Genomic DNA, 72,089 nt, shown 5'->3' on the forward strand with positions numbered 1-72,089 from the left:
CCTTCCCAAGGCTATTTTGCAGCGGCATCGTGGCTCCGTACGGCGCTTAGCGCCGCCCAAAACATTTGTGATTGGTTTAAGAAATGGCAATAAACCGGAGCATATTTTTCTCCCATCCTGGAATGCTGTGTGGACTAGCCAGACCCTCGTCCACAGCACTGTGGAGGAAGGCCTGGCAATGCGAGACTAGGGAACAAGGGATAGAAAACGTCCATGCAATACATCGAAAAACACATTCGTCCATCACTGCGTAGAAAGAAGAAGCTGCGTTTCCAACTCGTAGTCGCAGCACACACGACAGAGTCTGTCTATGACTCCCTATCATTAAAGGACTGCAGCCACCGATAAAAACACATGACATCACCTCCATTCCCATTGTGGCCACCTCTCTGCTGTAATTATTTCTGCAGGCTGCGTTTCACCTGCTACCGAGAAACAACAGCAGTGCGTGATCTGATTTGCCGCAGAGTATACAGGCACAGACACACCTTCCCCTTTTATTGTGTGAAAACAATTGGAGGGAGACGGCGGTGTGTGGGACTGTACCCCTCCCAGCAAAGTCAAAATGAAACGTACTATAGGCCTCTAGCTGAGGGATACAAATATGAACCAGCTCCAGCTGATATTTCATAAAACAGCCCCCATGCAGCGTCAGTGACGTGTGCACAAAGGCTGGAGGGCTTTTGTGACCTGCAACAAACAGATATGTAATTGTTGTTTTCCTCTATAAATCAGCTCTGTCCATTACATAAACTCCCCTCCTCGGGGCGGCTCTGAACCTGGGAGATCCAGAACAGGATAGTTGTGATTAGATTTGGACACAATCACAGCAGCAGCGGCAGCCCACAGGCTCCTTTGACAGTGCTTTATCAGTATGGCCCAGCAACAGGAGTGTGGCTGGACTAGCGGAGGTACCACAGAAGGGTATTTGCTGTTGAGAAGGTTCTGTCACCGACAGGACCTGTGCTGCTGGGCGAAGGCTCGGGCATCTCAATCGCTCTGAGGATGCCTGCAGAATAAGCCAAATAGACTGTGACACGGCTACTGAGCATGGCAACGCTGCCGGCTGAGCCAATCACGCAAAGCCCAGAGTCCAGAGATGAATGCTGCTGCTGCTGGCATCTGTAAACAGATCACTATCACTTTCACTTTGGCATAGCCTGGAGGATTTATATCAGAGCGAAATGGAAATTTATAGAGGACTAGAAAAAAAAAAACCTCAAGAGTTTCTCTACAAAGTGAGGAAAGGGAGGCATCCATCATTTGAAAAAGTGACATCTAGTTTAAAAAAAAAAAAAATGATTGAATGTGCAATAATTTCAAACCTTTTTGCTTTGGTGCTAATGTTCCCAAGAGGTCAAACATGAAGTGGTTACAGAAGAAAGCTTTCGTTACAATCTTAATCTATGTACCTTTCTCTCTTGTTGTCCATTTTTCTGTCTGTAACTTTCAAAAACATATCCAAATGAAGCATATGCTTCTTATTCAGTATGACACACAGTATATGACACATTGTGTTCACAGCATCACCAATGAGTGAAGCTGGTCATTGTAAACACCTTGTCATTACTGCTGACACACACTCAGACAGCCAACCCCCTTCTTCTCTCTTCTTTTTGTCCAATATTTTTCATCTATCTGTGCAAATACACCACAGGTGAGCGAACCTTCTGCTCTCCCTTTCACAGAAAGAAAATGTGATGCGCCTTTTTTCCCCATTGTCATTCATGTAAAGGTTTGGCTACCACTCTACACAATGTTTGGAGCAGAGGACACTTGTTTCTGAGCTGAAGGATTGTGTCTGACTGTGAGGTGTCGATTTTCCCCGGGCAGGAAAATGGTTGGGAAGTCCCTGATTGCTGGTCTGGTGGTCCTTCTGGTGGCTGCAGTGAGCCTGTTCCTGGGGGTGTTCATGGGCTTGGGGAAGAAAAACACACCTCCCCCCATGGACCACTTCTACTCAAAGGCTGCTGTGGCTGCCGATGCTGGAAAGTGTTCAGAAGTGGGAAGGTAAGAAGACTCTGATGCTCTCAGACTTGTGACATACAGTAGTATGCTCCATTTCTGCATGTGCCTCTGCGAGTGCCGGCTTCTACTAATTTGTCGTATTTTTGTGTTTTCAGGGACATTTTGAAGAAAAATGGTTCTGCCGTGGATGCTTCTATCGCTGCCTTGCTATGTGTCGGCCTTTTGAACGCTCACAGCATGGGCATCGGGGGAGGGCTCTTCTTTGTCATCTATGACGCTTCCACAGGTGAGTTAGAACTTCTCAACAAATGTTAACTAAGCAAAAACACAAGTAGCAATCTGCCCTTATTTTATGCTCAATAGGGAAGGTGGAAACCATCGATGCGAGGGAGACGGCGCCGATGAACGCCACTGAAGATATGTTTGGCAACAATACCAAGCTTTCTCGTACAGGTAGGCTATTAGCTATTAGCCTCGAGCTGTTGGAGTATTTCCCAGGTCAAGTCGAGTTTGGCAATTTGGCCGTAGCCCTCTTGGTATTTTTAAACCGGATGTGGATCACGGACCTCCGGGTATTGGCGCCATTCATGTGAATGCACGCGCAAGATAATACTATTTTACCGAGGATACGACCATTGACATATGGATACGACCTGCACGATCTGTTCCATGCTAGCTCATGGCTAGCCTCCACCGGGAAGCTAACGTTAGTTTAGCTAACAGCTAATTCGGCTAACCGCAAGCTGACAGCTAGATTCAGTCTAAAATAACGTTAAGTCAAACTTAATGTGTGAAGCAGGCTACAGCTAAATTAAGACTTTACAGTATTAACAATAAAGACAAATATTGAGTGATTGTATTTTAAATGAGCACGCAAGTAAAGAGGAACTGACGTAACAGCTGTTATATGTTAACGTTTATTTTCAAGTTTTATTTTGAGGGTCTTTTAAAGTTATTATATGCAGTCTCAGCTAGCGCTTAGCCAAATTAGCTGTTAGCTAAACTAACGTTAGCTTGGCTGTCGACCGGAAGCGTGGAACAGATCGTGCAGTGTCGTAAATCCTCGTACAACAGCGCATGCACAAACATTTTGCGCACGTGCAGAACGGATCGTGCAGGCAGAACGGGTGTACCGACAACACACAGGAAATTGGCAAACTTTTCCTTAAGTTAACAGCTAACACTAGCGGTAGCTGATCTAGCCTGGTTGGCAAAGCGCTGAACATGACATTTTTAGGTGACCAAAATGTTACAATCAACTTTGATTAAGTAAAAAAACACAGTGAGAGAGTCAAAGTTTGAGATAAAACAACTTCACATCTATTTTAATGTACACAGTGCCATGGTTAGCATTGATAAGCCTCTGTCCTGATTGACAGGTCGGCGTGCAGCTGCATTGTCAATTTTAATATAAATGGAACGATAACTTACTAAATGCGATTGAGACCATAAACTCATTATGAAAATGTTTGAGGTAATAAATCCAGTGAGAAGTAGGGTCATTTTTAATAGATTTCTATAGAAACAGACTTCTTTTTGCAACCAGTGGAGTCGGCCCCTGCTTGAAATTGGATAGAATGCAGGTTTAAGGCACTTCCACATTGGCTTCATTATCAGACCCCGGAGCTTCCGTCCATTATTTTTACAACCTATACTCAGTGCAGATCTGACTATTGCAGCTACTATAACTTGACTCTAATGTTGTATCTAGAGCTGGAGAGGAATTTAGAGATGATAAATATTCTCGTCTCAAATCTATCCATTCAGGATCTCTGGAATGTTCCATCATCCTTACCAACCTTGCTATGTCTTCCCCTGCCCCTGCTGCTGGTTAAATAAACATACACTAACTGTATGTACTGACCACTGTAGCATCTATAGAAGTCTCACAGTGTTTTCCTAGTGTGCTGGTCCTCCAGTCAGACAGTGGACAGAGAGAAAGAGCTTCATGATAGTGGTACTGCTGTTTCTACATGACAGGTGGATTGTCCATAGCCATTCCCGGGGAGATCCGCGGTTACGAGATGGCCCACAAGAGGCATGGCAGGCTGCCATGGAAAGACCTGTTTGAGCCCAGCATCGCCTTGGCTCGAGATGGATTTCCTATAGGAAAAGCTTTGGCTCATGCCATCTTCAAGAGCAAAGATTCCATTCAAAGAGACGCCAACATGTGGTGAGGATGAACAATTAAAGGCAGAAAATACCAGCTAAACTGAACAGCAGCTTCTGGCTTCACTGACTCTGCTGCCTTTCTTTAAAATAATTTTATGACTTGAATTTGGTAAGACAATTTGTCCAATAAGTTACAATGACAACTTAAAAGGAATAGTTTGATATTTTGGGAAATACTCTTTTTGTCGTTCTTGCCGAGAGTTAGATGAGAAGATTAGATATGATGCTACTGCCAGGACATGGTTAGCTTAGAGTAGCATAGCATAGCATAGCATAGCATAGCATGCAGACTGGAAACGGGAAAACAGCTGGCTCTGTCCCAAGGTGTAAAAAACACTACCAGCACCGCATCATTAAACTTTAGAAGTACTTGTAAATGCATTTAACTTTGGACAGAAGCAAGCTATCCTTTTCCCCAGTTTCCAGTCTTTATGCTAAGCTAGGCTAAGCCTCTCCTGGTTATAGATTCCATGGATGTATTACAAAAAGTGGATAGTGTACTCCCAGATGGCAGCCATTCATTTGCTTTTTGGGCCGCAAGGGGATGTTTTAGTTGCAGTACCACGAGTGTCCACTGAAACAAATTGGCAGAAAGGTTGACTGGAGATGCCGTATCCACACCTCCTAAAGGACAAATCCGGCGCAAAATGAACCTAGGGTTTAATAACACGTGTACTGAGTCGACCGTTCATGTTGTTTTCATGCGGGATGTTTTCATGCTAATCGAATGTGACCAGTTTTAGCGCAAACCGCTAATTAGCTTATAGCGCTAGTCGTCGGGGCATGGATAAAGTAAAAAGAAATTGCTATTTCTATACCACCAACAAGGGTTAGGGTTACCGTTCACGTATAAAGGCAGGCGCCATCTTGGGAAAACAGTCACGATCAGTCGAACACCGTGCTTGTGCTATGTTACTGGTTAATGGTTACACGGCGTTCGTCGTTCAACTGATCGTGAATGTTTTCCCAAGATGGCGCCTGCCTGTATACGCGAACGGTACTGTCTTTATAAACAATCTTTTTGATAAACTGTCTGTACACTTACAAAGTTCTCAATGCTTCGGTTTACATGTAGGGACCTTCATTATGCTACCGTGGAAGTGTGGTGCTTTTTTTTTTTCCAGATTTCCTGGAACTAAAACCGAGACACTTTGCGCGTGACCGTAGTGCTCGTGCACATGCACGCACGCGCTTTTTAACGTGAACATGTGTCAGGTCAGAAAAAGACATAGACAGATTAGACACAATTTTGCCAACAGCACACGTAGGGCTACTGCTCACGACATAATGGGGTATATCAGTTAATATTCATGAATGTTCTTGGTATGTAGCCTACATATCTAAAAAATATTAAAAGACATTAAGTGAGTTTCGTGGGGGACCAACTTTATTTTTCAGAATTAAAGCATTCTTTGGGAAAATGCACCCACTGAACTTGTGAAAAAAGTTGTGAAAAGGTATCTTTCATTGCGTGGCACTAAACAAATTATTTAGAACTGCTGCCACAGGCTTGAACTAAAGTTATGGTAACACTTTACGGTAAGGGTACATGAATTATGAATTCATTCATGATTTGTGCATTATGTTATATTCCTTTATATCTTATGAATCATCAGGAATTGACATGAGTTCATAGCCTCTCATTCATGACCTCATGCACATGCATGAACAACACATCAACTAAAGCATTAGGTACGAATGACAGACTATGAACACGTCAATTCCTGATAATTCATGGGATATTAAGGAATGCAGTAACACATAAATCATTAATTACATAATGCATAATAATACATAGGCCTACATCAATTAATTCATGCATGAATTCATGATAATTCATGTACACTTACCTTAAAATGTTACTAGTGTTATTCTAACCAACAACACACACACACACACACACACACACACACACACACACACACACACACACAAATGTAATCTCATTTGATAGAGCAGATAGCTTCTCTATTGGAAACATTCATTCCGTATATTTGTTAGAGGAGCTAAAGCAGGACATTTTCAAATCTACTGGTAATGGCTTTAATTTTTAACTAGTGTACTTCTTTTTCTTTTATCATCTTCCAGTGAGGTGTTTTGTGATTCTCAAAAAAAAATACTGAAGGAAAACGATATTGTTAAATTTCCAAAGCTGGCCGACACGTACCAAAGGATAGCAGAAGAGGGGCCGGATGTGTTTTATAACGGGTCGATGGCACGGAGCATCGTCAAGGACATCCAGGCTGCAGGTCTTATGTTGTTTTCTTCTTCATTGTTGTCTTTAGAGATAGTGAATAGAACCAAACTTCCCATTATAGAACCCCAAACTAGTTATTCATTCTTATACGATTTTATGGAAATAGCACAATGACAATGACAATCGTTCATTTGAGCATTATTCCTCATTTTAAATTCACACTTCTGTGCTGGTTCCAGGCGGCATTATCACCCTGGATGATTTGTTGGAGTACCAACCTGTGCTGAATGAGAACCCTTTGAAGCTGAACCTTGGTGAATACACCATGCATGTCCCAGACGCCCCCTCCAGTGGCCCTGTGCTGGCACTCATACTCAACATAGTGGATGGTGAGCATCCTGGCCAAGCGCATGTGCAGCCATGCAGAAGAAAGAGTGTCAGGTTTCCCCAGGTCGTCCCTGGAATATTTCTCCGCCTGTTTTGGAAGCAGAAAACAGAGCTGTGACTCAGATCTGCTTGCCAAATTTAATTCACCATCAACCCCCCCCATCTGTTCAGGCAGAGATCTTTAGTCAGGCATTAAATAAAACGTTGCATCATTAATTCCAAATGAGGGATAAGATTTATTGTGTTCATAAATGAAAGTGGAGGAACACAATCCCATGTTTGTATTGCTAAAAGGGTTTGTGTTATTTGAATTAAGATTTCACAGTTTAATGACCTACCACCGACTGAAATGGGTTTTTAGCAACAATCATGGAGAAGAATCATTACCCCATCAGGCTGAAAAATGTGATTCTTCATTTGCTGCAGACATCTGTTTCCTGTGATGTGTTTTCCTATTATTATTTTTGTATGCAGGCTACAACTTCACAGACACAAGTGTGTCTACGGCAGAGAAAAAGACTCTGACGTACCATCGGATCCTAGAGGCTTTTCGTTTTGCCTATGCCAAGAGGAGCAGACTCGGGGACCCACGTTATCTCAACATTACTGATGTAAGCCTTCATGTTATTATTATTATTATTACACGTCAGAGCTTCATTTCGGACAGCCGTCTCCTGCTATCTACTGTGCAGTTTTATAGGGGCAGTTTTTTTAAATGCACATATTTTGTGCATTTATTCGGCTGAGATTTGAGAAGATTGGAGCAGTATTTTCTGTATTGTTACAAAGGCCAGGACAAGTGCTCTGCCATTGTTTACCACGTATGATTTTCATGTTGGAACAGTTTACCAATCATCATATTAAAAACTGCACGAGCCTAAATTATCTCTTTTTTGTGTTGGTCCAGTTAAGCAATGCAACATCATAATTTTTCTCCGTCATAATTTAGCCAATTCAATTCATATTTTTAATACCTGATTAATTATGCATTTTCTTTAGCTGTGTAAAATATGTTGTACTACTTTGTATTTTAAATTAATGTCTTACACTAGGATAGCTGATACCTGCACATTTCAGTTACCGTTTTATTTTCTATTTTTCACTACATACTGTATGTATCTTGTTCCCCTTTTGACTGATCTGCTATGTATTTTCTTATGTGCAGTAAAAATCTAATCTAATGACAAACTGTCTGCTCTGACTAACTCGTTCTGCTCTCCTCAGCTCCTCCTAAACATGACCTCAGACTACTTTGCTGATGGCATCAGGAGTAAAATTACAGACGACACCACCCACCCAGACAGCTACTACGAGCCAGACTACTTTGTCCCAGACAACCACGGGACAGCTCACCTGTCGGTCATAGCTGAGGACGGAAGCGCTGTGGCGGCCACCAGCACCATCAATCTATAGTAACAAGTTGAAAAATAGCCTTTCCTTCAGAATAAAACATTTCCTGAACCTGCCTGTCAGAAAGAAAACTGTTTTTGCTGATTATCATCTGTGACTTTGTATCAATCTCTGATTAAAAAGCGAAATGTTTCACTTCCCCAGCTTTGGTTCGAAAGTCATGTCTCGATCGACTGGAATCATTTTCAACGATGAAATGGACGACTTCAGCTCTCCGTACATGACCAACGGCTTTGGAATCCCTCCTTCACCCAACAATTTCATTCAACCAGGTGTGGCTGGACTGAGTTATCACACTTGTGTTACTCCAACCCCCAATTCTGTCAGGTCCATTAAAGTCAGGAACAACGCAAGACAATAAAAATGCTTTTTAATTTTATTGAATAAATTACGAATTACATTTGGCGGTATGGCTCTGTTCAGAGGAGTCCCCTGACCTTTCATGAGCACCATGAAAGAGCAGAGAGCAGCAGCAGCATTAGGGGGACGCTCTCACACAGTTTAAGACTGGGAGAGCTAAACTATTCCCCCTATGAACAGAGCGGAAACAATGACATAGAAGCATATGTCACGTTATATACGACAAGGTGGAGCTGGGGAGAAGGTGTGTTGCATAGATGCGAGCAGCAAGCAGTTAGGAGCAAACTAAAGCAGCTTTAAATAGGGTGCCCTGTTTGAGTGTAGCCATTTAGCAGTGAGGGGAGTTGACCAGCTGATGCGCTGGTGCAGATCAGCTGCTGCAGCTCAGCTGATGCGACCGTGTTATTGGCCAATAGCGGTTAGCAGCGTCTTGACTACTCGGCCTGCCAGTACTGACGCTCAATTTTAGGTTATGCCTTTTGGACACATGTCTGTGTTGACGGATAGCAGTGTTTTTCTGAATGAAACCCCTTGCTTCCCCAATCACAAAGAGGAGGACCCTTGCTCTATAGTGAGGCTGACGCTGTGGTTATCTTCACTTGCTCTTGCATTTGTCTTCATCAGGAACTCTGAAAGCTTTAGCTCACAAACAGCATCATACTCCTCCGTTTTAAAAGCAATAAGCTAATTTCCAATCTCCCACTTTGGCTCGCTGCTGTTAAAATATGAGTCAAATTAACACCTTTTGGCTGTTAAAACGCTGCATATGGACCATTAAAGCACAAGGTAAAAAGTACACATTTATCCTTTAAGAAGTCGTAGCCACATTCTGTTTATGTGTTACAGGAAAGAGGCCGCTGTCTTCCATGTGTCCTACCATCATCTTTGACAAAGACAACAAAGTGAAAATGGTTGTAGGAGCGTCCGGGGGCACAAAAATCACCACAGCCACTGCCTTAGTAAGTCTGATTCATTCACATGCATCCTCTCCATCCTGCTGACACACACACACAGAGTCAGTTATTTAAAGTATTTTTGTTTTCTGGCTGAAACAGGTCATCCTAAACTCCTTGTTCTTCAACTATGACCTAAAGAAAGCTGTGACCGAGCCGCGGGTTCACAATCAGCTCAACCCAAATATGACAGTAGTGGAGCAGGGCTTTGAAAAGGTGGGTCACACATGGAGACATAGCTGTTGCAAAACAACATCTGAAATATATGAAATGACTGTTAATGAGTCTACATACTAATTTCACTACAAACTTAGAGTATTTTTCAAAGCATACCATGTGTTTTTGACTGATTTCCGAACAAACAGGCAACCATTGATGACGTCAGTATGAAAATCAACTTGCAAAGACTTGAAACATGGAAGATGAAGAAAAAGACATAGCTTAACCTTTGTAATATATTCAGTTGTTAGGGATAGAGCATTTGCCTTTTGTCTAAGATTGTATTTAAGCATCTAGATGCACCAACAAAGAACAAAAAATCCCAGCTCTCATCTGCATTATCATAGGATAACGTCATTTCAAATAAAAAAACTAGAATTACCGCCTTGCAGTTACATGCCTCCGCCAACAGTCAAGTTGCAGTTAACATCCATGTCTGTCCAGACTCATAAAATATATGTAAGTGAAGACTTTGAAGGAATTGAATAAAAGGTATTAAGTGTGTTTTTTGGCAAAATGTGGATGCTTAACACACATCTTCAACCCGGGCAGCACAGACAATCTATTAAAACACATTTTCAAGGTTGGCACCCAAGATTACTAAATGTGAAATATGGTCACAATGTCCCCTTTTGTTCTGGAGTCATGGCATTGAGTAATGGCCAGAAGAGTGTTTTTGCAGAACATTATGATGATTACGATTTTATCCTATCAGACATTTGCGTGACATGTCATAATTAGCATAGGAATTCTTGAGTTATGGTACAGTGATCCTGACCTTGGACCCCCAAAATCTAATCAATTCACTCTTGAGTCCAAGTAGACATATGTGCCAAATTTGAAGAAATTCCCTCCAGGTGGTCCTGAGATATGGGACAGATGAACAAACCCAAAAACATAATGCCTCCGGCCATGGCTGCCACCGACGGGGAGGCATAACAAAATTTAAACAAAACTGCGACTCCGTTTAGGCCTAGCTGTGGTTTAAGCTAAATGCTAAAGTCAGTATGCTAACATGCTCAACAACAATGTTAACCTGCTTATGCTAACCAGGTATAATGTTTTACCATGTTCACCTTCTTAGAGTGTTAGCATGCTAACAAGTAACAAGCTAACAAGGATAGGCATATACACACTATACACAGTCAGTATAAATCCAACTTGGTTTCTTGGCACTGACCTCCAGTGGTTAATGTCAGGATAGCCCATTGGTCAGGGGATAGGACCTGAACATTTTGGGTTGGTACCTGACGGGAGCATCGATGCCTGACCAATCCTAGCGCTTGAATGCTACGCAGGGCGGGTCTTGCTAAGAAAGAAAGGGGGATTCATAATCATGCAGCACTGAGCTTGGCCGGTTAGGGTCAGGATAGCCCATTGGTCAGGGGATAGGACCTGAATAGACTGGGATTCCGGTACGGACTAATCAAACATGAGCTCACAGATCTGAATGTCTGTACCAAATCTCATAGTCTATATCCTTGACGTTCCACTTCCGGGATTGCTCCGGTGCCGGATGGTAAATTGCTAACAGCTAGCTGGAATATCAGTCCAATCTGAGTTTTCTCTCGCACAACTATTTTTCAGCGGCTCCGTGACAATTGTGATTGGTTTAAAGAAATGCTAATAAACCAGAGCACGTTTGCTGTGTGGAGTAGCCAGAACCTCCTCTGCTCCGCAGCGTATGGATGGTCTGGCAAAGCGAGACTACAAATCTCAAGACATCCAGTAGTTGAGGAATTATTTCACTAAAAAACACAAATGTTGCCCTTAAGTGGGTGCTAGATGAAATGCAAGATCACCAAAGTCATTAGGATTCATCCTCTGGGCACCACGACTGTCTGTACAATGATAAAAAATAAAAGGTGACCAAGTTTTCTTCGATAGATTACCCATCTCGACCAAGTTTCAGATTCATGCAAGTTGATTTTTTATAGTGTGCTGCCTGCCAGGAAGGTAGGAAATAATTCGGCGTACATTAGAAAACGATCAGAAATGTTCACGTTACACAATACATAATTAATGACTGTAATTTATTGACCTCGATCATGGACCAGTAACTCCTTAACGTGCTGCAAAAGACTCTTATGTGTTTGTGTTTGTGTAATGGTGATACCACGGCAGAGTGTTGTGGATGGTCTGGTCCAGAAGAACCACGTAACACAGCTTCTGCCGACTCCAGACTCCGTGGTCCAAGCGGTGGTGCGTCAGGGAGAGCGTCTCTGTGCCGAGTCGGACCCCAGGAAAGGAGGCTATCCAGCCGGGTACTGACCGGGACTTCAGGGCCTTCTGTGCTCCTCTCAGTCTGGACAGTCTCCTCAAAGACACTCGGGAAGAGCCACAATACAAAGGTGCCTGCCACTGAAGACTCAAAGCAGTGTTTAAGCTATGGAGACACAGCCACCCGTTAACGTTCACTCAAACATGGAAAAGGACTCCATTCCAAAACCTCTTTTACTCAAATTCAATTATTCAGCATTTCATTTCATTCTTTTTTTTCTAACCCTAATCCTTATGTTTTTGAGTTCTGAAGTAAAATAAGAGGTTGCACCTAGTTTGATTCCTGTATCATCACTACTAGGCACGTTTTGGGGAGGCCCAAAACACCATCTGCTTTATATAATAAACCTTTTATGTATGACAGTATCCAACATATTAAAAACAACCAAGTAAGTACCAAGAATTAGGCAAAGGATAAGGTTTCATCACTATGTATCTTTTAGATAAGAATCTGAGTTGGCTGTAGGTTGTCCATGTACTATTTTCATTTATTTTATTGTCTAAGGAAAAAGCTATTGTGAATAATTGGACAATTTGTCTGAGAATGGGGGGAGGGTTGTTATCCTGTCAAACTGGTGAAAAACCATCAATTTAAAAACTAGACCTATACCAATTAAAAATAAGGACACCTCAGGTTGTTCGCCTGTTTTATACCGAAATCTTTCTCCTGGTGTAAGTTGATCCTGAAGCGAACATTATTAAGAGGAAACTGACCGTGTTGTTTTCTACCGTGACTCTATAGTGAAAACTATTACTTTAGAATTGTAAATGTTTAATATCGAGTAGCGGTTAGGTGAATGTATAGTGTATTTTGAAAAATACATTTGCAGATATATTTTTCTAAACATGCATTGTTCTTATGCCATGTTTGTTGCCATGCTTGTTATTAAACATTTTGAACAAAGATGTTATATTTTACCACACGGACCCTCTGGGTATTTCTGTGCTGTTTCTGTAACTAGAATATTAGGCATGAAATAAGAATACACTTTCTTTCTTTTATTAGTTTGTGGCTATATCAGATCATATAATATGTATTGTGGTAAATACATTGAATACAGGGCCCAACAACAGAAAAGCAGCTGGCACAGGGAATGTTTGGCAGTTTTGCTTGATTAATGACTTAAAAGATTTATTTATTTATTTTAGTTTGTCAATTAATTTTGTCTATTGACTAACCAATTAATAAACTCACTGTTTCAGCACTAAAACATACACAACTAAAAGGGCATTCGGAGAGCGTAGGCCTCTGCCAAGGCCATGCCCCACCTCGCAATGTTTATGAAAGTGAAAAATAATTCACGCCCCTACCCGCCTCCCCCCCCCGGCGATTTGGATCCTCTCCAAAATGTAATGGCTTCTTCCTTGGCCTATGCTACATCCTTCCACCAAGTTTCAGGAAAATCAGGCCGGGTCATTTTACCGTAATCCTGCTGACAAACAAACTGAAAACATAACATCATGGGCGGAGGGAATAATGAACAAAGATTTTTTTTTTTTTTTTTTTTTTTTTAGGACGGAGGTTCAACTACGGTCAAAGGGAGGTAAACAAAACGTGTGCAGGACTCAGGACCCCTGAAGAGACTGACCCTGTTTTATTTTCACTCTCCAGTGACTTTCAATCAGTACTCAGTAAATATGTCCACTCATGTGTGCTCTTTGAGAAAATGAAAAGTCAAGTACCAGCTGCAATCTCAAAAATGTCAGATTTTTGTCATTCATAACTTTTCTGAGCTTAAAAAAAATATATATATTTTTAGCCACTTTTTTTTCTTAATTTGTTCAGATTTGAAAGACATGTACGATCTCACAGGTCATAGAACTTTCTCAACTCATGTAAATTGCTCTGCTGCATTAAAAGCACTTTGTGTAACCAGTAGAGCGTCAAATTCAAATAGAAAGCTCTCTGCTGTAAATGATTCTGAGCAACTTGATGGATAACAATTAGTGGTTTGAATCCCACAGCAGCAAATTATACCGGCAACATAAAGACTCTCCGGGTAAAAGCATAAACTCCACCTGTACACAGGGTTCATACGCATTTTAACCAATAATTTTTGGCAAATTTCCATGACTATGTGTTCCTGTTCAGTCGACATTATACAATAAGAATACAAATCTGTGTTAAAGTTTACCCTCAGAGGTTTAACTATAAAATGAAGGACAATGTATGTGGTTCATAGTGGGATTCATAATATCGCTCCCCGAATAGAATGTTGAGGTTAAGACGACGTGAAAATACATTTATTAATGACATATTATTATGTCGTTTTAAAAGAAATTCCATGACTTTTCCAAAACTTTCTGGGTCTTTTTATGTTTCCAAAACCTTTCCAGGCCTGGAATTTGCATTGTTCAAATTCCATAACTTTCCCAGTTTATTTTCAAAATATGTCTCTCACACACACACACTCACACTCACACACACACACACACACACACACACACACACACACACACACACACACACACACACACACACACACACACACACACACACACACACACACACACACACACACACACACACACACACACACACACACACACACACACACACACTAAACTGACCATGTGAACTGGCATACATACTTTCGGTTGTAATAAAGACAAACATGTAACCACAGGTACCATATGGCCCCCTGCCTGAAGCCAGGGGTGTTCTATGACTCTGCGTGATATTTCCATAGAAAACAGGCCTGCTTTTACTATGTATCACTGAACTCCATCTGTTTATGCAGCAAATGACACAATGCCAAACGTGGCACTTAACTCTGTAAACAGGAACTTTCAACGAGACGGCACAGATGGTAAACGAGACTGAAAACAAATACCTGACAGGGCTCCTATCAGACCCTTCATATTTGAGATGCCTGCGCGGGAAGATACGGGAAACTTTAAATAGTAGTTATAGTATAACTAAAATATAGTACAGGTATTCCCACTGCAGATCCATCACCCAACAATTATTCCTGTTCTTGTATCAGATTAACTGAAAACTAAACAAGAAAAAGCAAGTCATTTATTTTCTTGAAAGAAGTGCAGCGGGTAATGGATCACAGGCCCGTCAGGACACCGAAATGTAATATTATCAGCCAAAAATCATGTCGGACATTAGCGGAATACAGCAACAGTATCTGGTGTTATGTGATCGTGGGTCTATTATGATAGTGATTTCCTCCTCCGGATTCCCGCTTCATCTGTATTCTTCTGGCAAAATATGAATCATCGGGGCCACTGAAACACATTCATCTTGTAGCTAACTGTGATATTACCCTCGTCCATCAAAAGGAGGTGGTTAAATCAGCACGGCGGAGACAGCTCCTGATAAACCTTCCATGTTTCTACCACGCTGTCGCAAGACATGTTATGTCTGTCTGACAGACCTGGACTGTTGGAAGTATTTATAAAAAAAAAAAAAAAAAAAAAAAAAAAAAACAAACAACACATTATGTTTATCATCAGGCCATCATTCAAATCTACCTGACCATGAGTGAAGAGACAACCGATCTATTCTTGGTCTACTGGTAACTCAGCCTTGTTTATGACTACTGACATTGTCCTGTCTAATGATTATTACCCAGGCATTGTGTGCAAAGAGTTCCACAATTGCTCTGAATGTGGAACGAAATGCTTTAGTGCTGACGGAGCAGGACAGATCTTCGTCACCATCTAGTGGTTAGAGGAGGTGTTGTGTCCTTTGTGTCGAGTTTGTTGTGGGACAGGGGAGTAGTTACAGTCGCATGGAGACCGGCGGGGCTGGTGACTGCAGCTCCTGGTCCAGCAGCCGGAAGAGCATGGCACTTTTGTTGCACTGCGAGGTTTGCCCCAGGGAGCGGTGGAGCTGGGCCTGCAGGTAGTGGACGTCCCGCAGCCGCTCCTTACAGTTCAGCTTGGAGAAATAGGCTGCTGCCTCATTTAGCGTGTCGACAGCCAAAACCACCAAATGCAAATCTGCAGCGAGACAACAAGCAGCAGTGTGTGAATAGAGGCTGTACGTACAACGCTTAGCGATAGGGGTCAGTGTTCGGCGGCAAGGTGTTACCTGCTCGCGCTTGTCCATTTGGCCTGAACCCAGCCACCGCCATCTGACAGCGGGCCGTCAGCAGCAGGGCTCGGCCCTTGTCCATGAGCGATCCGTGGGCCAGAACGGGCTCGATGGCTTCATGCAGAACACTCAGAGCGTGCTCAGGAACCCCCAACATCAGCTGCAGGGGAGGAGAGGAAACAAAGACAATAAAGAAACCAATGCGTGTTGTGTGGCTTATATTTTATTTTGCATATACACCCGCTATACTGCAGTTCAATAAAAAGCTGTGGTGATTGATTTGCATCAGTGGAGGAAGAAGTATTCAGAAGCTTTACTTAAGTAAAAGTACTAATACCACACTGTGAAAATCCTCGCGCTTTAGAAACGGGAAACAAACAATCTAAACTAGTGTTTAATCGGGCCAATCATTTCAGCTGGATTTGTAGGCCGTTATATTGTTGAGTAGTTTAATTTATAACATTGTATGAAAAAAATTGTATTTTAAAAACCAGGTGTGTTTTTTGTAACTAGTAACTAAAGCTGTCAGACTAACATAGTGGAGTAAAAAGTGCAATAGTTCCCTCTGAAATGTAGTGGAGGAGAAGTAGAAAGTGGCATGAAAAGACTCAAGTGCAAGTACCTCAAAATTTGTACTTGAGTACAGTACTGGAGTGGATGTACTTAGTTACAGTCCACCACTGATTTGCATATATGGAGAGCTGTGACAGTGTTTGAGTGAAGTGTGTCTTCCTGTTGTGGCTGACCTGAGTGAAGGCCAGGTGGAGGATGGTCTCTGAGGCCAGGGACTGAAGGTGGTGCTGTCTAGCCAGAGCCAAGGCCTGCAGGAGGAGAGGAAGAGCTGTGGAGAAGCCAGACGACTCCCAGTGGAGCTCAGCGGTGGAAAGCATAACTCTGTATCAGACGTAAACAGGCAGTGATGTAAAAGCAGGGCTGGCTACCAAATTCACTACCTTTTAGGCACTGACCGAACGGCCTCCTAAGTATCGAAAAAATGCCTCGGTCATTCAATATCAAATTTCAATACCTAAGGAGTAAATCTCATTAGCGTCTGTGAGCCAATAAGCATGCAGCATGCTTCTACCAAGATCTAATAATGCTGGTGATTGGCTGTCTAACATTATACGCCGTAGAGGAAGGCAGGAAAAACTCGTTAAGTTCCGCACAGAGACAGGGCTCACGTAGTAGGAGCTGAAAAATAAATAAAAAGATTTGTGCCGTAATGTTGTAATTTCTTTTATTTTTTTTGTTAAAATGGATTTCATAAAATTGGTACCGAAAAAAAGTATCATTCGGGAACCGGTATCGAAGTCACGTATTGGTACAGAATTGTTTTTGGCGAGTATAGTGTAGTCGGTACGATTCCACACATAAAAACAAAGAAGGTAGATGTTTAGAAGTTTAGGTGAGTTCCCTCTCCTCTACAATCCAAAAAAAGAGGTAATCATTAGGGCTGGGACGATATGCTTTTGTCCCAATCAATTCTTTCAGGACACATGGGTACCGATTCGAGATTGTATTGCGATTTTCACTTATTGCGATTCTAGAAGTATTGTGTTTTGATAGTATTGAGTATTGCGATTTTCTTTTCCTTCTTTAACAAAAACAAAAGTTGAAGTGCTCATATTATGCTAATTTTCAGGTTCATAATTGTATTTAAAGGTTGTACCAGAATAGGTTTACGTTACATTACGTGACGCTTTTTATCCAAAGCGACTTACAATTGCTACATATGTCAGAGGTCGCACGAGGTAAGGACTACTAGCCAGTCAGAAGCAGAGTATGAGGGTGTGATGCTAGCAGCTAGGCGAGCCTTATAACGTGTGTTACAAAGTTACAAAACGTTTGTCTCTGAAGTAAAGGCTGGACTACAATAGAGCTGTTTGGAGCAGTTAGTGAACAGTGTTTTCTGTTGGAGATGGTAAGTCCCTTTGGGGTGGACTTTGAGGTTTTTTCACTTTGTAAACCTATAACAAAGATATATAATACAATAAAAGGGAAAAAGCCAAAAAGGATAATATGAGCACTTTAAATAATACACTTCTAGAGACAATACATAATGTCAGTCAGTCTGACATTTAATTCCATTTGTAAAGAAGTTCATAACATGGATTTTCTGCATTTTCTGTTTCCGCACTGTTTTGCTGAAAACGGATATAATGTAGTCGCCGTCAGCGGTACCGTATCAACAGAAAATATTTAGGTGAATCGTTGGTTAAAAAAAAACCACCCCTAGTAATCATGGTATGAGAAATGATCAAGTGTCTACCTGATGACCACCTCGGTACGTTTAGTCTTCTCACAGTGCACCTGCAGCCGCTGTAAGATGCTGTACGCCTCAGTGCTCCGGTTCAGAGCCTTCAGAACTTGAGCTTTCCTGTCAGCAAACACACAAACACAGTGACAGCTCTGACACAAAGAACACGTGTGTGAGACAGCCATCGTTACGGTTAGAACTGAAGACTTGTGCCTTGGCGTTACCTGTAGAGACCTTCTGTTTTGTTTAAGGCAGAGATCGCCGTGACTAGTGGCTCTGCCAAATGGTATTTCCCTTCGTTCATATGTCTCTCAAACTGGATTTTCAGATCGCACAGCATCCAGAGCTGAATTGGGACATTTAGGGTAACGAATTAAAAATCAGTTCACATTAATTTTTGTTGACATTTCCCATCATGGATTCTGCTACATTATATCAAGCACCACAGAATAAAGCAAGCACGATTTCACCTCTGCGCTACAAAGCACAATAAAATGGACTAAAGAACGGAATCAGACTTTTTGACAAAAATATTATGCAATGAAATAAGCATGTGGAAATAGCAGTAACTACAAAACAAAAGCTAAGTGCTCTCTGAGTTGGTTATATAGAAGGTGCCGTCACAAAGCAAAATCATCACTTATCATAAAGGTTCTACGGCGAAGACATCAAATAGAGGCATTACAATGTTACACAATTTGCCAGCCAGCCTGATAACCTTTATCCACCTCTTTCTTTCTGCAGATACTGCTCTCTGCCTTTATAGGGCAGCACTGAATAATACAGTATGGCTGAGAGAACACACCTTGGCATGATGCGAGTGAGGAGGGAACTGTTCTTTCAGATGCTGGAGAATCTCGGAAACTGCACAGTACAGGCCCTGCGACAGAAGCAAACGTATACACGTTGAACTCTGCCCATGGAGACCTGATCGATGTTTATTACCTTCCCGCAAAGCTGGGTCAACTGACTAATGGATACTGCAGCAGCGGGCCGGAAGGCAAACAGATGAGATCAAATTAAATGTGTTACCTGCTCAGCGTGCAGCTCGGCCAGGTGGCACAGAGCCACGGAGAACGCCTCGGTGTTGTTCTGCTGGACCCCAAAGTTGACTGGCTCCAGACTGCTCATGTTGAGAAGCAGCTGGGCCTGCTGCAGAGCCATGGTGCTGCAAGAGACACAGGCACGTAATGGACTTTGAGAAAAAGTGCTGGTCATGCAGACACTTCGGAGTCATGTGTTTTTACACCTAAACTTGTTTGTTTTTTTATGCTCACGACAGATTAGATTAGATGTCCGAAATGTTAATCCATGCATATAAACATTTGACTTTTTTTTTTAAACCGTGTTTCACAGAGCTGATTTACTGTCAGTAACAGTGAACACAACTGACAACGGTGTGTCGGGGTGGCGGGTTGAAGAGGCTGACCTCTTGCCGAACATCCTCCATATGGACGTAGTCTGAGCCAGGCTGATCTCGATCAGCTCCGACAGACTGTGCTTCCAGTGCAGGATGTCCGTGTCCTTCAGTGCATCCATCAGTTTGTGGGCTGTCTTACCCTGTGTCGCCCCCTGCTGGACCAGAGACTGAATGCCCAGAGATGCCAGGTACTAGAGCAGGGAGAATCAGAACCAGAACCACGTTACTGATCCTCTCAGGGAAATGGCTCAGTTGCAGTTGCACGCAGTCCGATTAAAAGGTTAAGTAAGAAAAGAGCTAGTCAAAAAGTGTATAGTCTCGCTTTGCCAGACCTTCCTCCACAGCGCTGCGGAGGAGGGTCTGGCTAGTCCACACAGCATTCCGGGATGGGAGAATAAGGTGCTCCGGTTTATTGGCATTTCTTTAAACCAATCGCAATCCTCGTGGGCGGCGCTTTGCCCCGCACGGAGCCGCTGCAAAATAAGCCTCGGGAAGGAACTTGTTTTGGTGAAAAGTGTGTACGTTCCAAAGTTGTTTTAGTCGTGCGAGACAAAACTCAGATTGGACAGATAGTTAATAGATAGAAATCCCGGAAGTGGAACGTCGTGGATAGAGACTAATAAGTCTATAAAGTAACATAGCAAGAGTGCAAGAAATAAAAAGTTAAGTAGAAGTAAAGTAAGATTAGGTGTAAAGTTAAGGCCATTTTACAGTACGCAGAGCTCTAGCCGTAGCCTACGTAAGTGGCCTGATGTTTATACTTGTGCGCTGGTGTTTGTCGAGCCGGCATATATGTGTGTGTGTGTGTGTGTGTGTGTGTGTGAGTGGGTGATAGAGCGAGGGAGAAGTGAGAGAGGGACGGCGACTCTAGAGACATAGTGAGAGAAACAAAGTGTCTTCCCTGTGCTTTCTGACCACGGTGGGAAATCTGGAGCAGGAAACGTTAACCCTCTCCTTGATTTCACGTTGTTTATGGAGAACGAGAACCAGGAAATGAGCTGGGGGAAATGCAACGCTACCAAGCCACGGCTGAGCGACGTGCGTCGCTGCGACGTGCGTCGCTGCGACGTGTAGTTACATTTTTCGAGAGGTGCGCGTCAGGCTACGGCGTACGTTCTGGCATAGACGCAGAGGGGTCTGCGGGGGTACACCGTCAATTTTACACACGACTATGAAATGGACTTTAGACTGGGTTAAAAGATTAGCTAAAACAATGGATTGTACAAATGCTACTGTAGTGCAGGGTGAACATAAATAAGTACAGTATAAACATAAATAAAGTACAGTGTGAATATATAAGTAGCAGCAGTGAATAAATAACAGATATTGCACATGTAACTGATACATTATTGCATAGGATAATAATAATACTTTTTTTTTCTATTTTATCAATCAGTTTGACACATGTCAAAGATAACATATGCAGGGATCAATACATCGTAAAATGACTGCGGGATGATGCTTTCTATTTTGCTTTTATGATGTGTGGCAAGCTGTGTTTTCTTTTGCAATTTTTCTTCATATTTGAAGCTCTCTCTGTATTCCTGTATGTTATTTTTATGAAGGAATACTGACTTAAAGAAAAAACTGTTGAACAGCTAGAATTTCTAACAAGAGGTGCTGAATTGCAACTAAAATGCTTATCTAATGCCCACCATGGAACAGCTGTTACTGTATATAATTACATGAAGAACACCTCTATTCCCATATTTCATGATTGCTTTGGCTCAGTTTAGTTTTCACAGCAGTTTCAATTTACAAAACTCCTAATGCAAAGAGCCAAACTGACTGTTTAATTCTCACTGTAGAGGCTTGCTGTACCACGGGCTGAATAGTTGATGCACTTTTTACCTCGTTTGATCAAATAAAGTTCAAGTCGTATTTGCAGTTCAAACCGGACGACAAATGGTGACTCTGTGTGAGTGTATCGGTATGTGTATGGCTGTGTGGTCTGTGGTGGTGTGGTGGTCAAAAACTGTCTGTGCTTCCGGTGGAACTCCTGACTGACCAAAGATTGGTTCCTAATTCTCCCCTGAGTGCTAATTGAAACGGATACTATGTAGTCGCCGTCAGCGGTATCGTATAAACAGAAAACATTGTTAATGTGACTCATTGGTAGAAAAAAATGGAATGTACTGCTGTAGAAAGTCAGACTCTGGACACATGGTCTCTAATTGCAGTGATAAAGGAAATTCAATAAATAAAATCAAGGTTTTAAAAAGTCTTTCTTACTCTACTCTAGAAAGTATTTCAAATACCTCTGCCTCTAATTGCACGTTTGTTCTGATTAATGATCTTTTTCTTTTCTTTTACAAAAATGCAACCATGTTTAAAATTCAGTGATGAACATATATAATGTTGAGATGCTCTGATAAACTTATGGTGCAATGCATTACCTAATATCATACCGATCCCATCGCACGATGGGGTCTAGTTTCATTTGGTTTGCTGTATGAAGTTTACAGCATTTTGTGTTAGAAGTCTGGCAAACTAAAACCGCTGTGAAAAGTGAGCCAAGGCAATTATGAAATAATGAGCACAATAAACAGCCACAGCCATTTTAATACAGGCATTCTGTTTCAAGAGCTCACGTAAGACTCACTGGCAGGCAGAAATGGGCAGCCATTTTCACTGAGTCCTCAGTCAACACAGTGCTGTCTGATCCCTTCATCTGTTCCAGTGTGTACAGCCAACTCTGATGTGGGACACAAAGAAACAGGCAGAAATAAACTAAGGCACACTCATATTAAATTCAGGCAGAAATAAACTAAGGCACACTCATATTAAATTCAGGCAGAAATAAACTAAGGCACACTCATTAAATTTAGACAATGTATCATCGATCATGATGCAACAGTGACACGCAGTAAAATAATAACCGTAGAATTTTACCAGACAGTGCTGTAAGCACACATGATCATTGGACTCCTGGGCAATGCGGATAGCTTCCTGTAGAGCCAGATCAGCCTGCTGACTGAGGGAAAAGAGAAGGGAGCCATGTTTTATACACATCCTCTCTTTGTAGGAACTCCAGCAGGTCTTGTACTCACTAGTGGCCGAAGCGACAGTGCAGGCTTGCCAGGTTGAGAGCAGCGTAGCGGAGACTTCGGCCGTAGCCCTCGTCCCCGTTGCTCTTTCCCTCGCTTCCAGACAAGATGAGGCGGTCAAAATAATGCAAGAGACTGTGGGCGGAGAGGAAGATGTCCTGGACTCTCATGCTGTTCAGGTAGTTCAGGTAATGCTGAGGAGAGAGCATGAAAAACACAGCGCTGATGAAAAACATATCCCCCCCCCCTCTGGTGGAAGGGGTTAATATAGCAGGGAAAGTTAAGTGGATGGAGCTCACCGCCTCAGCAAAATCGGGGTTGAACTTCAGCATGTTGTTGAGCTCTTCCTGTAGCGCAGCCGGCTTCAGGGCTTTGTTCTCGTCGTTCTTTAGAAGATATGCCTGTAGAAAGATGTTGAAGAAAAAAAAAAAAAAAAAAAACTGTAAAAAGCCCCTTAAAAAAGTACTTCACCGCTGGAAAGTGGGGCTTTTCATTAAACTGGGCTGTCCATGCAGTAGGAATTGTTGGTGCTGGTAACAAACGATCTTGTATATAACAGTTAAACAGTGAACTAAAATATGTTGATGAAAACATTTTAGGCGGGAAACAGGCAATACAGTAACAGAATTCTGGTTTATATTTGATCAGCACTGCCTAGTTTTACAGTTTGATCTGAGTTGGGTCAGCGTTTGAGAAAGCTCTTGATTCGCTTCTATGCTCTTTGTGTCCGTATGCCGAAATACAGTCTGTAGTTCAAGCACCAGGCCCTAGGGCCAGCATCAAACCTCCAAGTGATGCGTTTTGTGTCAAACGCGTCATTAGAGGTTTTTCAGCTGGCCTGTGAGTAGGGAGATCTGGGCACCGGGAAGATGGAGGGAAGTTTTCCGTAGTTCCTTTACTCATACTACCAACATTATTATGATACAAAGTTGGTTGAATATCGGCAAAGTATCCCTATAAGGGATACAAAAGCACATCTAGATTTGAAACTCTTTTTTTCTTTCTTTTTTTTACCTACTGTGTCAAATCTGCTGATTTGACCAATACAGGGTTTCTGCAGGTTTTACCAAGTCAAATTTAAGACTTTTTAAAACCTTTATGAATGAAATGTAAGACCTATATCACGACATTAAAGTAAAACGAAATGCAGAGTCACAAAAGTACTTGCAAAGTAAATACTTGTATTCAAATTGAATAAAAGCGACAGTAATAATAATAATTTCTAATAATAATTTGGCCACCGCGGAATAAAAAAAAATATTTAAGACTGGTTTAAAATTATTTAAGACCTAGAACCCAATACATCAGCGAATTTAAGACTTTTTAAGACCTAAAATTTTAGACTTTTTAAAGTCGCGGAAACCCTGCAAGATGACACTAATACCCTTCAGTTAATTCCGGCCTTAATTTAAACACTCACCTGTCTTGCAAGAAAGTACTCCGCTTGTTTTTGTGACAGGGGACCTCTGCTCGGAGTATTGTCATTTCTAGAGAAGAGCCAAAACAACACATGAGATCTGCGTTTAACCAGCAGTCCCGGTGCATTAACATTAAAACAAAAGTCTTTCCGATTACCATAGACATTTCACAAGGTAGTAGGTGCAGACAACCAAAAAATGGGGTCAGCCCTATGTTCCCACATTTCTATGTTCCCACAGCCCTATGTTCCCACATTTCTAAGATTTTCCTGGGTTAGGGTTAAAATCTGATACAAATTTATGAAAAAGGAAATGTGGGAACATAGGGTCTAATTTTGAAAAAAAAAAAAAAAATTGAAATATGGGAACTGTGTAGCCTGACGTCGTCAGTAGTCTGATGCTGCTCCACTGGGCTGCGATTATGGGGCGTGTTTCAACCGAACCAGGAAAGAAAGTGCCTCTGCACTCAACTGGATAGACCTACAACCAATCAGAGCAACGGCGACAGACGTCACAGAAGCTGCAAGTCAAAGGCAGGCTTTGACAGAGCAAAGGCAGAGGCGTCAGTTTCAGTTACTGTTGATCATCTGTCCATCATCGTATAAAGCCCGCCCTGGCAATTTGATTGGTCCGAACAGCTCTGGGTCGAGCATAGTTGCTCCACAACAGATCAAGTCCGAACTTCCAGACCTCAAATGTTGTAGGAACTGTGGGAACATAGGGCTTTGGGGACACAGGGCCGAATTTTCAGTGAAAAAAAATATTCTTAGAAATGTGGGAACATAGGACTGTGGGAACATAGGCACGCTCCCCCCAAAAAAATAAGGTCAACATTTTCAAGATGAGGTTGAAACACTCGTTTCACACCCAGTAATATATGTTACACCAAATCAAAAGATTTGATCCAAGAACAGCATCACTAACCGAAGCTCTGACTCGTGCAGCGGGGTGTCCAACTCCTCTCGGTCTATTCTGTCCCCGACAGTATCCTCGGTGCTGGTGAGGTCCATGTCGGAATCGTCAGCAACCAGCACTGGTAAACTCACCTGGCCATCGGTAGGCTTGGCGTAGTGACTGTGGTAGTAATGCTGCAGCGACTTGTACAGCTTGTAGACCTGACTGAAAGACAGCTTGTTGTAGGCCAGGAGCATGTGTCTCATGAAAAGACCTAAAAACAAACAAACAAACAAGTGAGGCGTAGCTTAACGCAAGTCTTGTTAATGAGAATAACACAGACATTTCACAAGTTCTAATCAGACTTTAAGAGCTGACAAAATTGTGTGTTCTAGAGGTCGACCGATTAATCGGCCGATTTTTTTGGCATTTTTTACATAATCGGCATCGGCCAATATCAAGCCGATTAATAGGCAGGCGCATCTGCGGGCAGCCTGGTGTTGTTGTTGTTGTGGAACACGTGTTCGACGCACGCTGCCCCTAGAGTCAATTACCAGCAGAGTGAGCAGACCTCACCCAGTGCCTAAGGAAGGAGCTGTTCTTCGGAGAAAACGGTAAGGATTAAATTCTTAAAGTCCTATATATTTAATGAAAAACGTATGACATGTTACTGCCAACTTCGAGAAAAAAAACATGAATAGGCGACATGACAATCGGCTACTTTGGATATTAATAGCTGTCATGTCATGCTGTCATGTCACAATAATTAAGCTAGAATTTTGCAATCACAGACAGTGGATCTGAGACTTTTATTATTTGTTCTGTTTGTGTGTCTATATTTGAGAGGGTTGTCAACTCAATGCAGAGAAAGAAGTTGTAGTTAAAAGAGACCCAAACACAATTAAAATGCTGCCAGCTTAACGGTGTAAAGTATGATTTATTTCAGTGTATATGATCCAACAGCAGTTAATGTTAGCCTACCGTTAGCTAGCAGATGGATTAAACACTATTAAAATGCTGACAGCTAAACGGTGTAAAGTGTGATTTATTTCACTGTATATGATCCAACAGCAGCATGTTAAGCAGTGTGCAGCTGCCGTTGTCTACTTGTCTGAAGAACAACACAGACGGTGCGTCGCGGTGCATTCAAAGTTGTTGTAAAATACCCTTTTGCCATGGTGGTTGTTTTTGTCGTTCAACAGCAATTTACTAGTGAAATACATTATTGTTATAAGTTATAGTTATTACATTATTATTAAATCATTTAATTTTGACCACATGGCCTAAAGTTGTTTTCCCCCCTTTTGCGATAATTAGGTTTTGTCTGTCAACAAACAAAAGAAAACAAAAATACATGTTTCAGGACAGTTTTTGGGAAGATGATAGAAACGTTTTTAGCCTTGTATCACTTACAGTGCACTGAATTATTAGCCGATTTATAAAACAAATGTTAGACTTTATATCTATACCTATCTATAAAATGACTTGAAGAAGATACTATACAAAATACTAACTTAACCTTGTATTTTCCCCCTTTTTTAGTCATTAAGTCTGATGGCTGAAAAGAAAACCAGCCCCTTATGGCAGCGCTTCACCCAGCCAGCACCAAAACAAAGAAATGCTGCTGGTTGCTACTGTGTGTCAGCACTACTATTGTTAAAATGGTTAATTAATTTTATTGTTCTCAGATGTTTGATAAATGCTGCTAAGTGCACTAAACTTTATCTTTTCTTTGAAAAGTTTATTTGACAAAGTTAAGTTTATTTTCTTTCTTTCTTCTTACCAGTTTTGTTTATTTATACAATATATGTTTTTACATTATACATGTTTAATGTAAGTATACAAGTGCAGACTGGTGTTCAAGTGTTCAATAAATGTTTTTGAGAAATTTTGTGTATCTTAAGTACTTATTAGTGTTAAATTTTATCTTTCAAATAGAGGTTAAAAACAAGCAAATATCGGCCAAAAATAATCGGCAGCATATATCGGCCATCGGCCGACCCTGATTTCAAAAGATCGGCATCGGCCTGAGAAAACCCATATCGGTTGACCTCTAGTGTGTTCTACTCACCCACGACACTGGTTTTATAAGCCTCTGAATCAAAAGCAGAGAATGGAGTGGGAAGAGTGGAAAAGAAGTACTCCATGTCTTTCAGCTCTCCATCTGCCATTTCATGCAGCCTGTGAAAGAGAAAAACAGCCTCAGAAACTAGACAATGAAATTGTATTGTCTGGGACCGTGGTTATTATATCAGTAGATGTCATCGCTAAAAGACTGCATTCATTTAACCTATTTTGCTCTTTGGGGAGCATAGGTCATTCATGAACTTTCTCCAGCTCCAGGTACAGTGTTGGCCAGTCTTCTCTGCTTCCTTCCAGAATTATGTTGTTTCCTTGACTTGTGCCTCCACAGACCTTCTCCAGGTTTTCCTGAAGCCCTGCCCAGCAATCCCGTACTTTACCTGTTTCCACCTCTCACGACTTGGACGAGGGGTTGCACTTGGAGAGGCTATCGCTACATTACAAATGATGTGGTCCAATTTCCTGAACTTAGGAGACTGTGAAAGCACCAGCAGTTAGTAGCGTTTAGTTACCCTAATATTGATTTCTATCAAGTCACAGTGTTTCAGACTGAAGCAGCATACCTGAGTTTGACAGCATATGCAGTCTGAGGGCAACATTCCTCCACAGTCTTCAGGAACTGGCCAAGAGTCAGGTCTGGACCCTGAACACCCCACACGAAACAAAAGATACAACTATGAAACACCTTGCTACAACACAGCGGTATGCAAGATAACTGCATTAATGAAACCAACCTGCTGCAAGGGCAGGATGAGTTTGTTAAGTCGTCTCCTTTCTGGCAGTGTGATTTTGGACGCAGTCATGTCGTACAGCAGCGCCAGGACGGAGATTTTATACGGAGTCACCCAGTCTTTGATACCAAACACGTTAGCATGGACCACTCCGTTGGTCATCATAGGGTTGAAATACAAACTTTCATGCACACTCGCCATTTTGACAGGTTGTGTTAGCCTACGGCGATGAAATAACCCAATGTTGAGGTACACTGGGTCAATATTTAGCGGAAATACAAGTTAAAGACAGCCAGCAGCAGCAGCGAACATAACGTTAGCTAGCTAGCGTTCCAAGTTTATTTAACGTTAGCTAGCTAGCTAGTCCCGAGAAGACGGCAATAAAACATCAACGGTTAGTCTCTGCTAATTTGCAAAAAACAGAATCTTACTGACAGTGGACGCTCACTTTGGTCTTGTCAGGTAATTTGGTTTATTTACATGTTGACAGAAGTTGCCACTTTGCTTTCAAACTGCCCTCCTTCTGGCCTCCTTCTGCTTCTTCTTCTTGGTGTATTAGCTACATAGCGGTTGGCATCCAGCTCATTGGTGCATTACTGCCACCTTCTGCTCTGGAGTGTGGATCAGACAATAGACTTCTGATTCCCTTCAGAAAAAAATTAAATCTAAATAAGTAAACTAACACACACACACACACACACACATGGCAGTCCATGGCAGTGGAGCTGGCTCTGGCCAGAGAGACCTCTGTCTTCAAAATCATTATTAATTATACACAATGATGTGCACAGACATTTGGAGGTGCTATTGCTCTAATCTGGAAAAAGGCAAAATAATATTGTGCTACGCCTCATCTTGAATATCATTATTAGAATCTGAATAAAGTAGGCTATAGGCTACTGCACTTTTTACTGCTAAAAAACTGAACTGCAAGTTGACCTTTAGACTGTGGCTGCTCTCAATGATTCTGGTTGCGATAACTAATGTTATGATTTGGCACCATAAAAAAATATTTATGTTTATATATAAATAACAATTACAACTACTGACTACAGCTAGTAAAAGTATTTTACTTGACCCCTAGGTTCTCAAATGCTCTGTGAACTGGAGCTTTTGATATACATAAGATAATAACTAATTCACAATGCTATACACGGCACAGACACAATTTACTGTGTATTTATTATTAATGAAACATTTGTTTTTAATGAGTTATTAGCCTACTCCAACTTAAAGAAAATGCGTCTGATAAAATAGGTCTACTTCACATTAAATGACTAATGTAGGATGGTTGCTTGACTTTAATAGATGCTTCTCTCACAGCTGGTCTGCTGGCAGTTTAAATCCAGCTCTGCAAAGTTACAGATCTTTTAGCTGCTTCTTTGAGCTTTTCCTCTCTCTTCTTCAGTCGTCTTTGTTGTGAAGGCACATTAGGATATACATGTTCTTTTTTCATGCAAAGTTTATGACATTTACCAATTGGGAAATTCATTTATCATCTCATAACAAAATAAGGCAATTTTCACTTTCACTTGGATTGTTGGTTGAAAACTCACATAAAATATTGACTGAAAACAACATATAACCTAGCGTGATTCAAGAGCCCAAACCATCCCATCACTGAGCCTCTCTCTTCTCTACAGAACGCACATACTAATGTACCGGGCGTAACGTAGCTACGTTAGCCTGCTGTAGGCTGTCATTAGCTTTGGTTGATAACGTAAAGGCCTTTCTCCTTACCTGCCAGAACATCATGGACGGTGAGGCAGGAAAGTATGACCTTAGAACCATCACTCAGTTCATAAGACAGGAAACCAAGCCAGCTCCCTTTGGAGAGTATGGGGATTCAGATGGTTGGAACGGGATCTCTGTGTCTGCACACTACCTAACTGACTGCCTACTGCATGAGTACAAACACCAGGAGGGTGCTATCGCAAAGATTCTTCAAGGCACCTTTGGACAGGCTTTCCGCTCAGACCACACACGGAAAGTTGCTAGGAAGGTCACCTTTTCATCTGGGACCATGTCATCATATGCAGTCATGAATGAGAACTGGATGATCCTTTCATGGGTGATGGTGCAGTCTGAGACAGAAAAGTCACTGAAGCCCATGTATGAAGGTATAGCACACCGCTACAACACTGCAGGCATAGAGAAGGCACACTACCAGTGGGTAGACAGATAAGATATAGACAGTATATTTTACTTTCATTGGTGACATGAACAGCTAATAATCACAATTCACTTTGCTTTTAATTTTTCATAATTTCACTATGACTGAATACACTGAAGTGTAAATAGGGATTGATATCACTGCTTTAACATTAACGGCTATACTGTGTCTCTATTTCTTCTTTCAGGGATTGCTGTGCAGCATTTAAGGTTGCAGAATCTTACACAGGAGAGCATATGACCTGGGATGCTTGGACAACTACTAATGGCATTGTTGCTGATGCCACTACTGGTGACCTGCTGAACACCTGTGCATCAAGATCCCACTACAATGAAAACATAATTATCAAGCTGGACTTGTTCCACTGTTTTGAGATGGTTCCTCCGTGAGTGTGTGTCAGAGCATCATCCCCTGTACAGTTCCTTTGCTCAGTTCCTGTCGGCAGCCTTTTCAGTGGTGGATCAGGAACACCTGCACAGGCTTAAAGAGGCATATGCCTTCTGTGGCATTCAGCCTGCCAACCCAACAAAGGCACACATTCGTGAGCACTGCAGGACCAGAATTCCACAGCCTGAGGAGCTCGTCAAGAGAGTCGAGGGAGTTTTCCAGCACTTTTACCTCGCAACTGATCCAAACGGCGTTCCTCTCTTCAAGCCCTCTATGCTGAAGACGTGGCGCATTCAGTGCATACACATCTTGCGCGGGTGCCTGAGTGATCCTGAGGTTGAAGGTGGGATCTTGTACAGGCACGGAGGAACACTGCAGCTAAACCACGTGCAGGGGGAAGGTGCTAAAGTTCTTGTGTGGATCCCCTTCAGAGGCACTTCACAGCAAGAGGGATACCATTTCCATCAGGCTCAGTGGGTCACTGGAACACGCGTCTCCACAGAGCCGTTCCAAGCCCAGGGGATGACAGGGGTGGCACGGTGGAATTATCAGGGCCTGGTGGACTTGAAACAGCCAGCAGCAGCAACAACAGCCGGAAAAAAAAGGCACAGACAAAAACATGTCTTTCCTGTGGCCAGCCAAAGTCGAGGTATGAGAATGATGGTTCTTCCATCCACTTCTTCTACCAGCAAGGCCCTGTCAGGTATGTCTACTGCTCCACTAAGGTTTTTAAAGCCTATGGTGCTGAAGGTCTGACAAACCCAAAAATGCCCTTTAATGACTTTGCACAGACAAAGTGCTTTCAGCAAGAACTAGATGCCACAAAGAAAAGGGTGGAGGACAGAGGACAGCAAAAGAGGAAAAGGACCACCACAGAGGAGTCCCAGCCCACAGGTCGCAAGTGTCGGTTTTGCAGAATGGAACTGAAGCAGGGCCCAAACAGTCCTCATATTCACACTGGATTCCCTGGAGTAGCAGGGAGGTACATTTACTGCCCCTGCTAAAGTCTTTTCTATTTACAAAGACCAGGGCATGGAGAAGGAGATGACCTGGAAAGAGTTCCAGGAGTCTGCCTTTTATAAGTCAGAAAAACTGAGGTGGGAGGTCGAAAAGGGAAAATGACAGACATTAAACAATGTTTATTGTGTATATACTGTATATTTTGCCCATTTCATATTTATTTTACATATTTTGTTTTGTGTATGTGTGACATTGCACTATGGGGCTTGGTGTGTTTAAACTGTCATTGTTGTATTTAATAAACAAGACATTACATTAACCAATATTTACATGTCTCATTAATAAGTGCATAGCAGAGAACAGTAAAATGTGTATAATTGAATGCAAAGTTTTTAAGAAATTGTAATGTTACACATACTAAGAAAACTGTAATATAAGGGAAGTCAATTATTTGATACAACAGTGTCATTATATATTTTTAGTATATATAGTATTTTAGTATTTAGTAATATATATATATATATTGTTTAAGGTATTTACTTGACTAAAGATTAAAAACATACTAATAAATACCTATTTATCTTTAATAATGCATCACAGACATTGCCCCAACTGAGATTCAAATCTGCGTCCAGATAGTAATTATTAAATATGCAGGAAAAAACGCAGCTTGCTTGTTCAGCACCTTGGACAGCGTTAAAAACTGGCTTCCACCTAGGCGTCGGATCTTATAGAGACAAAGTCAGACAACTGTAAGTCTCCCAACAGACACCAGATAATTAAATTAGGTTGCCTATTATCTGCATTATGCAAATGTCATTAAAAGAGTATTATGTAAAAGCTTAAAAAACTATGAAGCATTGAGCAATTTAAAAATGTAAGCAGCTTGGCGGATTTGAGACTCAGCTTCCAGACGTGCTCCATGCAGCAACGATGTCTGGGGATCGGGGAGATAGAGAGATGTAGTATCAAATCCTACAGCGCTCTATCAACGCCCACCTCAGAAGCTACATCTTCCAGCTTCACAGTCTCGCGGCCACACCGCTGGACACACTCTCTGTTCATTCCCATGTCGGACAAACTCTCTCTATCTCATAGTCACTGCAGACACTGAGTTCAGATTTTAAATTGCTTTAGTTTTCAAATTATTGGCTTTGATTTGGCTGAGGATGCCCATTGGCCCATTGATAACGCCTGATAAATGCCATGAACAATGAATGTATAATGAATGACGGATTCAGCAAACGCTCGGAGTTGTCATGGTGATGCGTCTGGCCCAAATTTAACTTCCGGTCCAGCTGCGTTTGTTTACTATTTAGCTAGGTTTTACCGGCGAATATGGCACCGACTACAAACGCAGTGAAAGTGAGACTGATGAGCAGACTGAAGTTGGGTCCGGGTTGTTTCGATGTTGGGTGCAACCTGACCTCAGGAACAAGCGCAATCTCCAAAATAAAAATGTTTCGGTTTCCTAAAGAAGAGGGGAGACGGCGAGCATGGATCACCGCTGTGCGAAGAGAGGCTTGGCAGCCAGGCAAGAGTTCAAGGACTTCATTTCAGCTAACAAACTCATGTTAAGTGATAGCTAGCTGCCAGTAAAAAAAACAACCTGCAATAGTTATAAATTACTTCACTAAATTGATTGTAGCTACCTAGCTAAACTGTAACGTTGGATCAATGCTACGGTACAGTGTTGTAAAGTTACTTAACAGCTTTAGCTACATTTTGACTAGTATTGTGACACCCGTTTCCAATTACTTGACAGCGTTACATTACCGAGTATTTTCTGTTGTGGTAACCTAAGAAAGATTACCCAAAACATAAGAGCAACATTGTTTTTCCATCAATATACGCTATACAAATAAATAACCTAAAGTTACAGTAATTGAATTGCTCCAGTATGCTGCCCTCTAGACCCAGTTTGTGTCTCATGTGATCATGGTTTTATCATAAAAAGAGTGCACTTTTTACACAGGAATGAACATGTACACAGGGATGTACAGTACATGTAACCATATATGGATTATGCCAGGAATGTATGATGCTCAGCAATGTACAGTATTGTCAACACTAACTGTTTCTGTCACTTGTTTTATTTTAGGTGCACCATCAGTGGACCTATGTCACCCAGATTATGTTCCATCAAACACAAAGAAGACATCCATGGTTCCCAGAAGTTGGAGAGGTACCAGAGAAGCCAGGGTAGACAATCTCTAGTTGTGTCCATCGATTCACCTTCCATAGAGGTCAGCCATGTTGACCATGAAGAGGAATGCACTGCTGTGGTGGGTACAGATCTGTCAATGGCAGACATTGACCAGCTACAAAATGAAAACACTGAATTGAAGAGAAAACTGGCTTTACTGGAGAAGAAACTGGACTCTCAAGAAAAACACCTACAAGATTATATGTCTGGTAGCAAGTCCGATTTTATCGTGCTAGTGACAATGTTATAACAAAGAATTCTGGGTTGATTGACCTTCTTGAACAAGGAGACCACGTAATGGCTGATCGAGGCTTCAATTTTCCAGAATACTTTGCCACCAAATGTGTCCGTCTCCACGTACCAGCATCTACAAAGGGAAGAAATAAAACTGACAGGATTAGAGGTGACACACTCTAGAAAAATGTCCCGAGTGAGAATCCACGTGGAAAGGGCCATAGGGAGACTGAAGTGTTACAGAATTTTGTGGAACACCCTGCCAGTCAGCATGATCAAACGGAGAAACGATAACAGTCTTTGCACAATAGACAAACGATTGACTGTTGGTGCAGCGCTTTCAAATCTGGGGAAACCACTGGTACCGAAATAAAGCAGGACTGATTATTACGTTCGTTATTACGTTCGTTACTACATCCGTCGCTACTATATGACCTCCCGGTAACGCTAAGTCAGTAATACAGTATAAATTCAGTAATGAACACCAACAACTAGCAATAAATTATTTATTGATTGATTGATGAATTTCAGAAAAAAACAAGCCATGGCCCTTCTGCCCTGCCATGTTGGACTGATTCTAGAGTTAGTTAGTTTAACAAACACAAACTTATTTAGCAAACGTCTTCCAGTCGCATATACAAATCATTCAGAGAAATACATGAATACAAATATACACACACACACACACACACACACACACACACACACACACACACACACACACACACACACACACACACACACACACACACACACACACACACACACACACACACAGTATATACCAACAACTAATCCTCATCTACAGATCATCTCGATAAAGAGCTTTTTTCCTCTTCTCCCAGGCTTTCTGAATGGAACTAATTTTCTATATCATTCAAACAACACATGAGATCTATATATCATAAACATTTGCACATCCTGCATCCTGCACTCTTTTTTGTCAGTGTTAAACAGTTATCAAGTTGTTGTACTTAAAATACATCTATCAGTTATATTGTACATATTTGTTTCTGTATTTACTGTTTATTTCATATCAATGTTAAATATGTTTATGTTTGGACCAACCACCAAGGCAAATAAATGATAAGTGTGACTTGGCAGTAAATCATTTTCTGATTCTGATTCTGTACTAATGAGCTGCTTTTGAGAACATTTCCATGTAGTTGTTGCTCAACTGCAGTCTTCCCTCTACAAATTCATCCACAACTTTTAGCAGCATGTGTTTAAAGTAGAAGCTACGTAGCCTTTGCGTATATGTGATGGCAAAGTCATTGTCATAAGGCACATCAAGCTCCAGGTGTTGTAGTGGGGTCCAAATAACCAGACTGGCTGTGTGTAGCCCGAGACAGTGCATCCCTAACTGTACCTGACTATAGTAGCCTTTGGGGCCTTTTGGGTTCATAATGTAGTGCTCGTCTTCCACTCTGATGTCTTGGTTTTTAGCAGTGAATGCATCATTAATGGATGTGCATGCACTGAGGGTGATGGGGCATTTTATTTCTAGTAGCTTATTATCAATGATACCATGAGGGCTAGCTGCCAGCCATGGGTCTCCTGCACACACCACCAACCCTTTGTCAATCACTCTGCAGCCCCTCTCTTTAATATGCTCCTTTGCAAGTCCCTCACTTTCCTTCCCATACCTCGTGGCCCGACTCCCCTGGAACCTTGGAAACAGGTGTTCAGCAAGAAACGTATCTGGGTCAGTTGTCTCACGCTGAGGCCCTTTGCTGGCTGTGCTTGCTGTTATGCGCAGCTTGCGTGCATCATGCCATAGTGGTTCTCTACTTTGCTTTCTGGTGTTTCTCTCTAGTTCTACCACTTGATCAGGTCTCAGAGTAATGAATGTATCATAAAATGCTGTGCACTTTAGACAGTTTAGAGTGCTACCATGCTCACTGCGGGGCTGAGCTAAACTGCTGAACACATTTGGTTCCTCTCCATGCGCATCCTGCTCTCTCTGATTGCTGGTGAAAATCTGACTGTCTGACTCCGAAGCTGTGTCTGTCTCACTGCTGTCACACAAGGCAGAAAATAGAGCACAATCTGGCACAACTTCCTAAGAGATATGGAGAAAATACCTAATTTATCTTCCCTGCCATATTTATATAGTAGGCTACTGAATCTTTAACATTATGGTTAACTGGTGGATTTGCTGGAGACATGTTAACCATAACTTACCTTCAGGGCTTTATAAAGCTTCTTTGGTGACCCATCTGGATTTAGTGCAGGAAGGCAGAGGGGAGCTTGTAGCCGCATATTAAACAGTAGAGGGCAGTACAACATCTAGACTGGTGGTAGACACACATAATGTTACAGTTTTTCACAATCGCTGACACTTTTTTAAATACTTTTAACAACTTTCCTAAACTCTTAACACAGTTAGCACAACATCCGTCTGTGTAGGCTACACAATTAACACATTTCTTGTTGCTTTGACACAAAATGCATACAGTTAACACAAATTTAAAATGCTTGAAATTCTTTTACACACAAGCTCCACCAAAACCAAAACAATGGATCTTTACTGCCAAATTTACAAATGCTTTCCCTCTGTATGTCAGAACAGATAACATCATGTTCTAAACCTATCTTATAGGCTAAAGTCAAAGTGAACAGCTGATCATATTGTAAATGAAAACACAAATATATCCGCTGCATTTTATATACATGCATTTATTGAGAAACAGCTGATTGAAGTTATGCAAATAGTTCAATCACAGCTGACTCCCTTCTAGGAAACACACTCAGGTGTTGAGGTTCTTTCAATCGCGTGATCATATGGTAGTACAGTAAAAGAGGACCTATTTGAACAATATACTGTAGATGAACACGGAAAATAAGAAAAATGCCTTCAAGAGGGAGAGGAAGAGGAGTACCAGGACACTTCTGTCTCTTTTTTTCATAAACCGTACATTCTATAAAGCTACTCTGAGATGGGTCATTCATTTTTTGTATTGAATCTCTGCAGCAAAAGAAACAAATTGGTGGCCGGGTTGGTTCAGTGGGTAGAGCAGGCGCACGTATACTTTATGCCTCGGTTTATGTCTTCCACCTCTCTCTCTCCCCTTTCTCAACTAGCTGTCCTGTCAAATAAAGGTGGAAAACCACAAAAAATAATCTTTAAAAAAATGTACTAAACCCAACAAAACAAAAATGTAGAGAGGCTTCAAGAGAAACTGCAAAACACAATCTATGATCAATACAATCACTTCTGTCTGTTATATAAGGGCAGACCTGACACATATAAATTAATGCAGTTTCTGTAATTCCATGGGATGTTAGTGTTTTGTATGACATTGTGCTATGATTGACTAAATGTTCCTGTTGGGAGAGAACATGTGTTAGTGTTTTGGAAGAATTATTTGATTTTGAGTCATGTTTGCATTGTTTTGGTAAACATAGTGTATCGTGTTAGTGAATTATTGCATTTTGAAAATTAGTATTAGAATTTAGTTTACAATATGTTATTTTGAGCATGAAATTAACTGTTTTGCCAATCGTGTGTTGTAGGTGTGTTGGTGCGTTAAGAGTTTAGGAAAGTTGTTAAAAGTAGTGAAAAAAGTGTCATAGCGATTGTGAAAAACTGTAATTTCTCCCCAATTTCTGATCACATTCCTGCTGGAACTTGTCTGGTTCTTTAGTTTTTGGTTTGAAAGCTTCAGATGCTAATGATGCAGAGACCTGGAAACGCTGACCAATGAGAGCAGACTAGGCTTTTTAGGAAGGATTTTGAAGAGACAGCTCTACAACAGAGAGTACAGGTGCTGCACCCATGAAAATATATATATATATATATATATATATATATATGAAAAATAAAGTGTCTTTTGAATATCAAAGTATATAAACCTAGAAGAAACACAAAATACAAGTATGAACCTGAAAATAGCCTTTATAACTCACCTTTAAACTGACTACTACAATGTTTTTAATCAACATCTTCCCCCAGTGTTGGACTTGTCACCAGTTTGGTAAACAGGATTTCAGACTCTGTGGCGCAACGGTAGCGCGTCTGACTCCAGATCAGAAGGTTGCGTGTTCAAATCACGTCAGGGTCAATGTTTCTGTTTCTCCAGCTCCATTGGACAATGGTCAGACAGGATAGGGTGGTATCTTGATCACATGCTGGAGATTTTATCACATCAAGAACTGGGAAATGGGCTTTGAAGTACTGGGCAATGAAATGACTGGACTAGCAATTAAATTCACAATCCTTACTAGCACGTTAAAAACAACAATAACTGGTTAGTGATCAGTTAAGCAAGTAGTGTTTACTCGTGTGAGGAGAGTGTGTGACCTGGTGAAAAAGTGTAGTATGAGAGTCAAGCACTGCTCTTTCACTTTTCCCTCCCAGATTTTTATCCTGTTGGTCTAGGGATTGAACTGATGACCTCCCAGTCACAAGCTCACTTCTTTAACCTTTAGGCTACTACTGCCCCAATGAATGAAAACAAGCCAAACTGAAATAGGAGTAACAAGGATATTTTTTTAAATGTAAGGAGTAGAAAGTACAGATAATTGCGTGAAAATGTAAGGAGTAAAAGTCTCCTGTATAATAATTACTCCAGTAAAGTATAGATACCCAAAATTTCAGAACAGCCCCAGCTACATTAGGGGGACTTACCCTCCACCTGGTTATTTCCACCTGGCCCTTATCACACCAAACGAGGTGTCTGCACTGCATGGGACACCTCTTATTATTTTATTACATAAAAGAAAGTTTTTTGTTTCTTTGACTATTAAGACAAATAACATACTTCAAAGTTACCAGCTAGCAATTATCCTTAAACTACTGTAACGCTGTAACCAACATAGGAAAAGTCATTTAACAACACCATTGGTAAACACCCATACACAGCCAAGAAGGTAAATTAAATTAACTTAATGTACTTTATTATGGTCAGTTCCATAATAATTACTGGTACATTAAGTATATTTTATTTACCTTCTTGATACAATATTAAAAATACTGCAACTGTTTTGAATACATTAGATACAATTATCATCTTACAGGACAGATTGGATTACTACTGGTCTAACCTAAACTTTCTTCTTCTGTCTGCAGTCTTGAAGCAGCAGCAGCACCGGCAGCTGTAGCTGATGGCCGCTTGTTGTTGTTCTGTTGTTGGTCTTGTTGTATATAGTTGTACATGTTTAAGTTGTTGTATATAGTTGTACATGTTTAAGTTGTTGTATATAGTTGTAGATATGAGAATGTTGTTTGAATTAATGTTTTGCTTCATGTATACAGTTGTCAATATATACATGTTTAAATAAATATTTTTTTATAACCAAGATGAAATGAATTTTTTTGTAGAACTTGGAATACCTAACCACAAAACGTAAATAAGGGTGAAGATATTGTTCAATACATTGTTCTAGGCTTCACATGCTAGTTATTTGTTACTTACCAAGTTTTTTCTACTGCAGTCTAAAAAACAATAAGGTTGTTTTTTTTTAAATGGAAATAGACAGTTTATGTTGAATAATTAAAAAAGGGGCAAAGACAAAACCACTTACATTTAATTTACATTATTTTTTTATTTTTCCGCCAACCTCTCCAACAGTAAACAAAAAAAACGTTTTGACCTCAGCCTCTGCTTTCCTCCTCTCATCTGCCTCTCTCTGATAATTTATGTCCTCCTTGATGAGTTGGAGGAATGGATCCACTCTCTCCCTTCTCCTCCTCCTCATCAATCCCTTCCTCAACCTCTTGTGCAGTGCTTGGCCCTGTTTTGTGCTCTTGGATCGAGGCAATAAGGCAGGGGGGGCGTGACTGCCGCAGACTGCCCTAATGCCTCGTCCATGAGGGCAAACCAGGGCCAAGTTGCTGCCGGCGCCTTCCCATCTTCTGTCCCCTGACCTGTGGCAGGACACTTGCATTCCTAAACAGTGAAGATCAAAAGGTTGTTGTGATGATGTATTACTACTACTATAGTACACATTACTACATCTAAACTTACTGTCAGAAGGCCCAAGTCTGTCAGGTTAACATCCAAGGCTTACTTCAAAAATCACAAGTTACATTAAGATGTGCTTAACAATTATGTCCATACATTAATACCCCCAAAGTAAATATCTCCCACTTCGTTTTTAGGTTGTCCCACTTCTTCTTGGCCTGGGCGTGGGAGACCCTCCCTCCGATCCCCATCGTCTCCAAAATAAGCCTATGTGAATGAGGGGGGGGAATAAAAAGCAGATTACACAGCTATTACTTTTGAACATTAAACAATAGTGTAGCTTCTCACCGATATCCGTTCGCAGCGGTGTCCCTCCCCCTGGTAAACAGCTGCTTGCTGCCTACACGTAGACGTATGAACGTCTCCGTTTGTTCCTTAGTCCCTGTCAGAAAAGACGAGGAAAGCTATCAGTGTAACGCTGTGGATGGTATAATGTTAACGTTACATTAGTTTGATGTAGCATCCTCGAAATTCTGGCTTCGAAGAATCCTTCCTTGACAGTGAGAAACACCTAGTGTCTTATGAATCCTGAAAAGTCTAAAGAGTTTAAAATTAGGGCAGCCTAACTTGCCTAAGTAATTTGCAGAAGATGAAAAGAACAGGCTTCATAATAGGTTACAGTTTTTTACAACTACTTACACACAAAATCTTTACATGTCAACCGATTTTTGAAACCTCTCATTTAAAGAGCAAAACTACACACCAAATCAGCAAGACCTTGAGCTATTTCTCAGCCTTTCACTCAGTTTTCAATTGCATAAAACACACTACACACGCTCTAAGACACAAAAATCTGATACAACCAAACACAACCAATCAAAATGCTACACTTTTTCACCAGGTCACACACTCTCCTCACACGAGTAAACACTACTTGCTTAACTGATCACTAAACAATCACTGCTTTTTAGTATAGGCCTATAAATAGGTCAAAGGTCAGATTACCTGCTTTGAATAGTGGATGCCGACAATAGACGGAGAGCAAGGGGAGTAGGAGGGAGAGGCAGGGGACGACAACCAGAGCTGCATCTCATGTTGCTTAAATTGCCTCCTCGAGTCCTCCACTTGCCTCCCTTCCTCGCATCTTAGTCCCTCCCGCCGAGGAGTCACGGGAGAGATCTGCACAGCTTCAGGGAAGGCTGATATCGGCTTTATCTCCGAGGTGTTCCCTCCTCGAAGCTCGCTCCTCGGCCCTCAGGACAGAAATAAGAGCTTTGAGACGGCCTTCACTGAGGAGGGACGGAACAACTTCCGGTTCAGCCGAGGACGGAGAAGTCGAGGAGCTATCAAATAAGGGACATGGGATGTACCCCAGGACAAGTTCATCGGAGGAAGAGTTGGAAGAGGAGGAGGAGGAGGAAGAAGAGGACAAGGGCAGAGAAACGATCAGATGGTTAGATCAGGGCCACACTTACTGATCACTGGTTATTCAACCCCACCCACCCCATAAGAACGTAGACACACACACACACACACACACACACACACACACACACACACACACACACACACACACACACACACACACACACACACATATATATGTGCGAATGGTTCCTGTAATATGTAAAAGTTATTTTAGTAGGCTACTTGTTAAAACTAGAAAAGCACTGTATAAATACAGATGTAAAAAACTGTAAACGATGAGGCTCCAGCAGTAGCATCAGATCTGTGAGTCACTGGGAAAGAGCGCCACCTGCCCATTGACACCTCGTTGTGGCCGAACATGGTAATGCAGCCTATTTCTCCCGGCCTCATGGCGCTTTAGATGAGGGTTCGATTCTAAGCGAGTAGAGGCCACATTAAAAAATAACAAAACGACAACACAATCTAATGGGCTCGTATTTTCAGCAGACAAAATAACTGAGAAAGTACTACAGTGGCAGTAGTGGCTAGAGGAAATGTGATTTAGCTTTAGAGCCCAACTCACCATGACCATAAAGTTCCCATTTTATGGATGAGTCATGAGAATTTCTATACATTCATTTTACATGGCATTTCTGCTTGCATTTTTAAATTGCTCAATGCTTCATAGTTTTTTAAGCTTTTACATAATATTTTTTTAATGACATTTGGCATAATGCAGATAATAGGTGACCTAGTTTAATTATCTGGTGTCTGTTGGGAAACTTATAGTTGTCTGACTTTGTAGTTAGCTACATACACACATTGCAAGAATGACAAACTATGAATGAACATTCTTACTTTCAGTTATGTAAATGCATCGTGTTTTCTTCACACTCAACGTTACGTTGACTGCTATCAGTCTCCGTTGTATTCCTGCAGCTAAAACATGTCTTTGGTTTTCTGGCAGTTTTACATTTAGTGTTTAGATCCAGTGGTGAAATATAACTAAGTCATGTTAGCCTACATTTACTTAAGTAGGCTACTGTAATGTAACATCACTGCTTCTCATACTCTAACGTCACTCAGAGGGATATGTACTTTAATTGCTCTACATTTTTTTTTTTGACAGCTTTATTTACAAGTTACTTTGCAGGTTATTATTAATCAACACATACATTATTATGTTATAAATTAAACTACCCAACTTTAGATACAGTAGTTAAAATCAGCTCCAACTTTACCAGCTGCAACATTACAGTGATATGCATTTATTACATCACTAATTACAATCTAGTAATATAGATGTATGTCTGAAATGAGCCATACTGCATAATGAATATTTTAAATTTTGGTACTTTTAGTATATTTTGAATGCAGGACTTTTACTTGTAGCAAAGTATTTCTACACTGTATTTCTACACCAGAATATGGTAATGTTATTAACAACATACTAAACATTATGTATGCTTTATTTTTTTATAGTCTACATCATATACATTTATATTCTATCTATAATGTACTATTTAATTTACACATTTGCCTGAGATTGTCAAAAGCTGAGTATATCAAACAAGGCACATCAAATTCTGGGTGTTTTTGGATAAGACTTCACACTTTGATGTTACTTGAGTCAACAATTGAGTTCTCATGAATGTTAAGGTGTGACTACTCACTAAGCTGAGCTCCCTTCACCTTTGAGTTCTTTCCTGTGGGTGGGTCAAAGGTTTTCACCCACAGAGGGTTTATCTTTGAAGGGTTAACAGTCTCAATTAACAAACACAGAGCTCATTGTCAAGACATACAGAAAGGCAGGCACTTAATGAAGTTAAAAAACATCAACAATATCAAATATAAAATAAGAAATAAAGCTATTTGGTATTTTTTTAAATTTTCAAACCCTAGACAAAAACAGTATGAATATGCAAAGGCTGAGATGTAAACCTATTTTTTTCACTTCATTGAGACCCTACCTATTAACATTTGTTATGAAAACAGTCAATGTCTATGTTGTAATAATATACTAATTACGTGACTTTTCTTTCGTGACAGGTAAAATGCGCAAACAAATATTTTTCCCGGGAGAATTGCGGTTACATTTCGCAAGGGACCTCTGGGTTATCTTCGTCAGGATCCTACTAATTCTGCAAAAGTCATTAAAGACAACCCATCTCTCTAGGACAAGTCTGCACCTGTAAGGGAGGAGCTGGTCAGGCAAAATGCACTCAGTGTCGTCCGTCAGAGAGGGGGGGATGCCTCAGATAAATCTGAGGTGGCTGGAGAATACATCCTGCAGTTTGGGAAATACAAGGGGAAGTCCTTGCGCTGGCTTCTTGAAAATGATATAGGGTATAGGGTGTACCATCTACCTAATCAGGAACAAGGTGAAGGAGGAGGCTGCAGGAGTGTTTATAGCAGAGGGGCCCAGCAAGGACAGCCTACTGTCATTTGTGAACTATGCCCTCAGCTTTCAAGAAATCCAGTCTCTTCTTGACTATGAGGCAAGGTCACAGGTTGTGACAGTAGCAGCATCAGAGGATGACCAGCTGGTTGGGTTTGGCTCTCGTGCCAACAACACCTGGCGAGAGATTTGGTACAGCAGGGATGATGGCTACGCAGCCTTTATACTGAAAAAAAGCTGTGCTTCAGGGACAAGGATGCACAAGCTACAGCAATACCGGCAGAAGAAGCTGCCCTCACCACCCTCTGGCTCTTCTCTGATGACACATACGTCAAATGCTCCTGCTGAAGCCATGGGTGGGTCTTAATTTTCCTTTGTTTTGTCAAAAAGATGTACATGCTGTCATTGTAGCCAATACTAATGTTTGTCTGTTTGCGTCACAGTGATGGATGAAGATGAAGAGCTGGAGAGAGTGATGCTGAGCATTTCTCCTACCAAGCAACATGAGCAAAGCTGTGAGTAAACATTTGTTGTCTTTTATTTGTTTGTTTTTACTGCCTGAAGATTTTTAATGATTTATTCATTCAGCCTGTTTGATATTAATCCTGTGTTCTATATAGTATATGTTATATACTGTATATCATTTTGTTCTGTTTTACAGCTGTTTCTGCACCAGCATCATCAACTGCCAGACCACCACAGGCTTCTGGAACAGATAGAGGTTCTTAACCAAAACATCCTGCATCCGCAGACAACTCTGGGACCATGAATTCTTATCCCAATATGAAGCATGACTTAAAGCTTTCCATCTCATGTTGCCCATGTTCTGGTCATGTTTGTGTTTTGGTGTTCTACCTATTGTCCTAGTGACTATGAATTGAAACCAGTCATGATGAGGGTAAGTATCAGTCTTTTGCTTATGTGGAGGAAAATGGAGCTCAGCGTAAATTCAGTCAGGGAGACTTCTATTTGTGGTCTCTCCCCCTTTTACTGTCAGCTGGGCGGTGGGTGTTACGGTGTAAACCAATTAGAGTCTGGCACTTATGTTCTAACCAATCACAGCTGACTACTGTGTTTTAAAGCTGTCTTCTCTCCTTCTTCTGTCAGTTGTTTTCAGACTTCAGTGCGACCCGCCTCCTCCCCTTTCTCCTCCCGGCCTTTGGACGGTGTTGTCGGTCTTCTCCTTGCTGTCGGCTCTTGTTCGTCTTCGGCTTCCCTTGCCACCACCAGTGTCTGGTTTCCATTGGGGGATGTGTTTGGTTTTCCTAAACCAAAGAATTGTATAAATACCCTTCCAATGGAGACTAATCTCCAAAACTACTTATGTTCCAAATACTTATGTGTATGTACTTGGTTTCTCTTATTAAACGTTTGCATATCTGCAACGGAGTCTCTCCTGATTGAAATATATACTGCATGTAAAACTGCTGTGGTTACTAACACTTGAGTGCATGTGTTTGCATGTACAGTATGTGTGTTATGTTGCTTCCCCTGCTTAGGCTAAATTCTAATGAGTGACTACTAAATATTAATCCTTTAACTGCTCCTCAGATCTCTGCAGGGTAAATCCAGACAGCTAGCTAGACTATCTGTTCAATCTGAGTTTTCTGTTGCACGACTAATGTTCCACCAAAACAAGTTCCTTCCCGAGGTTATTTTGCAGCAGCACTGTGGCTCTGTCGGGTTCTTAGCGCCGCCCATGGCGATTGTGATTGGTTTAAAGAAATGCCAATAAACTAGAACACGTCTTTCTCCCATATCCTGGAATGCTGTGTGGACTAGCCAGACCCTCCTCCACAGCGCCGTGGAGGAAAGTCTGGCAAAGCGAGACTAGTCTGAACAGATTCATTTTAAGACTGTAAATACATGTGCAGCATGTGTTGGGTGACTTGGCCATGATGTTGTGGTATTCTCCATTTGGACCTTAGCCTTTGAGGTGTGATGATGATGATGATCTCAAGCATCTAGTTAGACATGGTTTAAACATAAAGATTTGTGGCAATATGTAATGGCAACTGTTACAAATTGCTCTTTTCCTCCAGCGTGAGTGTGCATACAGTAAAATAACCTGCTGTTCTTTTCTTTCCACAGCACGAGTGTATCTTCATGCACGTTGGTCAGACTGGTGTCCAGACTGGCAGTGCTTGCTGGGAGCTTTACTGCCTGGAACACGGGATCCAGCCAAGACAAGACTTGCGTAGGAGGAGACGATTCCTGTAGCACCTTCTTCAGCGAGACTGGAGATGGAAAGCACAGCCCCAGGGCTATCTTTGGGTTATCTCATTGGTAAACTCTCACTAAATATATAGATGCCATGGGTACCTTTTTTTTGTCTTTATTGACAGGACAGCTTGAAGACAGGAAAGGGGAGAGAGATTCAAATATTTTCCGTGTTTATTGCGCTTAAAACAATTGATGGGCAGGCTATATAAAGTATAATATCATCAAGGCATGTAGATTTATACTATTTGTGGGCTACTTGCTACAGGCAGAGTGGCCAAAACAATTCCATGACATTTTAGAATGCCGATCTGAATTTAAATAGGCCTTTTTGTTTTCCATTCGCTAGGCAGAGGAAATAAAAAAAATACAAACTACAGTTTTTGCAAACAAACTCACTCATAAAATTATAATTGTGCAGACTTGAATCAAAATAATGAAAGTTTGCAAGGCAGACATAATAAAACATGTGGGTGAAGGTATAGAGGAGGGGGAGTTCTCCCAAGCCAGAGGGGACATGGAGAAGGATTACGAGGAGGTTGGAGTCGACTCTGTTGAGGGTGAGGGCGAGGAGGAAGGAGAGGAATATTAAAAGGAACAAGAAGGCACTAGTTAAACAGGACACAGTTAATTCCATTCCTCATTAAATTAAAGTTTGGCTGTTTAGAATTAAAACTCCCGAAATGAATTCATGTAATGTGGTCACGGAAGGCTTGTATCATGTGGACACGCCAACATTTTGTTGTCATTACTTAGAATTCCTCATGGGGGTGGCAGAAACTACGCACTATAGCTTTAATTGATTCAAATTAAAGGCATTCCACTGTCAAATAAGAGTTTTAGGTTTAAAAAAAGTGATCCAAAAAATAAATGTACATATGAAGTTGTCTTTTTTAAGTAAAATAATATATAAAACATCCTTTAGTCGATCAGATAAGGAAACTAGTTTGACAAATTACTGTACACCAATAAACATTGCAAGTTTTGCTGAAAACAAACAGTACCAACAGTGTTGGTTCTACTTTTAAATCTTTAAAATTAGCGTTATTTTGAAGTTAAAGGCGCTGTAGGTAGGATTGTGAAGATCCAGGACTTGAACAACAAATTTGAACATCGACATCTTCTCAGTCCCTCCCCCCTTTCTTCTAAAGTCCAAATCGTCTCCTAAGCCCCTCCCCCCACAAGGGAGAGCTGTGCACGACAGTGTGCGTGTGAAGAGGTTGGAAGGGTAGGAAACAATAGACAGTGAAATAAATGGACACAGTGACGCCGTAGACTTCGACAGAGACCAGTGAAGGATATTAGAAGCACTTTTCCGGTGATGGCTGAGCGTTACTGCGCAGCCTCAAACTGAGCTCGACAACGTAAATGTGATGTAAGCAACCTGTCTGAAATGTGTAAGTCTTCTGGTAGCTGTGCCAAGAGAAATCTGAATCTGTAAATAAATAAAAGAATAACGTTAACCGCGATTGACATTGAGATGTTTTTTTTCCATTGCCTGTATGATTTCCCCATCCCCCGTGAATATAGGTATACCTCGTTACCCCTACTTCATTATTTAACAACATATACTTTTCTTAAAATATCCTAGTTGTTCGTGGATAAATGTTACTTCATATGAATTCACTTGCCACATACCAAAGTATTTCCAATCCATACAAACGTTGCTGAAATATTTTGTTCCAATACTTAGGCTGTAGGTGGTGCCAGAGGAGCTGGATTTTTTTTTTTAATGACCAGCTTCATGTAGTTCTACTCGAACATAGGGTCAGTTTCAACAAATATGACAGAAAGTTAGTTTTATAAGTCTTACCTACTGCACCTTTAAGGGGTCTTCTGTTTTTCGCTTAACATGAGCTGTAATCCGCTCCATTCTGTAGATTTCTGTTACAATATCTCTCCATGAAGTAATTGTTGGACACTCTGGTAATAGCAATTTTCTGGTAATAGCCTTTTTACTGGCCACCAGCATTGCATGTATCAAGTGTTTGTTCCCTTTCAGCCAACTTTGAGTCTTAAAGTCCAAAGAAATGTCCTCACGGAATATGACCTGTAAAGCATTGTGTATCGCCTTCCAAAAGTTTTTAATGCCGGGGCAGTCCCAGAAGATATGGTAATGAACAGCAAACAGGGACGTTATTACTATGATTGAGATGGTGTAATGAAATATCTTATACTATTTTTCCAGTTAAACTCTCGCCAGCTCATTGAGCTGTTACATTTCCATTGGTTCTCCCATATTAACGTCCATTCTTCCTCAGAAATATCTATCCCAGATTCCTTTTCCCATTTCGTTTTAAGATCCATAAAGCATTTATATATGGCTGATATCACCCTTTTACTGAGATTTTGACTTTTAAACAGTTCTATGAGGCTGGAATTAGCCTCAGTTACATTTTTAACCTTTTTGTCAACATAATGCCGTAACTGTAAATATCTAAAGAAATACTGTTTCTCCAATATATATTTTTTTTGAATCGTTTCAAAACTAAACAATATGTTCCCATAAAATAGACATTTCTAATCAAATGTTTGCTTCCAAAAACTGTCCTCTTATGCAGCTAGAAAAGCAGCTTATTAATGAACAGTGATTATTTCCTCACGTGTAACACAGAGGATCACAAGGACTTTCCACATCTTCAGAAGTTAAAGTAATCTTTAGAAGTAAATGTGGAGGCACAGTCAAGGGAGAAGCCCATAGAGAGTCCATGAAAGCATCGGAACAAAATATTTCAGCAACGTTTTGATGGATTGGAAATACTTTGGTATGTGGCAAGTGAATTCATATGAAGTAACATTTATCCACGAACAACTAGGAGATTTTAAGAAAAGTATATGTTGTTAAATAATGAAGTAGGGGTAACGAGGTATACCTATATTCACGGGGGATGGGGAAATCATACAGGCAATGGAAAAAAAAACGTCTCCATGTCAATCGCGGATAACGTTATTCTTTTATTTATTTACAGATTCAGATTTGATTCAGTTTGAGGCTGCGCAGTAACGCTCAGCCATCACCGGAAAAGTGCTTCTAATTGACTTCACTGGTCTCTGTCGAAGTGAGGATTCCTCCCCTTCCCCCCTCTTCACACGCGCTCTATCATGCACAGCTCTCCCTTGTGGGGGGAGTGGCTTAGGAGACCGTTTGGGCTTTAGCAAAAAAGGGGGGAGGGACTGAGAAGATTTTTTGGCTAAGTCCCGGATCTTCACAATCCTACCTACAGCACCTTTACGCTATAAGTTATACAGTGTATACAGCGCGAACACATGCTGGTTGAAGGTGGCTTACTTATTGACACGTTTTGTTATGTGTCCACTATGCTATTTAAAAAAAAAACATTTCTCCACAGTGCGAGTCGTGTGGTTGGACTGAGTGGGTGAAACTGATGCCACTGCGACCACTCAGCAAAGACTCCTGCACGGCTGACACAGCAGGAAGTGAGTTTAATTCAGCTACATGACAGCCTCAACAAAAAGCTTGAGAAAACCATCAAATAGGAGTTTTGAATCGCATGTTTATTTCAATATGTTGTATACATTATTGTACATACATACAGAAGAATTAAAGCGGTTATATCATTAATTCTACCACTGGAGGAATACGTAAATAGTGTGCAGTATGTGTCAAAGCAAGAATTAAAAGAAATATATAAGGAGACAGTTTGTTTGTTTTTAATTTTAGCATGAATATGACACATACGTTTATAAAAAAACTGAACAATGTATGAAAGTTTTTATCTATAATGACTAATTTTGTAACATTCAGACGATTATGTTTAAAGTATTTAAAAAAGCACATACAAATTCCCTGATGAGAAACTTTTTTTTTTTAAATACACATACTCAAAAATGTATGAATTTTACCCCCCAATAAAAAAAGCCTCCAGCACGGTCCTAACCTTCACAATACTGAAAGAGGTTTTCACACCTTCATCTTTCCGGATATGAACCTACTTTTTCTTCACAAAGAGAATCAATAATTTTCAAGAAGATTCTATAGCATTTATTTTCAACTTTTATTTACTCTTTTCCGAGTGATTCATTGTGAAACATAAATCTGATATTGATATCATGTATGCACTGAAGATGTTCTCAAAGGAATTGTGTCGCAGAATGTTTGAGGTATTGCTCACTTTGACTCTCACTTGAAACACAAAAACACAAAATATTTTTTAGGGGGGCTGAGATAGCCTGGTTGACACCAGACCCCTCTCAGTTGTAACTGAGAGTGGGTCTGGGGAAGATTCATTCAGAGCCCATTTCCATACGGGCGTCACCAATGGACGCCGCTCTAATGCCTCTGGGCGCAATTTGATAGACCTAAAACCAATCAGAGCGATGAAGGAGATGACGCTTCAACGTCGCTGCGCTATCGTCATTGTGTAAAGCCCGCCTCAATGGTTGTGATTGGTGCCTTGATTTGGAAAAATTGGAAATGGGCTTGAATGGACTCTTGGCCAAACTGACTTGCAGATCAAATCTCAAATTTTCCGGAAGTTCGTCAGGGTTTTCCCAGGCTAGGGCTGAGATGAAAGGGTCTAAAATCGCCAGTGGTAGCTACAGCCCCGGGTTGGAAGTTCTTTTGTTGTTTTAGCAGGAGTGAAGTGAAGGCTTTGAAAGTGGGTGGGCTTACATGTCAAAGTACAAAATACTGCAGATTTTAGTAATAAAGTAATGTATGACCTTTGTTAACAATATTTCTCACATTGACCAGCGAAGGGGCAGGAGGGTACAACTCCGAATATAAACTGAATTAAAAAAAACCTGACAAGCATAATGTGATGTACAGAGATGGAAAGGGGGGGGTGCTGCTCTGCTTCCTTCCTGACTTCTGACCTTCTAGTAGATTTTTTCTGCAGAGATTAACAAAGAATCCCATTCTGGTTAAACCCTGTCACTGATACTGCTCTAACACATCTTACAAATATATAGTCTCGCTTTGCCAGACCATCCTCCACACACTGCGGAGGAGAGTCTGGCTAGTCCGCACAGCATTCCGGGATGGGAGAAAAAAAATGTGCTCTGGTTTATCGGCATTTCTTTAAACCAATCACAATTATCATGGGCTTCAAACGGAGCCACTGCAAAATGGCTTTGGGGGGGAACTTGTTTTGGTGGAACGTGAACGTTCAAAAGTTGTTTTAGTCGTGCAACAGAAAACTCCGATTGGTCAGATAGTCTAGCTAGCTGTCTGAAGTCAGCATATTCCATACAAATTTGCTAAATATCTTGTATAATAATACAATTTTGTCAGAATATTCGTTTTCAGTACATTTAACCTGCCAATTAAGATAATATATGCATAATGTTATAGATTTTAAAACTGATTCAATTCAATTCAGTTATAGGTTTATAATGACACGGTACTATTTCATCTAATTGAGAGACATGTTTAATACCCAGATAAGTGACATTTTCAGAAGGCTTAAAGTAATAATCTCAAAGATTTTCATTAAATAAATGTATGTTAACTATCTATCACCTAATGAGGTAACCCAGCAGAGTTTGGCCCGCGGAGGTAACACAACTCACTTGTTATTAAGTGAAGCAGTGTACTGTTTTTTTCCAAACTAGCGTTGTGAGTAGATATTACACGGGCCACACTGTCCAAAAACACACCTGCAATTAGGCTACCGCTTATTGCCATATGTGCCGCCACAGAGAACGAAATGGAGATCTTCAAGGTTGTAATTTTAAAACATAGTGATGGTTGGATGTAACAATTCATTAACATAATTTATGAGTTTGAGGCATTGATTTTATATCCAGATCCAAATTTTATTTCCAAGCACATCTATTAGGTTTAATATCTAAATATAAATCTAAGGAGTCTGGTGGCCTTGACGAGAGCACAGTACGGCTTCAGTTCCCCTGCGTAAACTTAAACAGGGCTGTCTGACGGCAAGGTAAAACGGTGAAAATATTCTAAATATAGCGTACACTTAAACTGACATTGATTTTATTTAGGTGGGCCTTTTTTAGTTGGCTAAAATATGTTTTGCTGCTGCCCCCGTCCACAGCATACGTCGCTTAGAATCTGTGACTGTCCTCTTGCCTGCTTCTCCAAATCGGGTGTGTGCCGACTACTCAACTCTATCTACTGTATGTAATGCACTGACTATAGATAAGTTACCTCATACAACCCCACTTCAAAAAATCCAAACCATCCCTTTAAGTAATGTATAACTATAATACTTAATTTAATTCTGACTGTGGACTTGACTTTGGGTTTAGGGCCAAAGAAAGACACAGAGTTTACATTTCTATTATCTGCTGGCAGCACAGAGTGTTTTTACCAAACTACAGCGGAGAACGACATCATGGAAGTTGAATACCAGGTAAATATAATTTTCTTTCTATCTTATTGTCTCTGTGTCTGTCTGGTACAGTGACAGTTTAATGTGTTTAACGTTTTGAATAACTTTATGTCTAACTTAAAAAAACGAGTGAACGGGCTTTGGATTTTGGTCTTGCATGCAGAGAGATAAGAAAAACCTACTGTTGTTGAAGACACTTATCCTGAAATAAGTTGAAGAGATAAAAGATTATTAAAGATTATTATAGAAGAAAATTCTATTTACCTGGTATTCAACTTCCGTGCTGTCGTTCTTCGCTGTAGTTTGGTAAAAACACTGGGTGCTGCCAGCAGATAATAGAAATGTAAACTCCATGTCCTAAACCCAAAGTCAAGTCCACAGTCAGAATTAAACATGCCAACAAACAGAGCAGGCAGTACTAGTTAGTGAAAGAGAGAATTTCCCTACACAAATGTTTAAATTGTCCATTTATTATCACTGTGGCATATTATGTGAGCCAGGTTGTTACTCAGTGCACTATGAGGGTTTTAACCGCTCTTGTTTATTTTACTGGTGATATCTGGGTCAGGTCTGGATTTTGGCTTTGCCCTCATTTCACCCAGTGGATACCGGCTGGTCTCTGACTTCAGGAGATCTTATTAAGGGGAGACACTGCAGGTGAATAGGAAAAAAAATGAACTAATAGATATTACAATGAAACTTCCCCAGTTGATTACATTTAGACAAATATCTTTTGTTTTACAAGTTTTCTGGAATTTTATGTTTAAATATGGAAATTAAGCATTACCTTGTTAAATATGCAATATAATAAATTTAGGCTATGAATGATATCTGAACAAATCCCTCTGTAAAAACCTTCAGAATATAGATAGGAATGTATCTGGAACGTCTGGTGTATGTAAGTACTACTGAAGTGGAGATTTCTGGCTCAGAGTGTGAGAAAAACCCATTTCGAGAAAATGACCTTTGAAGATATGAATTATAAAATATCAGACATTTTGCAAGTCATAATGAAACTAACAGATATCATCATGAACCTTTCCCAGTTAATTACTTACATTAAAAGTTTTCTGAAATGTTTTGTTAAAATATGCAAATGAGGCATTATCTAAAACTAACTTTTGCTGAATTTAGGAGAAATTCACCGGTGCAAGTACAACAATATAAACACATACATGTGTATTTTTTTTCCCAATAGTGTGAAAGAAGACGGAAGTAAAACAGCCCAAAAACTCAAAATTGGAAAATTATGAGTTTTTGCCTGGGGTGTCTCGCCTAACGACGCTCAGCATCTTTGAATTTTGTCTCCCCTCTATATATTTATACCCAATTATGCATGTCATTGTTTTGAATGTGAAAGCTTAAGTTATATATTAGCCTTTTACATGTTCAGAGGGAACATTATTGTAAAGAGATGTGTGAATGTTGGGCGCCAGGGTAGCTCACCTGGTAGGGCGCGCGCCCATATACAAAGGCTCAGTCCCTGACGCAGCGGCTGCAGGTTTGGTTTCGACCTGCGGCCGTTTGCTGCATGTCATTCCCCCTCTCTCTCCCCTTTCATGTCTAAGCTGTCCTATCAATAATAAAGCCTAAAAATGCCAAAAAATACAATCTTAAAAAATTTAATCTTATTAAATGTATCCTGAACCCTTGGGATTCACATAATCTCAATTAATCTATGTTGGTGAATTAACTAACAGACTGCACGCCAACCACAAGATCATCATTTGTTTGATCCTTTTAACAGTAACAGAAGCTTGATCATTTAAGAATGATGTGAGCGAATGCACTCGTGCACCTGTAAAATCAACAACACTTAACCCCTCGTTTTCTTTAAAAGATGAGATCTGAACCATTTTGGAAACAAAAAATCCAAAATTTCCACCTGTACTATTTGGTCATCGCTCCAGGACACATCAGCAATAAAACTCTAATCAAATAAATGGCAGGATGTATCTCTTACTGTTTAACCAACATGACATCATGACTTTGCATAAACATACATGCCATAAGCCAAGCGGCGTGTTATCTGTACGTATTTTGAGCTATGTGCGTGTATGTCTACGCTGTATACAGTGGACGTAAACATACACGCCACTTGGCGTGTTATCGCATAAACATACATGGCACTTTCTAAAGCCAAGTGGCGTGTCACCTGTACGCATTTTGACCGCCGTATACAGCGGATGGGTTTGGTTTAGGAAAAGAAGAACCGGTTGGGATTTTCGCCCTTTCATACTACTCGCTACGGCGTAAATTCAACAAGGTAACGTAAGTGTCATACATACGCCACTTCATGAGATCAGTCTGGTTTAACATTGGGTTCTCCTTATTTACCCTCAAAATCGGACACCAGTTTTCAGTGTCATAGATCATAGCGGATCATATCAACTCATTGACCTGCTTGTCCAAATGAAATGTCTGATCTTCAAGTAAAAAGTTAAATTTAAATTCTGGTTTGAATACGAGCTGTAGTTGACAGTGCCCTCTGAGGTGAACAACCTATGAAGAGAGAAAGATGTTTTTTTTCTCCAATACATACACATGGTTTCTGTTCCCCACAGAAACATTTATGAATTAATAAATTAATACAAAATTAATTAATCCTGTTACTTATACTCAAATAAAAGATCTAAATGTTCACCTTTAAGAGCATATGTCATTATTTAACTTTTTTCTTTTTTATAATTGTATGGAAACAAAATATTAAGAATTATCTTATCTTTTTTTTTTTATGTATTTTAATCATAATGTTTTGTTGGCTATTTATATTTACCTGTCATGTGTCTGTTTCTCATATTGTGGCTTTTGACCTTATTTTTTTTACAGTCTCTGGTGTTCATACATCCTCCAGGAATATGTTGGTGGTGGAACCACGCTCAGCTGGTTTCAGATCAGCTTTCAGCAAAGAAAGTGGACTCACTAGAAATGGCGATAGGTGTAAACCGAGCCCTGGGTATCCTGCTCTGCCTTTGAGAAAATGAAAGCTCAGATGGGCCGATCTGGAATCTTCTCCTTATGAGGTCATAAGGAGCAAGGTTACCTCCCCTTTCTCTGCTTTGTACGCCCAGAGAATTTGGCCCACCCATGAGAGAGAGAGAGACATCATGGCTTTCAAACGAGCAAAGTGGCAGTTGGTCAAGGCCACACCCCCACCCTCCCCCTTGCCCCCCCCTCTCTCCTCCTGTATAGCTACAGACACAGAAATGGCACATCCTAAGGAAAGCTCATTGTGGGACTGTCTCTAGTGGCTGTAATTCTGCACCAAGGCTGAATTTCGGGAAAGAGACTTCAGATACAGTATTAGGGGACCATAAAGGTCTATATAGAAGAGACTTCAGATACAGTATTAGGGGACCACTAAGGTCTATATAAAAGAGACTTCAGATACAGTATTAGGGGACCACTAAGGTCTATATAAAAGAGACTTCAGATACAGTATTAGGGGACCACTAAGGCCTATATAAAAGCATCCAAAGAGCACCGTGTCATGAGACCTTTAAAGATATACAGTAAATCCTAATTTTGTTACAGAGCCGGTGTGTCCTCACATTTCAGTGTTTATATTTTAAACTGCAGCCGTGGAATTCTTGGATTTCAGGACACTACTATAAAAACCAGAAGAGGATATACATTTCTTTCTTTTTTTACACTCTGTCTGCATGCCGTTACTGCTGCCTCCACAGTTACCACAACAACTACCACTAATGGTACAGCAACTAAATGCATAACTGCTGCTTCATCTGTTAGTACTTTTCTTGTTTATTCTGATCTCATCTCTCCCCTGTTCTCCTCCTCTGAGCCAGATGATTGCTGTATTTTCTAGAGACTGCAAAAAGAATCTCAAGTATCTCTGTGGATAGAACACCTCAAAAAAACAGCCTCATGAGGACCTTTGGCAAATCTGTCAAGGTAAAAATGCGAATTAGAGCCAATCACCTGCAAATATCTGGACGTTTCTGTCTTCTGCTTTACAGTAGACAAAGACATTTTCAAGAGAAGTAAATGTTCATTCAGCAGTGTTATGGTTCATTCAGACCTGTTTAACTTGGTCTCACCATCAGTTGCATCAAAGTCTTCCAGAGGGGTTGTCCCATGTTAACTGATGGGGATGTCCTGAAATATGACACGTTACTAAACCCAGTCTATCCAAGCGGGATGATGTGTGGGCGGACAAGACACACTTTGTTGCTGATTTACTACGAGAGGGTGAAAACATTGAATAATAACTGCCTTGAGTTAAAAGCCTTGTCAGCTTATGTCAGGATCATTGTCTGTCAGCTGGTGTTGGAGTTTGGAAAAATGAATGAATGCATCTTTAAAAGCATTTAAACTTTTATTCAAAGAAAAAAAACACACCACACGATAACAACTTCAGAAAAGCAAGGTAGGTACTTGTATTTAAGACATTATCAGTGATGTACAATGTCCAGTGTGAACCGTGTAAATACTCTGGAACGTACACATTTCTTAAAAAATATTAAACACAACACAACATATTACTAGACCTACATTTGTAGAGGTTGTAGCCGCTAATCTAAAGTGAATTCTCCAAATATACTCAGCAAAAAAAATGAAAGGTCCTGTCACTTTCAACCGCTTTTATCATTTGATCAAACTTAACATATGCAAATATTTAGATGAACATTAAAAGACTTAACAACTAATAAATATACTGAACACTTTTAACAGACATGTGACTAACAGAAATGGAATAATGTGTCCCTGAACAAAGGGGAGGTCAAAATCAAAAGTAGCCCTCAGTATCTGGTGTGGCCACCAGCTGCATTAAGTACTGCAGTGCATCTCCTCCTCATGTACTGCACCAGACTGGCCAGTATCTTGTGGTTGTTGTTGCCATCCTGTACCTGTCCCGCAGGTGTGATATTCGGATGTGATGATCCTATGCAGGTGTTGTTACACATGGTCTGTCACTGCGAGGACGATTAGCTGTGCTTCCAGTCTCCCTGTAGCGCCGTCTTAGGCGTCTCACAGTAGGGACATTGCGATGTATTGCCCTGGCCACATCTGGCCTAAGGCACGTTCACACAGATTAGCAGGGACCCTGGGCGTCTTTCTTTTGGTGTTTATCGGAGTCAGTAGAAAGGTCTCTTTACTTTCCTAATTTTCTTTTAACTCTGTGACCTTAATTGCCTACCACCTGCAAGCTGTTATCTTCTTTTCGACCGTGTTCATTAATTGTTTATGGTTCATTGGACAAGCATGGAAAACATTGTTTAAACCCTTTACAATGAAGATGTCTAAAGTTATTTTGAAGTATCTTTAAAATACAGTGTCCTGAAAAGGGGGCGTTTCTTTTTTATGTGACATGCTTTTTGCAGTTTCCCTTATGTTTTACAAACACTAGCTGCATAAGTTAATTATTTACAAGTCATTTACAAGGTGTAAATATTTCATAATGAGCAAATATGAAGGACATTTTAATTTTCTCACTTATTCCAAATCATCCATGAATCTTTAATTAATAATGTACGTAGAAGTAATTTACAAAGCGGTTTGCAGCTGCAAATCTGAATGTATTTACATACTGTATATGGTGTACCACATAACCTCCATTCTGAAACAAAAAAGCAAAACACAAGTAAGCACAAACAATTGTATTCAGTTCTCTGAAACCTGCAATGTGTACGATAAGCTGTTTAGCAATAGCTGGTTAGCCCAGCAGTTGGCAAGTTTGATTACCATTCTTCATATTTATCTGTTCGCCACTCCACCAAACTGTTGCATAGTTAGCATGGGCCAACATGGTGTGGCTAAACAATTATCTGACAGTCCCCGGACAATGCTGATTTTTTTAATTATTTACTGTATATCACCATATGTTATTTTAGGATACAGAGTAAACTTCTGCTATTACAACAAGATTTAAGATGTAGATATGATACAGTATACATACAGGTGACAACATTAGAATTAGTTTCAAATTTCTATGGAAATGTTTAGGTTTCTAACTTTACATGACATAGTTTGCATGCACAATTACATGCATCCATCACCAGTCATAGTAACACAATCTCACTAACTATAGGGCTAATAAGTGGAGATGAGTTCACCAGGAATAAAATAATTAGTTAAATCCACTCCTGTAGTAGAAAGACAAAAATCCTTTCTCTACATTTAAATTGTCTGTGACAACAATGTGTTTTGTTATTGGTTTAAAGTTTCAGTTTAAAGTTGGGGAGAGGAAGCATCGTGATTGGACGGGCTGGGAATGTTAACAGGTTGGGTGGAGAAAAGTAGGGGATGCTTATGACAGTACAACAGGCAACGTTACCCAGAAGATGGCAGTATTGAACTAGCAGCTTATACTGTCTGGTTCAAAAAATTGGATCTCATCAGGGACAGGGTTGTGAGAGACAAGAGACACAAAGAGTCCAAACAATGTGGTCCTCTCCACCCCCACCATCACCCACCCACTCACCTCTCTCTCTCTCTCTTTCTCTCTCTCTCTCTCTCTCTCTCTGGGTAAGATGAAGTCAGTACATGGTGCACAATGACACCTGTCAGAGCTGATATTTTTGAAACGCTTAAATGAATTGACTGTTTGCCTCTGTCAATATGAGTCACTGTAAGCAAACATTACCAACTGTATGACTGCACAGTTTGGAGGATTTGATGCTCAAAGGATCAGCACAAACAATCTTGTGTGTCCTGTCTTGTACGCCTGAGAAACGTTAGCATCATTAGTCGTTAGCATCTAGGTTGTACTTTGACTTTCATGTAAATCTATCCAACCATTCATCCATCCATCCATCCATCCATCCATGCATCTATCCATTCATCCATAAATATCCATCCATCTATCAATCCATCCTTCCATCCATATCCATCATCCATCCATGCCCTTAAAGCGTGATTCTCGCCAAAATGCAACCTAGGGTCTTTTTGAGAATGTACCCAAGTCAAACTTTCGTTTAAAAGCATATTTAGGACAGAAGCGCCACTTTTAAGATTTACCGTATTCTCATTTTTCGTGCTAGGGGCACTTTTATGATAGCCTCAAAATAGCTATTTTTAAGGCGAGACACTACAGGTGAATAGGGAATTTTTTTTAACTAGCAGATATCACCATGAAACTCTGCCAGATGATTACTTACATTAAAATAAGAAAAAAAATGTATTACAAGTTTTCTGTAATCTAATATTTAAATATGCAAATTAGGCATTATCTAATGAAAAATTTGCTAATTTGCATATATTTTAAAAAACGAAATCTGAGTATTGGATAAAGCCACGTTCAAAATTATTTTTTCATTGTGTTCACATATTAGATGGGGAAAAAATTACAGAGGGATTTATGGATTTCTATCTATACATCACAAACTTAAAACTGGCAGAACACAACCATTACACAGCCTGGTTCCCCCAAGTTAGTTTACAGTCTACATAGCCATGCCAGTACCATATGTAAGGCCCTCCTCCATCTCCTGCTGATGTCTTTTCACTTTTTTTGCTGTGCTTACACTTTTAAGCTCCACTTTGCACTGGCGGTATGGACACTATTGGCTTTTGAGATCCTAACCATGTCGTCATCCTTCATTCCATTAACGGTCTGTGCTCTGAAGCCCCAATTTCTCCATCACAGCCAGCATGGCAGAGGCACCCTCATTGAATGTAGAAATAGCCTTCATGGCTGCAGTTTTTGGACACTGGGCCCATATAACCAAGTTCAGGCGTGCTTTGTCATTCTGAGTGCGTCCATGCTGCACTGTCACTGGACATCCGGTGATACACAGGGATGAGCTTCTTATGAATCATTCAAAAGACCAATATTTAGAACACTGGAGAAAGCAATCAAAGTAGACTAAATTGTTATTAAACTTATTATTTTCACAATGTCAGAGATACGAAGAAGAGACGGATCCTGACTAAATACAGACTCCGTGACCACCAACTGGGTCAGACAGAGATGCACTTTCTCCTCCACTGGGAAAAAGTATCTTCACTAAGAGATTTATACCTTGGAAAAATAGCCAAAAAAATAAAATTTCCCAAAGTTAACACCAGAAAAGAAGCTGGTAGTTCTCCTACGAGAGGGGACAGCAGCTCCACTGACAGCTAAATATGGATCTTCCTGCCACAGCCTGAGGGACTCACAACCACTTTAGGATCCCAAAATTACAGATTTGTTTAGTATTTTATAGTAATTATAGTAGAATAGTATATATGTGACATCTACATGTTTAATATATGACATGTAGGCCATGAATATCTGTAAACTGCTTGGAGAGAGGGAGAGAGAGAGAGTCAGTCTGATTACCTCCGCTGTCTGAAAACTCCTGTTGTCTGAACGATAGTTTAAACATCAGCTAACAGACAAAGTGTAGTAAAATAAAGACCTAAATGTGTATTTTTGACTTTTTTTCACCACATATCTGAAAGAAGACATGTTATTGAACACAAATCTCAAAATTGACCAGTGGAAAAAAAACGATGTTTTTGCCTACCGTGTCTCAACACCAAGAAGGCTCGACACAACGTGAAACCTTGCTCCAAGGTGTAGAGCCCCTGGTGATACTTGAAGCAAAGTTTCATGTTGTGTCGAGTCTTCTTAGTATTTCAAAAATAGCTATTTTGAGACTAACATGAGAGTGCCCCTAGCACTCCCATTCAAAAGGCCATTTGACCCAAAAACGAGAATACGGTGAATCTTAAAAGTGGCGATTCGGTCCTAAATATGCTTTTAGACTAAAGTTTGACTCACGTACATTCACAAAAATACCCTAGGATGCATTTTGGCGAGAGTTACGCTTTAAGTACACATTCAAGGTACTTGTTCTTTACTTGAGTATTTCTGTTTAATGCAACTTTATATTTCCACTCCACTACATCTCAGAGACAAATCCCCTTCCTGTCCAGTGAGGACCACGTATGTCCAGATGTGTTGATGTTGAATGTTTGTGATGAAGTGTTCCTTGATGGGTTGAGAACATTCCCCTACTTCTTAAACTTACAGTGGGTAGAAAGCAAAAACAAACAGGATTTGAAGTAGAGTGAGACCTCCTCCTGCAGCTCTCCTTCTCCCGTCTCTGTCGCACAGAACAGCCAATGGGAACACGTTCTCTATCTGAAATGACCTGTGATTGGCCAAAGTCTCCCGTCACGGGCTAGATTAACTAAAGCTAGAAAACAGAGCCAACAGGAGGTGCAACAGGAAGTCTACTCTTCTCTCAGACCACTTGAATTACAATACACTAATATGTTATTATGAAATTATTGCCCAACAACACTCATAATAAATTGCTTACCGCAACTTTAAGCTAAATAAACAATTTAAAAAGCATCTTGGATAAGCTGGAAAATGCATCGTGACAAAGCTAAAAACAGGGCTGTTTTGTTTTTAGCTGATGAAAAGTAGATTTGTTTTATAAATACATGGTTCTCAGAGTACAGTATTTTATGGAATATGATGCATTACCTTTCAATTCTGTTGGTTAAACTACCCAACAGCATATAAAGGAGTTAAAATTAGCCCAAACATAAACATCTACAGCAATAAAATGCAACATATGCATTATTGCACCAGTATATTGATCCAAAAAACATTATATATAATAGTAAAACACTGACAGGGAACATTTTACTGCACAATGACTTGTAGTGGAGTATTTGCACGGTGTGGTATTAGTACTGTTTTTTCTGTAAAGGATCTGAATACTTTTTCCACCACAGTAAGCTGGTCATTTCTGTGCTAATGTCACCAGATAGGATATTACTTCAGTGTCAAACTATAAACCATAGAGCTATATATCACCTTTTTAAAGTAAATTTTCTTGAAGAAGCTATATTGAGACATGTACTGTAGTTTTATATTTTCTCCAATGGCTGGAACTTTACTTGTGAAAGTCTATCATATCATCTTTCTTTATAATCAGACTTGTTCCCAGCTTCTACATCACTTTTCTCTCTGCAGTAGTGCCAAAGTTCGCAGCTTCTTTGTTATCTAAGCCACCACACTGTATATTCCATTTGCACCAAATCTCTTCCTCCATTCTTCTGCGGGTACTAATAGGAGAGTCAGCGAGGCCGCTGTGTCCCCAGCCAATCTTGCTCTACCTTGGATCATGGCCTTATTAATTATCATATTGAACTGCTCCATTTTCAAAAGGTCTTTTTCTCTACCCTTCGCAATTATATATTCTTACATTAGCGATGTCCTTACTATCTTTTTTTTTTCTTCTTTTATTTAAATGGCAGAACATATAACCCACATTTTCTTCTTTTCAAGAACTTGTGTAGCCTAGTCTGAGCGGGATTTCATGTACGTTTCATGTACGATTTCAACATACGTTTTAATCATCATGATTTCAAAACAGGATGATTGTGTTTTTCGTCTGCCTCGCTGCTGTTTTTGTCTGACTCTTAAGTGTGTGGCATAGATGAGAGATAAACTTAATGTGCCTCATGTGAGAACTGACAGACCTCTGTGTACACTGACCCTGACTCAGCTTGCTGCTGCTTACTCAGTGTCTCTAAATGGATTAAGTTGTCAGTTGGACAGCCCTTCTGCGATTTTTAATATCCAGCCTGAGGTATATCAAGCAACCGTCTGCCAAATGGTATCAGAGGGATTTACTTCGGTTTTATTGCAAATTTCTTTCTCTCTCTCCTCCTTTTCTAATCTAAGATATGGCCATGCCCCCTATAATTCCTTCAGGGTGTTTCACTTGTACATTAATAACACATTTAGGAGAGGGAATAAAAATATATTCCACGAACACCAGAGAGAAGATTATGTTTTATAACTGCAATTTATAGTATATGTGAGCTGGACAAATGAAGACCACTTTACACATTATTAACTACTTCTGCAAATGTGTAAATTCTGGGTTATTTTTTTACATCTCGCAGGTTCCCATCGTCATTGTGTTGTGTCCACCCAACCAAAAAACACACGGCTGACTCTTAATGGATTTGGGAAGAGGCACAAAACTGACCAGAAGCTTATTGACCTTAAGCGAGAGGACACAGAGCTCACTGGAGCGAAAAATGACACCCACCTCTCCATGTATGCAATAACCGCCCATTTCAGCCTCTTTGCAGGGATTCAATCTCTTTGAATCTACCTTGTCTTCCTCTGTCCATGGTGCTGAAGTACTGCCCATAGTGCTGAAACACTTCAGTATAGAATGAAGTCTGTGACAGTACATTTGGACCGATTTCAGCACATCAGGCTTCCACAGAGACATCATGTCAGCTGTCTGTGTGTGCTCGTGGATTTCCTTCTCTGGGAAATGTGTGTTTGGTTTGTTGAGCCTGTTTATCTGTGCTTCTTTGTGTATCTATCCGTATGTGTGTGAGTGGGTGTTTTTTTTATACCACAACAATATTACGAAACTGTTGCTGCTGGTCGTGACAGAACAATAAACCCCAAAAACCTGAGTGAAATATAGTTAGAAAAGTTTTCAACTATCACTCCAGACGTAACAGTTCTTTTAAGCAGAGAAAATTGCTCAATTAGGTGTGGCAGATTACATTACTGCTTAAACTCCAACAAGAAAATACACACATCCTTTTTACACTATTTCGTACTCGTAAAGTTTCGTCACCACAGAGAGGGTCGGAGTATTAGCTTTTAAATGTTAAGTGTTTGAAAGTGAATTTAAATTATTATATAAAAGGGATTTATAAGCAGTTGCTGTTTTCCAAAGGAGTTTCCATGAAAAAACAGCTAAAATCTTAAAGCCCCTGAAACTTATTTCTCGATTTGTTAAGACTTTACCCCAATAACTCTTCATCAGGACTGTGAGAGTGGTTTGTTCCGGTTTGATTGACAGCTGATGCACAGAAGTACAGGAGATCACCTCTTTCTAAGTGAGCCCCGTCCACTTCAAACCTGTGATAAGAGCACAGAGAAACAAAGAAAACCAGAAATCTCTCTTATCAAATAACCTAAACTGTTAGGTCGAAAACAATGTGCACATGTAGGATCACATTACTCATAGCAGGAAGCTGATTGACAGGGCCTTAAATGACTATTTGGACTTTTTTGGGGAGAACATGTTTTCCATAATCATTGATTTGTTTGCTCCCCTGTAATTGACAACACGACAGAGAGACAAATTTGACATGTTTGCGTGTTCACGACCTGCTGTGTATGAAACAGAAAAAAAAGGCTTTCACGGTTCTGCTTGCAGCTACTGTAGTTTGATTTAGTTAATTGGTGGGTTAGGGTTAGTGACTGGAACTGAGCAATAAGAGATACCGCCGGCGAATCACGGGACGCGTTTTCACCTCCACCGAACACAGCTATTTGCAATCGTTTGTTTTAATCCACTGTGAATTGTTCTTGCATGAAATATCTCAAGGACACCTTTATCAGCTCCCACCCACAGATCGGCGCTCTCCTTGCCTCGCAACGCTCCAGGTAATTTATTTAACACATTGCAAAATCATTTATCATTTTTAAGGAGTGACAAGAACAAGGCGGCGGCAGCAAAGGCTACATGATTCTTCACGGTAATAAAAGAACTTTGAGTTTGATTAGTATCTCCTGTCTTGCCGTTTTGAAAGCATTGAGGGGGGGGTGCCATCAGCAGCCATGGCAACTCAGGCTTTGACGTAACTCTCAGGAATGTGACTGAGGCTTTGTCAAGCTTCTCACAGCTGGAGGTTAGCTCAGTCATTATTTTTGAACGGATAGCATATAACATGTATAACTTTTGCACAGTTCTATATTTAAACATCAAGGTTCTTCTACTAACCATACCAACATTTCGGCACGCAAAAAAAAACAAAAACATTCTGCAATAGTAGCATGGTAGACAAAAGAAAACAGACAAAATAATCCTTTAAAGCTCATTCTGCTAAAATCTATCATCTCTGAAATGTCCATTCGGTGGAAATACGTGAGGATGATCTTCACGCCTGCTAAAAATGTTGGCGAAAAAAAATGCCACTAAATCAATTTTTCTTGCTATCAACCCTCATGCTGCTCCCATTGTCCTTATGTCAGGATGACATACCGTCTCACCTGTCCAATTTCAAGTTGACCCATCGGATATCATTATGGGTGGCCCGACAACCGTGAAACTGTCAAAAAATAATAGATGTCATGGAATGGGTGTTGCTGAAGCTATACATCATCTGATCTCGACCAACTTACCTTTTTTTTATGATAGACCATTACAGGATATAATAAAGCGCCGGCATCCGACTTAAGCCTGTCCGCAGAAATGCCTGCTGTCATTGTAAATTACGTTGCTAAATATAAATTCAATTCAAGAGTGATTTTGCATGGCAACATATTTTCTATGATTAAAGAAGCCAATCAAGCTATTTTGTTTAAGCATTCTAACACCAATTTTCTTTTACTAAGTACAGTGGCTCTTCATGTAAATTGCCTACACAATCACAACTTATAAGTAGCTGTTTATGGTTCTAAATGCCATCCACTGTTGCACTCTTCTGGTACAGGGTTTAATTCTGCTGTGCTGGCATCCCTGGGATTGCCATTAAAGGGAGCTGAGCCGTTGGAAATGATCTCCTCTTTCTGCTGATGAACTAATTGTCCTCGTATGCTGTAATAACGCCATTAAAATGTAATACACTTGGGATCATTCCTTCACATTTGATATAGTTTGGGTATTGCACGTCAAAGAAAAAGAAAGCAAGTGCTTCAGTGACAGCAGTGTTTACTCACTGCTGATGAAATCCACTTTTCAAGCTAGCCCTCAGTGGGATAAGTGACTATAAAGGGAGGTGTGTTTTTCTTCTTCATCGTTGGAAATTGTTCTGCGCGGGTGCGTTAAACAATCAGATGAAATAGAAGGAGATATTCAAGTATTACGGTGTAGGACTACAGATAGGCAGTAATCAGATGTTTTTGAAGAAAAAAAAGGCACTTCCAGCTGGTGGAAGTGAATGATGCAGTGCTGTCATCTCAGCCTTTGATGGAAGATCTTTCATTTTCTTGGTCACTAATGGGAATTCTGACAGTGTCAGTGAAGTCCCCATTTCAATTCCTTTTTTTAATTTATCATATAATTTCTTCAGGGCCAAGATAATAACATGTTTGCCACTGTGTTCTTCCATTTTTAGGGATTTTAGATTTTTTTTTTAGAAATTCCAATAATCTATCTTGGCCTATTTGGGGAGATGAAAGTGACGATTTTAGGAGAAAAGGTAACACTAAACACCAACTTACCCACGTGTTCCCACAGACACACACACACACACACACAGCCATGGACAGTTAAACATATTCCGGCTTCAGTCTGGTTTTGAGCAACATTCAGTCCCACCAAAACAAACAGATTAAAGTTGATTTTCTTTCCAAAGCCAGCCAGATACCCTGCCATTAAGGGACATTCATGACTTAAAAGCTCAGATGGAGTACAGGGATGGGATTGTGGTTGTAGTCCCAGGATTTTCATAGTGTAGCGTTAACGAATGTAGCAGTGGGGAAGGGTCCTGGCCAAGAATAATGAATTTAGATGTGAAAAGACTTTGATATTGACTTTACATAATTAGTCTAGATGCAATAACACGGCAACCTTGGAGCATCGCACCTGGATAATGAGCGATCAAACAGCCCCATCCATCCACACTTGCCAGTTGAAACAGGCCACTACCTTGAAGCTAAAGCTCATTAACTCTTTCAGACATTGTTATGCACTCCCGCTTTGACACTTTGCGAGTGTGTGTGTGTGTGTGTAATGAATGTGTGCCCGCATTAATACCATGCTATCAACATGGGTCTTTTTTGTCTAATGAAGGCTACCGCCACAGCCCTGTCAGATGAATTCAAGGACTTCATTATTGAAACCAGCCATCGTGTTAATTTGAATTGATTTAAAACCAGATGTTCACACTACTGATTGTTGTTGCTACCAGGGATGGAGTACCCGTGGAGTCATGGACTCGGACTTGACTCGAGTTGCTATTCTCTGGACTCCTGACTCGACTTGGACGCTGACTTGGGATTAATTAAATCTAACTGGAGCATTCATGAAATAGGACTTGGGAGTTGGATGAAGTTTCTGAGTACTTTAATGTGTAATAGCTCATACAAATGTTTATATAAGATATTGTTATATATTTAGTCTGTAACTGTTTCATGCAGGGGCCAGTGATGGAGTACTTGAGTCCTGGACTCAGACTCGAGTCGCTATTCTCTGGACTCGTGACTCGACTCGGACTCAAACTACGGTAACGGTGACTTGACTCGGACTCAACTTGGACTCTTCTTTGGTGACTCAGACTTGGACTCGGACTTGAACACTGGGGAGCCCGAATTGACAGGTGGTGACTAAACTACAACACTGGTTGTAGAGAACAGTAATTTTTTTCCATTACTTTAAACTGTCAGATTTACATTTACATAACTACTGAGTGGAATCTATTTCAACCGTTTATCCATTAAGTTCTCCAATCAGTTACTTTTTGCTAACTATTATAACCATGTATCCATTACTTTTGACTTTAATTATCAGTTACACATTATTTAGATAAGGCAACCATTTATAAATTATTTTTAGCAAACTATTTCAACTGTTTATCCATGAGCTACTTATCCATCTATCACTTAGCTAACTATAGCCATTTCTCTATTAGCCAACTAAGCTAACTTCTGTATAGCCATTACATTTAGCTAACAATTTCAACTGTTTAATCATTACTCAGCTACCTTTTTTTTAAAAACTGTTTTACTTTTAGCTATTTAAAACATTTGTTAATTACTTTTAGGCAATTTGAACAGTTTATTCATTACTTTTAGCTTATGCCAATATACTTCCCTGCTTGCTTGCCAACTAGTTATCAGGCATGCTTAATCACAACATAGTGAGGTGTTACAGCTGACTCAAGTTTATATTGGCTATATATTTTGAAAAAATCTTTCTGTTTTCAAAATAAATTGAGCAGTCTGTCCTTCCTAATCTTTCTTAATGTTTTATGTGAAGCACTTTAAATTGCCTTGTTTCTAAAATGTGAAGTATAAATAAAGCTGCCTTGCCTTGCCTTCCTCATACCCTGCGGCAACTAAGGCACAAATACGCCTGGCTGAGAATCACTGATTTAAACAATCTGTTAGTCTGTCTACTACTATCTAACACTACTACTATTACTGTATACTATGAAAGTAATTTTGCAGCAAACTGAGACTATTGAGTCATTTGTTAAAAATAACAGACTTACAGTTTTTTTCGATTGCTAAACGACAGTGGGTACAACTGGAGTCACATGTGCAAAACGCTAACTACAGTCTGCACAGCAGCAGTTCATGTGGACCAAACTCTAGTTGGTTTTTCATTGCTTGAACAAAACTCTACGCACTTATCCCATGACTTTAACCAAAACGTGCACAACACTGTAGATTTACAGCACTTTGTTCAGATGCTAACACACTGCTGTCAAAACTGTTAACCACACATTCAAAACAGAATAGATTTCAGTCTGGTGCCTATCAAACACTGCTGATTGGAATTTTAGCTGAAAGCCTAAGCAGGTGTCTTGTTTTAGACTAGTTAGTGAACATATACGGTATTTATACAGGGAAAGCTCAGAAAGCCTTTTATTGTACACAAACACCAAATAAGAATGAAACAATTACAGTTTTTTCCGATTGCTAAACGACAGTGGGCACAACTAGAGTCACATGTGCAAAACTCAAACTACAGTCTGGACTACCTACAGTCACCTGAGCTAAACAGTTCACATCACCTGCAAAACTCATTCAAAGCAACACAACTCTTAACACATGTCTCAAACAGTATGCACAGGCCTCACTGAGATAACACACACTGTCACTCAGAACACACTGAGGGTAAAAACACTAGCATCAAACACCAATACACAAATTACAAACTTTCTCATCTTTACAGTTTGAACAATTTGAGTGACTTGACACTACTCAATAGTTTATTTAAGGAAAAAATAAAGATTGTATAGCATACCAATGTTTACATAAGGTAAACAAGAAGGAATGAAAATCAGCAGTTTTCTTCAATAAAGTATTTTGTCTCTAGTAATTTATGGAATTACTGGGAAAAAAAAACTAAAAGGTACATAACAGTACCAACGAATAGTGTGACTAATCCTGCCTCGCTCCAGCATCATGTGGCAGGTTTTCTTCATCACATTGAATGTCTGCATCATCTCTAAATACTAATGAATGTGGTGTTTCTATTGCTTTCACCTCCATTACTTTCTGAAAAACAGTAAGAATGCAGTTTTACTATTGTAAAGATATAGTGTTTTTCACTTTTTTTTATAGCTGTGTATATAACCTCAGACATCTTACCTGGACATGTTGGTGTCTTTGCTCTTTTACCTGTTTCTCTCAAATAGTACAGTGTATAATTGTTTCATTCTTATTTGATGTTTGTATAAACAAAAAAAAGGCAATCCGAGCTTTCTCTATATAAATACCATATATGTTCACTAACTAGTCTAAAACAAGACACTTGCTTAAGCTTTCAGCTAAAATTCCAATCAGCAGTGTTTGATAGGCACCAGACTGAAATCTATTCTGTTTTGAATGTGTGGTTAACAGTTTTGACAGCAGTGTGTTAACATTTGAACAAAGTGCTGTAAATCCACAGTGTTGTGCACGTTGTGGTTAAAGTCACAGGATAAGTGTGTAGAGTTTTGAAAACTGTGTTCAAGCGATGAAAAACGAACTAGAGTTTGGTCCACATGAACTGCTGCTGTGCAGACTGTAGTTAGCGTTTTGCACATGTGACTCCAGTTGTGCCCACTGTCGTCTAGCAATCGAAAAAAACTGTATACACTGTACTGTTTGAGAGAAACAGGTAAAAGAGCAAAGATACCAACACGTCCAGGTAAGATGTCTGAGGTTATGTACACAGATATAAAAAAAGTGAACAACACTATATCTTTACAATAGTAAAACTGCGTTCTTACTGTTTTTCAGAAAGTAATGGCGGTGAAAGCAATAGAAACACCACATTAATTTTTATTTAGAGATGACGCAGACATCCAATGTGATGAAGAAAAACTTGCCACATGATGCAGGAGTGAGGCAGGATTAGTCACACTAGTCTTTGGTACTGTTACGTATGTACCTTTAGTTCCCCAGTAATTCCATAAATTACTAGAGACAAAATACTTTATTGAAGAAAACTGCTGATTTTCATTCCTTCTTTTTTACCTTATGTAAAAATTGGTATGCTATACAATCTATATTTTTTCCTTAAATAAACTATTGAGTAGTGTCAAGTCACTCAAATTGTTCAAACTGTAAAGATGAAAAAGTTTGTAATTTGTGTATTGGTGTTTGATGCTAGTGTTTTTACCCTCAGTGTGTTCTGAGTGACAGTGTGTGTTATCTCAGTGAGGCCTGTGCATAGTGTTTGGCTGCACTGAGCCTGTTTTGCAGGTGATGTGAACTGTTTAGCTCAGGTGACTCTTGGTAATGCAGAGTGTAGTTTGAGTTTTGCATATGTGACTCCAGTTGTGCCAACTGTCGTTTAGCAATCGGAAAAAAATGTAATAACAATTTTTTCTTACTTTCCCTGTATTTACTTTGAAGGAATAAAAAGTATGCATAACATGACCAATGCATTACAAATTTTACAGATGTCCAAAACACTCATTTGAATCAAATACAATTTGCGTGCAATTTATTTAGAGGCCTATTATGCTGTTTTTCTGTTTAGGGAATCCAGGTGCAATCACTGAAGGGGGTGGAAGTGAATCTGTTGCTTAATTTATTTATGTAAACTTGGCCTCTCTCCAGTTTCAGCAGATGATTTCATTTGTCTGAGCAGAGTGCCTGATATAATAGGATTACAACCTGACTGTTGGAAAATTGTCTGTGGACCTCACATTTTTCTGAAGGTTTGAGCAGGTCTATTAGCCCATAATGGCATCTTCATATTCTCTCTATCTTTATCTGTCATTAAACTATACATTATATCATTAGCATGAGTGTAATATTTACCTTTAAGGTCAAGGATGATCCTGATTAGTGAAGTAACTAACCATTGGTTGTTGATTGGGATTTTCCACTCAAAAAAAAGATGTGGTCATTTCAAGTTGAGGCATTGTTCAAGGTGTTTTAGGCTCTTTAGCAGCTAAATGCTCCGCTATATTCACCAACTAGTTGCTATGCCTGCTGTGTCTGGAAGTGAGACCGATGACTCGCAGGCCAAAAAAATAAAACAATGAGCTCAAGAACACTAAAATACTCAGTAGAGGGTTAGGGTGGGTGATAATTCGCTGTTGGTTGGTCACAGGATCCCAAGAAGTGGATTGGACATACTGTAGTGACCAAACAGTGGAATTACAACTTCACGTTATGCCCTCTGGCCCAAAAATACTTTTTTCCCATAGACTTGCTTACATGAGGAAAGAGACATCTGTAAATCAGTGGATATATTTTTTCAAGTGTGACAACCCCCCACAAAATGACTTTTTTTAATATCCGAATTTGACCCATTTGGCCCTGGAACGTCCAGGGGAAGTGGTGGCCTAAAGCTTAGAGAAGCGAGCTTGTGACCGGGACACAGTGCGGAAGCAGTGCCTAACATCCGTGTAATTTTTATACACGGTTTTGGCTCCATGATGGAGCTTCATGTGCCACTGAGGACCTTTCATAGGAATGAACTGGCTCCTGACTCAAACGCTGTATCCAGTTCACTTCAAATACTTCAATGGTTGGTCATTATGGAATCCCTTTAACATAAAAAGTATGTAACATAATAAAGACAACATGCAAAATACTTATCACATTCTTTAACTGTATTGTGCTATAGTGTAATTAATAACTGCAAATGAAAACATGGTGAATGCTGGACTTTTGATATGTCCAGAAACAGTCTCACAATTTAACTTCACTCAAGTTTCCTCTTGGGAGACGTTCCTCTGCACTCCCCACCCCCGTTACCAAACTGTTAGTGCCTCAAAGGGAGTTTGACTTTTAAAAGCGATGAGAGGATTGGCCGTAATTTTCTTTCTTCAGCCCCTCACTTACCCACTGAGAAATAATGATAATGAATTCTTCCTGAGCTTAACCTGTTTCTATGTGCGTCCTGGCCTCCCACCCACAGAAATA

At 40.3% G+C, this 72,089-nt stretch overlaps 2 protein-coding genes, 1 long non-coding RNA gene and 1 other non-coding gene across 5 annotated transcripts; 3 read left to right on the top strand and 1 right to left on the bottom strand.

Moving 5' to 3' along the window:
• The first annotated feature begins 1,685 nt into the window (after positions 1-1,685).
• On the top strand, positions 1,686-12,864 carry ggt1a (gamma-glutamyltransferase 1a). Of its 2 annotated transcripts, none has more exons than XM_028578626.1 (13): positions 1,686-1,729; positions 1,834-2,010; positions 2,124-2,254; positions 2,332-2,421; positions 3,949-4,141; positions 6,229-6,389; positions 6,577-6,726; positions 7,199-7,335; positions 7,949-8,136; positions 8,279-8,406; positions 9,341-9,453; positions 9,550-9,663; positions 11,791-12,864. In XM_028578626.1, exons 1-13 carry the CDS (start codon positions 1,701-1,703, stop codon positions 11,935-11,937), a joined length of 1,758 nt encoding a protein of 585 aa, XP_028434427.1. In that variant the 5' UTR covers positions 1,686-1,700; the 3' UTR covers positions 11,938-12,864. The 2 variants fall into 2 exon arrangements, with proteins under 2 accessions (XP_028434427.1, XP_028434428.1); XM_028578627.1 differs by lacking the exon at positions 11,791-12,864 and adding an exon at positions 9,813-10,270.
• Positions 12,865-14,954: 2,090 nt separating this feature from the next.
• anapc5 (anaphase promoting complex subunit 5) lies at positions 14,955-28,484 on the bottom strand. Its single transcript, XM_028579098.1, has 17 exons — positions 27,847-28,484; positions 27,676-27,755; positions 27,102-27,211; positions 25,061-25,304; positions 24,139-24,205; positions 23,018-23,119; positions 22,722-22,912; positions 22,564-22,645; positions 22,274-22,366; positions 19,681-19,862; positions 19,284-19,419; positions 19,057-19,131; positions 18,476-18,597; positions 18,264-18,371; positions 16,741-16,888; positions 15,992-16,154; positions 14,955-15,900 (listed from the first exon to the last, which is right to left on the bottom strand). Exons 1-17 carry the CDS (start codon positions 28,042-28,044, stop codon positions 15,680-15,682), a joined length of 2,322 nt encoding a protein of 773 aa, XP_028434899.1. The 5' UTR covers positions 28,045-28,484; the 3' UTR covers positions 14,955-15,679.
• Positions 28,485-37,795: 9,311 nt separating this feature from the next.
• trnaw-cca (transfer RNA tryptophan (anticodon CCA)) lies at positions 37,796-37,867 on the top strand. Its single transcript has one exon. It is a non-coding gene; the product is annotated as a tRNA-Trp (tRNA).
• A 5,931-nt stretch (positions 37,868-43,798) lies between these two features.
• On the top strand, positions 43,799-44,244 carry LOC114555129 (uncharacterized). The gene is made up of 3 exons (XR_003692535.1): positions 43,799-43,870; positions 43,958-44,029; positions 44,176-44,244. It is a non-coding gene; the product is annotated as an uncharacterized LOC114555129 (long non-coding RNA).
• Positions 44,245-72,089: the final 27,845 nt, after the last annotated feature.

This window comes from Perca flavescens, chromosome 5, assembly GCF_004354835.1.
Source record: "Perca flavescens isolate YP-PL-M2 chromosome 5, PFLA_1.0, whole genome shotgun sequence".
Lineage (NCBI taxonomy): Eukaryota > Metazoa > Chordata > Actinopteri > Perciformes > Percidae > Perca > Perca flavescens.

Bases quoted from the DNA above. Each gene is read 5' to 3' on its own strand.
- ggt1a (XM_028578626.1), top strand. From the start codon at position 1,701: ATGCGCCTTTTTTCCCCATTGTCATTCAT. The intron at 4,142-6,228 runs GTGAGGATGAAC...ATCATCTTCCAG, and splicing joins CAAAGAGACGCCAACATGTG to TGAGGTGTTTTGTGATTCTC. The intron at 7,336-7,948 runs GTAAGCCTTCAT...TGCTCTCCTCAG, and splicing joins GTTATCTCAACATTACTGAT to CTCCTCCTAAACATGACCTC.
- anapc5 (XM_028579098.1), bottom strand. From the start codon at position 28,044: ATGGCGAGTGTGCATGAAAGTTTGTATTTCAACCCTATGATGACCAAC. The intron at 27,212-27,675 runs GTATGCTGCTTC...TCTCTTTCACAG, and splicing joins GCATATGCTGTCAAACTCAG to GCTGCATGAAATGGCAGATG. The intron at 16,155-16,740 runs GTCAGCCACAAC...CCTCCCCTGCAG, and splicing joins TCCACCTGGCCTTCACTCAG to CTGATGTTGGGGGTTCCTGA.